This window comes from Bubalus kerabau, chromosome 6 (assembly GCF_029407905.1).
Source record: "Bubalus kerabau isolate K-KA32 ecotype Philippines breed swamp buffalo chromosome 6, PCC_UOA_SB_1v2, whole genome shotgun sequence".
NCBI classification, from domain to species: Eukaryota; Metazoa; Chordata; class Mammalia; order Artiodactyla; family Bovidae; genus Bubalus; species Bubalus kerabau.
The window spans coordinates 93,346,149-93,407,096 of NC_073629.1; the positions used below are offsets into that span (position 1 = coordinate 93,346,149).

Here is a 60,948-nt window from a genome sequence, read left to right on the forward strand (position 1 = left end):
AGAGACCTGGGGTCAAAGATAATGAGAATACGTTGGGAAGTGATTGATAAGATAAACTCAGCAACAATGTAATAGTAATTAACTACTGTTTATTAAGACTCAGTGATAAATACTTACTCTTCCCCCAAACTTTATGAGTGCTAGATTGGGAAATTACAGCTCAGAGAGGTGAATTAACTAGTTTGAGGTCACACAGCTAGTTGGTTGTGTTACTGGGATTCTAAGCTGGACACTTTAACTCCAAAAACATTTTTTTTGACAGCTATGATTTGTTAAGCTCTTAGAAGCTCCCCGATCCCACCCTGAAATCTCTATCCACCCTTCTCTCCACACACACACACACACAAAATCCAGCAGAGCTTGGATTGCTGGGATAGTCTGAACATTGCTGAGCCCCTGGGAACACGCAGTCCTGGGAACTGACTGCAAGTGGCTTGAACACTGCTAAAGCCAAGAGCCATACAAAGGCCATGCTCCCACCCTGGAGGGAGCTGAGTGGGCCCTGTGCCCAGCATAGGCCTCTCCTGCCCGCATGCCCACTCCCTGTCCCCCAAGTCCCAGAGCTCTTCCCCTGGCCTGAGGTCTGAAAGAACCAGAAAATTCTATTTTTTATTTTCTTCCAGTTTAATCTAATACTTTGCAGTTGTTGCATAATCTAATTAATTTTACCATAGGCATAAGAGTGTGTTAAGTCTCTGATTTTTTTTTTTAAGGTGTATTTTTGGTCTCTGGGATTGGCTTCCCAGAATGCTTTTAACAAGCAAAAAGATGTGGTACACTGTTAGTTTTTACACTATTATCACATATTTTTGTTCTAAAATTTTTTTATTGCAGTATACTTGTTTTATAATATTACATTAGTTTCAAGTGTACAATGTAGTGATTCAAAATTCTTGTAGGTTATACTCCACTTATAGTCATTATAAAACAATGGCTAGATATATCCTTGTAGCTTTTATACATAGTAGTTTGTGCCTCTTAATCCCCTCTCCCTATCTTCCCCACCCCCTCAGAAATTTCTTTAGTAACATCTGCCATTGTCTCTCCATCCAACACTCGAATTGTGGTTCATGACAATATTCTTTTTTGGGATCTTCTGGGGGCTATTATTCCCACTTTACCGATGAGGAAACCAAGGTTCGGGGGCTGGGGATGATTTGTGCAAGGAAATAAGATTTGAACTGACTGTATTGAAGATCCTGCCATACTCTGCAGAAATATGAACCACTGGTGGTAAAAATTCTTCCTCATTTATCAAGAGCCCTCACATCCCTTATCTCATTTGTGAATCTACAAGTACTTATGTAGCAAGTAGAAAACAGAAGGCGCTCTGTCCCTCCCAGGGGGGCGTGTGGAGGATCAGACAGATAACATATATTACACTCTTAATCTGAGGCAACCCTGACCACACAAATAGATTCTGGAGCTTCCTCTAAATCATTCTGTGGATTAATTATGGCGTGTACCCTTCAGGGTCTTGGTTAAGGACAACAAAAAGAGACTTAAGCAACTTGAGCAGAAAAGAGGCTTGTTGAAAGGATATTGATTTGAGCCTAGAGGGCCAGGCCACCAAGGACCCAGCCGCAACCATGCCTTGGCATCTGTGTGCTTGGGGTGTCCCTGCAGCATAACTGGGGATCTCATGGAAGATGCGTCTCCATCAGCTGGAATCTGCCGTCACCACCATCACAAATGGCAGAGTCAGCTAGCCTTCCCTGAGCCCTCACTAGGTCCAGGCACATGTCAGATGCTTCACCTGTGCTTGCTCATTTTACAGATGAGGAAACCGAGGCACAGAAAGATGAAGCAACTTGTCCAATATTAACAGTCAGTAAATGGAAGAGCCAAGATTCTACCTGGCTGGTAATTTCCAGACCCCACACTCTTAACCGCCATGGTTTGCTTTCTTGCTACCATTCCTGATGATTCCTCCGCCTTGTGTCCCTCCTTCCAAGGTCCCAGCATAGTTCTGAGCTAAGTCCACAATCCAGCTTTTAGGGAGAAAAGAGAAGACCATCTGTTCTGCCTTGATTTCAGAGTGAAAGGCATGACCCTTCATCTCCACTATCTTGAGATTTTCCCACATGTGGGAGAGGGTTCAGATGCAAGGTGACCTTCAAATGCCAATGGCCCCTCTAGGACTGAGATAGCTCCTTTTAAGGCCTGTCTGCCACATCCAGTCCTCAAAACCTTCGGCCCCCATGTAGGGACTGAGATACACAGGCTTTGGGCTCCTTAGCAAGCAGGTTCATTCCTAGGTTTCAGGGAAGATGGGCAACGTGCAGCACAGGCTGGCGGTCCTTCCTGGACGTCCAGGGCCTCTTCCTTATAGGACGGAAAGCCACGCTTTTAAGACAGCGTCGTCATCCCTTACTCAGTTTTCCCGAGAGATTGGCGGCAGCCTCCCCATCCCTGGAGGCACATCTCAAGGAGAGCTGGGCTGCTATCTTTGTTTGGCATTTTTCAATGTCAGCAACAGAGAAGCAAAATCAGCCCAAAGGGCTGTTTAATTGCAATATAAAAAAAAAATCATGCTTTTTCAAGGGAAAAAAGAAGAGTTCTCCACCCCTTCAGTTTCCAGCGCAATACTGTATCTGCTGATTCGGTCTCATTCAAATCCAAACAAGCACATTCATCATTGCAAAAAGTGCCATTCAAGTGAACACTCTCCAAGGGCCTATATTTTGCCTCAAATGTTCCCAAGCCGAATTAAGCCCGGTGCAAACTACTAAACCTCAGCAGAGGAGGTGTGGAGGAGAGATGCTACAGAGCTTCCTGGAACACACTGGGCAGAAGGAAGTCATCAGAAGCCTTGGATTGAGTCAAAAGTCCTGCCTCAAATGCCAGTTCAGACTCAGGGCATGTCCCTTCCCCTCTCTGGAGCTCAGCCCCCTTTCTGTGAAATCAGAAGACCAGGCTGGATCAGGGGTGGCAAATATGTGAATTTGCACACCCATTCTTCCTTCCTTTGACCATGTCAACAGCTCCAGCTACTCATTTACTTATTTACTGAGCCCAGATTTGGTCTCAGAATCCTTCTCAAAACACCACTCCAGGCAGTTGGCACTGAGATGAAGTGTGTTGCCTCCCCTGGGCTGGAAGAGTCTCCTGGGTACCCTTCCAGGTCACACACTTGAACTTGGAGAGCAGTAGCAGCAGCCAACACACCCTTGCTGTGTGCTTCCTATAGGCCAGACAGTATTCTGAGTGCTCAGTCTACGTGAATACTTACTTGGCTCCTCAACAACCTCGTGAGTGTTCCTAATGGGCCCTATTTTGTGGAGGAGGCAGACTGGGTATACAGCCCCAGGTTACTCAGCTGTGAGTAGAGGAGCCTGGATTCAGACTCAAGCCATCAGTTTATAGACTCAGAGCTCTTAACCCCTCACTGCAATGTAGGTCTGTCAACAAGGAGCCAGCCTCTGCAGCGAGGTGGGGGTCACACCTGGATCCTTGCTATGCCCCGTATGCTGTACTCAATACTTGTTTGTAGACTAAGCAATTGAATGAAATATTGAAGTGAAAACAAGAAAAACACTGGAAATTACGCAATAATAACGATAATTGTTGCTCCCATTTATTAAGTGCTTACTGTGCGCTGGACTTGACTCCCTCTCCCCACTTTGGAGGAGCTCAATAAATATTTGTTAAAAAACGAGGATAGTAACAATTGTCTTATCCAATACCTTTGAGGTAAGAATCCCACAGACTCATTTCATTCTGTTAGCAATGGGCAATTCATTTCATTCTGTTAGCAATTCATTCTGTTAGCAATGGGCAGAGCTGGGCTCTGTGTCCCAGCCTGACTCTAAATCCTGCCCCTTCTGGACTATACCTAAGTGCTCTGGGAGGACCAGGAAAAGGGCAGCTGAGAACTTGGAGGGGATGTGTTCCCATCAATCCTGCCTGAGGATCCCCCTTACCCCGTAAGCTGCTGAGGTACAGGAGGTTAGGAGGCCAGGCTGGGGCAGCCTCCACGTTTCTGCCCTTGGCATCCCCCAACCCCCACTCCTGCCCCATCAACCCAGACTAGCCTCCCCTGAAGAAAACAGCCTGACCTCGCTCAGGCAGAGGCTCTCCAGTCCTTTTGTCTGTGACCCAAGGAGAAATCTGTTTTATACACACACTTTAAACCAAATCCTACAGGACTTTCTAACGGTGAGTATTGTGATAACTTTCTGTTCTACCAAAAGAAAAGGGCCAGTATTGACGCACTAAGTTGGTTCCACAGCCCATGAAGGGGTTGTGTGATGTGAAAAGCCTCACTCTAAGGTCACCTGTTTAATAACAGCTCATACTAACAGCGTGCTCACTACCATCTGGGCAGCTAGGAGCCCATCTCACACACACAACAGCCCTAGTAGAGAGATCATCACTACCCCTACCTTTCAGATGAGGGAACTGGGATCTGAGGCTGGAGTAACTCAGCAGTGTATCCCTCATGTATCAATCAACCAGGGCCACAGAAGGAGTGACCTCGACAATCACAGTGTTGCAATACAGTAAGCATTTATTTCTCACCAGTCTGTGAGTTGGCTGGAGTGACTCTGCCCCCTAGGTCTCCTCCTTACCCCCGGGACAGCAGGCCAGCTGGGACACATTCCTTTTCTCCCAGTGGTGGGGACACGCAAGCCCCACCCCACCCCCACCTCCGCCAAGCACATTTCAAGCCCCTGCTTGCTCTACACCTGCCAACTCCCCAGCCACAGCGATGCACTGTTGCACTTTCAATTAAGGCTTTGGGCTTTTCAGAAGAAGAGAAAAGACAAGGATCTACATAATCAGCACAGCAGCTCGGCACGTTCCATGCAGACTGCTTTTTGGGTTTAGAGTCAAATAAAAAACAGCATTTAAATATCATCCATTTACATACTCTATGCCAAGACTTATAATTCTTTGTGTCTGTGCTTCCAGTGAATCAATTCCTTTAAGAAGAAAAGAAACAAAGGAAGAGAGGAAGGGGAGGAAGGAAACAAGGCAGGCAAAGACAGAACCCAAAGGGCAGATGTGTGGGCCACGGGCCTCACATCTCTGAGCTGAAATTGCTTTACCTTTAAAATGATGACACAGAAGAGTATGCTCCAACATGCTGCTGAGTGACAAAATTAGGTTATGGCACAGCATGCAGTGTCTCATTTTGCAGCTTTGTATTCATATTTAATATATATGCCTGTGCATATGTATTTAGGTGCACAGATGTCTGAAAAAGGATCACCTAAATCTTACCAGTGGTTACTTTGCAGTGGTGGGGTTGGAGTGATTTTTTTAGTTTTTTCTGTTTACTCTCTGTTTTGAGTGAATGTTTTTATCAAGAGAATGCATTATGTAGATCATCGGAGAAAGCAACAAGGGCAATCCCATTTGCTCAACAAAATGGAAAACACCAGGGGCTGGGTCCTGCCCAGTGCCCTCAGATGGAGGCAGTGCCCACCCTCTCACTGGCCTTATGGAGCCCAGGCCTGCTTATCTTCCAGGCAGGGTGCTGGCTTGTGTACACCCCCTCCCTGTTCTGCCGTGTCCTTGTTCTTCTCGCTCACCCTGGACACTCTAGACATCTTATCTTTCACATTCCATTTCCCTCCCCCATTCCCATGACCCTAACAACACGGAGCTAATATTCACTAACGCTCTATGAAGTTGGAATGCATTTGTGCATTCATTCATCCATTTTCCACATATGCACTCATCTCTCCATCCCTTTGTCAGACATCCACTGGTGCCTGCTCTGTACCAAGCTCTGTGCTGGATGCCAGGGACCCAGAGATAAATCAAATGCCAGCCCTCAAAATATCCCAGTATAGCATGTGACATGTATCAGCCAACAGTAGCCTGTACAAAATGCTACAGGAGCACAGAGGAACACTCTGATTCTCCTGGCCTAACCCTTCAGCTTACAAATAGATGGGTATTACCACCTCCATTAAACAGAGGAGCACAACAGAAGCCCTAGTGCCAGAAAGGGAAGGCCCTTAGAGGCATCTATTAGGAACTGTACATACACGTTATGTGTAGCATCACCAATCAAATGACCATAGTAGACTGATCAGACAGGCATCTTTCCCCGTGAACCAGGGGCACCTTTTATAAAATATAATTTTTTTTATTTATTTTTGATTCTGCTGGGTCTTCATTGCCACTCGGGCTTTTCTCTAGTTGTGGAGAGTGAGGGTTACTCTCTAGTTGCAGTGCGTAGGCTTCTCGTTGCAGTGGCTTCTGGCATGTGGGATCTTCCTGGATCAGGGGTCGAACCCATGTCTCCTGCATTGGCAGGCAGATTCCCCCCAACTGAGCCATCAGGGAAGGCCTGGGGCACCTTTGAGTCGGCGTCTGTGCTCTGTGCCAGGCGGCCCTACCAGAGAGCTACAGCTGGCATGTGTGTTACCACGTCCAATCTCAAAGTCAGGGAACGGAGGCTCCGAGAGGCTCAGAGGCGCCGAAGGTCACTCAGCAAGGTAATCTCCAGACCCCTCGTTCTTAGACACGGAGGGAACTGACCGCAGAGAACTTGTGTCAGAGTCTGCTGTGCACTGTTCTGCCCTGCCTCCTTGCATCGCCAGTGTGATCTCCTGGCTTCCTCCGTTTTCTGTCCCATGGCAGGCAGGGATCCTCGGCTGAAAAAATTCAGGAGGTGTTGAGGCTGGCAGCTCTTTGGTGGGCCCGTAAACTGCCAAGTGGATTAGAAGGGATAAATAAGCCGGAAGACGCCAGGCCCACCCACGATAATGGGCACAGTTTACCCATATTTCATTTCAGATCATACCGGAACAGAGCAAGAATTACAAAGTGCATAAACCTAAGCAGCCGTGCCTGATAATTTACAGTCCTCACAGTCATTTTTAATGTGCTGTGTCTGCCTTCCTCCAACCTGGGAAACACTAAATCCAGCTGCTTGAAGAACCACTTCATACTATGATATGCCCAGAGTCTTTCTCAAGACCTGGCTTGGTTTCCACGGAAACTTCCATCCCCTACTCTGTGGCCCTGCTCTTGGGACTGAACAAGAGAATAGTCTGGCAGAGGGGGCACTCAACACATGGTCTGCACACAAGCCCATACCCACAACGATTCTCCAAAGCCCCATCACACATTAGGCATTAGAACAAGCTGGGAGCACAGGCTTTAAGGTCATGTGGACCTAGATGTGAGTCCTAACCCCAGCATCTATGGATGATGGGAATTTGGATGAGGCACTAATCTCTCTCAGCCTCAGTGAGTGCCCTCGTTTATAAATGGACTAACAAGATCTACTCCATGCAGTGGTTGTGGGGAGGCCATGCTGAGAATATGTGTCTGACAATTAGCATGGTACCAAGTTAATACTTTGAGTATGACAGTTAACATCATGGTTATTGTCCAGTATGATGGACCTCCCTCTGACCCTAGGGCCTATCTGAGATGCCCTCTAAGCCTAGGTTCACAGAGTTCCACACCAAACACAGAGGATGGACTCTGTATGTATTGGATGGATGGATGGAGGAGTGGATGGATGGATGGGTGGGTGGATGGGTGGATGAATGGATGGATGGATGGATGGGTGGGTGGATGGATGGATGGCGGGGTGGATGGATGGGTGGGTGGATGGATGGGTGGGTGGATGGATGGGTGGGTGGATGGATGGATGGATGGATGGATGGATGGGTGGGTGGATGGATGGAGGAGTGGATGAATAGGTGGATGGATGGATGGATGGATGGGTGGGTAGATGGATAGACAGGTGAATAACTAGAAGGAAGGATGTCTGAAAAGTTTCTATTTCTCACACAGAGACCATCAAAGCAGAGATCTGAGAAGGCCCAAGTTTGGCCTCCTTGATGGCTATCTCAAAATTGACATTTCCTGCTCTCCTGTGTCACCCATCACTCACCCACCATTAGATAATTTCCCTAAATGCTTCCTAAACCTACCCAGATCTTCAGCAGGACTGCATAGACTCCACCCTGCCCTTGTCTTGTTCTGCCTCTGCTGCTGCTGCTAAGTCGCTTCAGCCGTGTCCAACTCTGTGCGACCTCAGAGATGGCAGCCCACCAGGCTCCTCTGTCCCTGGGATTCTCCAGGCGAGAACACTGGAGTGGGTTGCCATTTCCTTCTCCAATGTATGAAAGTGAAAAGTGAAAGTGAGGTCACTCAGTTGTGTCAGACTCCTAGCGACCCCATGGACTGCAGCCTACCAGGCTCCTCCGTCCATGGGATTTTCCAGGCAAGAGTCCTGGAGTGGGTTGCCATGTTCTGCCTCATTCAGCTACAAATCCTTACTCAGCACTTGAGACCTTTGTTGCCAGGCCAGTCCATCCCCGTCTGAGCTGGGCACAGCAAGGTGGTCCACGGAGGGAGGGCTGGCCCTGGGAGATGTTGGAGCTCTGCTCTGGGCTCAGCAGTTAGAGCTGAAGCATCAGGGGAGGATGACCTGCAGGCAAGTGTGACTGGAATGAGGCTCTGGGCCTTTTTGGACCGGCTCAGATGGGCCTGTGGGCATCCTTTCTTTCTAGCTTTAATCAAAGGCTTGCTCGGCAGCCTACTGTCTCAGCCAGACGCCAAAGGCTGCACAGGGCGGGGCCTTCCTCGTATCTCCTGTGCCACTTGACACACAGTAAATTGCTTTTCATGAACTCAGGTAGGAGGCAGTCCAAGGGGAGCCACTGCCTGGTGACGAGTGACATTTGTAAGGTGCAATCTTCATTCCATGCTGCATGGAGGGCCCAGGGCAGTGGTGGGCTGCTGGATCCTGGCCCTGGCCTGGGGCTAAGTGCATCAGCCAGTGGGGCTCACCGAGGAGACGTCAGGAGAGACACTGGTGGAGGTGGGCAAGGTGCCCTGCAAAGACCAGTGCCAGGTCCCCGCTGCTGGTTCCGAGCCGTGGTTTCCTTCTCTTTAAAATGGATGCAATAGCACCTCCCAATTCACTGTATTATTCTGAGGATCAGACAAACAAGTTACAGCAATCATAGCAATGCTTGCATTTGTACAGCACGTTACAGTTGACAAAGGCCCTTTCCTTGCCAGGAATACAATTTGGTGAATATTTTCTCCTCACCTGTGAACTGCTGCCTAAAATTCTACATTAGTTCCTTGATCTTAATCCTTTATTGCTTCCCTCCTGCCCCTTTCCAGAGGGCAGCATTTGTGTGCTCCAGGTTGGAATGTTCGAGAAGGAGAAGCAACAGCTGCTAGCTCCTCTGCACTATGCTATCTCCTTCCATCCTTGCTGTGGCCGGTTAGTGAGGAGCAGGATGGTGCAGGGGCCTCCCTGTTGAGGGAAGGACCAGGACAGGGGGGTCTGGGGTGCCACAGAGAAGGCTGGCTCTTCTATTTTACCCGGGGAGGATGGGGGAGGGGAATGTCCCCCACAAGTGCCAGCTGTCCCCAAATGTGCACTGGGTGTTTCATAACATGTCATGTGATGCCCCCACAATCACCTCTAGGTAGATAGGGATTAATATACTCATTTTACAGGAGTCGAAACTGAGACCCAGAGAGGGCAGGGAGCATGTCCCAGCCATAAGCCCAGGAGGTGGTCAAGTCAGTACTCAGATCTGCTCTGTCTGGTGGGGGTGGTGGATTGGGGAAGGAGAACAATGAGGTGGGTCTTACACATGTCAATAGACAGACAAGTAAGCAGGGTGTGGAGGGCTGGTGGATGGTGAGGGATGGGATCAGGAGGGTACAGGTTAAGTCACAAGTTACCAACAAAAGGTGGAACCAGGCTTCATCCCTGGAGCTCAGAGTTCTCCTGGACTCTCCAGGAAATTCTCCTGGGCCTCACTCAGCCCCTAGTCATGGGCAGGAGAGGCCTTTATCTGGCCAGTGTCTCCAAGAAGCCTGGGCGGGCCTCCAGGGAGGGGAAATGGTGGGGGCAGGAACAGTAGAGAAGGCCGACTTCCTTCCACTCCGACCACTGAGGAGCTCCCCCTCTGCCTGCAACCACTCCCATCTCCCCAACCCCCACCCCACCCAACCCCATCCCCACTGCCCAGGGATGGTCTGGCAGGAGAACTGTGCTGAGTTGTGTTAGAGAGACTCCAGGCTTCTAGAATATTCACAGCATCACTCCCGCCCTAACAGAGGAGCCCACCACGGGGGGACCGGAGTCCCCTGGGAATTCCTGAGTGTTCCACACAGAGCTGTTTCCCACTAGCTTGAAGGAGCCTCTCCTAGTCAAAGGCTTGGCCTCCTCCATTATTCACCAGACCCCAGTCACCCGCGCCGAGATCCACGCACATGAGGTCCACTCCTCCCCTGGCTCCTTTCACCCCGGGAGCCTTGCACATCAAACTCTTCTCCCTATGTTCAGTTTTATTTGTAAATATACTCAATTCCTTCCTCATCTCTTAATTCACCTGCAGGGACAGCTTTCCCTTCCAGGCCAGAAACCTTGATATCATCCTGGAAGACTCCCTGTCTCTCCCACCCACATCCAATGTGTCAGATCTTGTGGGCTCTTCCATCAGATTCCAGCATCTTCCACATCCCCACCCTGGGCTGAACTTCCCCGATTCAGGCCTGGACAGTCACAGCAGCTGGTCATTGTTTTTCCTGATTCTGCCTTGTTCCCTGCCGTCTCTGCTCAGCTCAGGGTTGAGAATTGTTGTTGTTGCTGTTCAGTTGCTAAGTCGTGTCCAGCTGTTTGCGACCCCATGGACTGTAGCCTACCAGGCTCCTCAGTCCATGGGATTTCCCAGGCAAGGGTACTGGAGTGGGTTGCCATTGCCTTCGAATTGTGTCTATTGCTCGTTGTTCCCCTGCTTAGGCGAGACAGAGACAGGGATTTCTGTCTTATTCATCCATGGATCTCAGAGCCTAGAACAGCACTTGGCACGTTGGAAGCACTCGGTAAATATTTGCTGAATGAGCAACATAAGTCATTAGAAACGTTTTAACTGTCTTAAGTTATAAAAAGTATGGAAAGCAGAAAATTAAAATTACTCCTGGTTTTACTACTTGAACACAGCTTGTCATATTAATGGGTTTGGAGATAGTGTTTTCTAGTCCCTTTTATTAACGTTTTTATAGCAAGAATCCTGAATTTCTTGTCTACTCCAGACACTGTCATAGACCATTTTTAAATATCAGTTTCTTCTATTTCACAAGCCTTGTGGAGGGTATCATACCTAATTTTCAGATGAGGAGACAGAGGCCCAGAGGGGTGAAGAAATTTTCCCAAGGTCAGACGATGTTTGTAACAATTTTGTCAGTACTGGACATGGCAATTTTATCCTGCCCTTTTCACTTAACTATATTATGATTACGTCCCTGTGTCATTAAAACTACTTGTAAACACAATTTTTAATTGGCTACAGAATATTCTTGCCCCGAACATGTTCTTATTTCTCTAACTAATCCCTTAGAATTAGAATTTTGAATATCCCTTAGAATTTTGGATACTTCTCAGTTTTTACTATTATAAATATAGATGAATACTCGTAAACATAAAGCTTTCCCCAGATTTTTTATTATCTCCTTCATGTGGATGACAAGAAAGGAAAACCCAAGGGTAACGTTGTACAAACTTTTAAAGAAAAGTCTCTGGATGCTTGTTACCAAACGCCATGTTGATGTCTGCAACTGGACTGGTTCTGGGTGTGTGTTGAGTGAGGGAAGCTCATTTCAGATATTTTCCTGTGGTGTCTTTGTCTTATTCACAGCCAGAACAGCTTATGTTTCTCTGGGCTAGGCCCTTGTTCTTTATTGAAGCCCCAGCCTCAGCATGGCTGAATCCACTGCCTCGAGTTTGCCACATTAATATTGCAGGCAGGGCTCTTGAGGACCTAAATATTTGATCAGAATGTGTGCTGGGCTCTCAGTGAGCCATATTCGGAGCAAATGAGACCCTCCTTCCCTTCTGCACCACCCAAAGCGGCATGAGGCCTGGCCACCCTCAGACAACTTGGTCAGTTGTCTATGGAGAGTGAATCACTGTGAAGAAGACAGGGTAAAACAATAAAGACATGTATCAATTACCACAGTCTCAGAATTCACTTTTTATATCTCACATCTAACAGCCTGCAATAGTATTCTGCCATCTGGATGGGAGGGAAAGGCAGGGGTCCATGACCCCTAGCCAAGGCCTGGCGCACACTACGTACGCCCCCATGCATGTTTATCTGTGAGCGGATTTGTCCTTGGAAACTAAGAATGTTCATTCACTCACCACTTTCAAGCACCTACTGAGTACCAAGCTCTGTGCTATGCACTTGGTAATGATTGTTTTAATTGCACTTAGAACAATGACTAGCCATAATGTTTTTAAGGGTTAACTATTATAATAATAACAAAGAAATGCTATTATTTATTTGTTATTATTAATTATTATCTCAATTCTATGAAGGAAGCATAATCACTGTTCTCATTTTACAGATGAGAAAACAGAGGCCCAAAGACTCCGGTAAGGAGCCAGGAGGCTGGCCACAGGCCTTGACTATTCATTCTAGATCTAGAATTGGACATAGGTGCCCTGGCTCTAGCTCTAGGCTCGGGGCTGCCTGGGACTCCATGCTTGTCTATCCAGGTTCCCCATCGGCTCTGGCATGAGCCCCAGGCCTTTGGTACGTGCTCCTTGCTCAACTGGGCTACAGGGGGAGAGGGACAGATGAATTCCTCAGGCTAGTGGACAGGCATAGCCCTGAGGGGAGAGGACAGTGGTATTCACAGAGGAGGGCCCTCCCCTCAAGCTGACATATAGCTTCTCACTGCTAATAGAGCTTCAAGGCCTGAGAGACAAGGGCCTGGAAGGGGAACAGAAGTGATCTGCAGGGATGTCTGGGGGATGATATAGTGCAGAGGATGGTGATGGACGAGCAGGCAGAAAGCTGGCCCTCAGGAGCACACTTGGCCATGAGACACTAATAACTGAGCTGGCACCTTGAGACGAGCCCCCCTGGAACAGCCTTGTCCTGCACCCCAGTGAAGAGTGAAGGTCTACCCTATGCAGGGGCAAAGGGGAGGGGCCAGACTCACCTGTCAGGTCTGTCTAAGGTCACTACCTCATTGCCCTGAGCAGTCTTCTGATAGATGGATCCTGGTCCCTACATCCTCCCAGTTCTCTCTGTAACAGCACGTCTTCTGTCCCAAGAATACTATTATTCTGTGAAAACAATCAAGGAGGTGTATGAATTTATTCATACTGGTGTTCATCATGGTGGTGATAACAATAATGCTGTATCTGTATGACTAGACCCATTCACACCCACAATCATGGATTCTCTCATTGATTAATTCATTCATTCATCAGACATGCTAGGAGGGGCAGAGTATCACTCCTCTACCTTAAATCCTCCATTGACTTCCCATCACACTTAGAATAGAAATCAGATCCTCACCTGGTCTGCAAGGCCCTGGGTAATACACCCTGGCCTAACTCTCTGATATCTTCTGTCTCTCTTCTAGCACCTGCTGTTCCCTTTGTCTGAAACTCCCCTCCTCAAATCTTGCCATTATCTTTCAGCATCGGCTCAACAAACCCTCCCCGGCAGGCCTGACACCTGAGGTGGCCTCCCTACCGGGGTTCCTCTACCCCATCACCCTGTTTGTGTTTCTCAATAAATTATTTAATTTAAGTAATTTACTTGCTTTTTGTTCACTCCGATGGTCAAAGCCCATGAGAACAGAACCTTGTCTTGTTTACTGTGGTACCCTGAGTGTTCACACTCAGGCCTGGCATTGATGAAGAAAGAAGGGAGGGAGGGAGGGAGATCAAGCAGGTCTTTTGTGTCGGCTTTGAGGTGGCTCTGGGGGCACAGCTGAGAGTGCCTAGAAAGCAGAGACTGGGGGGTGGGGGAGGGAAGGACCCTGCAGGTACCACGACCCACTGTGCTCGGGCCTGTGGGGTCTCTTTATTTCCAGAGAGGAACAGGGCAGGTGTGTCTCTGACCTTGTTACACGCGAGCCTCTTTAAAGACAGGCGGGGGTTCAGAGGCCCCGCTCTCCCGCTCCCCCAGCTCTCTGGGCCGCCCCTCCTCTCGGTCAGGTGCACGCAGCGCTCTCAGTCCAGGAGCCTGCCTGCCCTGCTTGTCATTCCGGCCGCGGCTTCCTGCGCTCACGAGCTTCCCACTGCGCCAGGAGTGGGTTTCTGATAACGTCCGAATAAATTATTTAAGAGACTTTCTGCCAGGGGAGGATGAAACTCGGCTGATAACTGGGCGGGGGCTGAAGGGGAGGTTCAGGGCTCCTGCGCCGGCCCACCCCGCGCCCCCTGCAGGCTGTTTCGCGTCCGCATTAGCGTGTTAATTACACCAGATGCCCTGGCGGGGCTGGGGAGGCGGCGGCCTGGGGATGGTGTCACTCTTGGGTTCAAAGAACCACGGAAGAACCGTGGGGCAGGGAGAACAAACTGGGGTCACGGCTGAAAGGACTGGACGGAGCCCCTCAGAAGCCCCCCAAACGGGAAGGGTTCCTGGCACAGGCAGGGGAACCCTGCTGGAATGGCGGGTATGGCATGCAGGGAGGGGTGCAGGGGGGAGTTGGGGTACAGGGTGCCCTGTGGAGAGTGGAGGGCCTCAGACAGGGATGTGGTTGTCGCCTGAGGAAACACCTCTGAGTTGGGGGCAGAAATAGAGGGTGCACCTTTCAGGGGCCTGTGTTGTCACTGTGGGGACCCAGGTGGGCCTGTGGGATGCCAGCATCCTTCCACGTGACAGGACAAGGGTACTAACCAGGGAGGTGGGCGTCAGGCAGGTCGCTTGCTTTCTCTCAGGGGGAAGATAAGAGCACAGCCCCTTCAGGTCACTGAGTGTGGGGAGGTGATGTAAAGCGGCTTGGTGACCACTGAGTGGAAGTAGGGACCAAGCTCACATGCCCAGGTGTATAACACCTTCTGGTTTTTTCCAGGAAAGCTTAATCTTCCCCAGAGTGTGGGAAGAAGGGCCTTGTGGCTTAGCCTAAAGGACAGATTGGTTCTCACCAGTCACTGCCCAGTGGTACTGTCCCCAGCCCCTGGTGCTGGCAGGCCTGTGGCTCTGTGGCTTCACTCAAACCTGGACCATGTGGGTTCTCCCATCTTTGGAGGAGCTGAAACCATGTGCCCTGTCCTACATGAGATCCTGTTATTTCAGGGCCTGCATGTTCCCCCAGTGAGGGCTGCTATCTTTTCCCTCTGGGGGAAATTCCTTCCTTCCCCTCCCCAAGCTTCCCTCAGAGGGCCCCTGGTAAACATAATTTCCCTAATGAGCTTTTGAAATCCAAACCAGGAAGAGAAGAGCCCCATTATAAGCCTTTCCTGAGCCAGGTTAATGGAGCCCTTGCTTGAAAGAGAGAAGAGAGGGGAGAAATACCAGGAGAAAAATATAAACTTGTATCTCACATGATACTCATGCCTTCTGGAATCATCAGTAGCAGCAGCATGCTGGGGGCTACCAAGATTCTTCCTTTGCTCTAAGGTGGGTAACAGAGTGGCCTGGTGATTGCAAGGGGCACGGCAGGGCCCAGAGGCCCTGGGCAGGAATAATGGTGGGAGAAGGGGGTTCTTGGCTGGGAAATGGGTACCTAAGCTTTGAGTTTCTTTCTAAGTTTCAGGAAAAGTGGGTGCCTCGCTGGTGGACTCTCTATCCCTGAAAAGCTTTGTTTGCAAGACAGTTTTGGGTAAAAGGGCTCAAGACCTGGCTGCCATCTGCCAGCAGTGACCCTGCACCAGTGTTCTGAATCCTCTGAACATCCGCCATCAGTAACCTTAATATAAAGCACCCTCACTCTGCTCCTCATTCTGTGGCCCTACACAGGCTGGGGGTGAGTCCCTCCAGCACTCAGCTCATAGGACGTGTTTTGAGACCCACAGGGCTGGGAGGTAGAGAGCTGCTGTGGTGTTTGAGGTGCTGGTCTAGAGAATGAGGGAGCCAGGAGTGAAGTGATGCTGTGTGATCTTAGGAAGCTGTGGCCCCTTCTTGGGCCCCAGTTTCCCAACTTTGAGGGGGAAGTCCTTGCCCTGCCCACTCACAGGGCACAGATAAATAATAATAGCTCATCCTTATCGAGTTCTTCCTAGGGGCTCTGCTGCCCTAAAAGCCATACATGTACATATCGTTTAGTCTGCACAATAGTCCTATATGGTAGGAACTATGATCCCATTTTACAGATGAGGTCACAGAGGCACAAATAACTTGCCTAAAGACACAGCCACTGGGCTAAGGCTGTCTTCAGAGTCAACACTCTTAACCATCACACCGTGCTTGAGTAGGGGAGATTTGCTTTCCAAGTTCTTGGGGTATCAAAGCTGGCCCTGGCCACTCTCAATTTCCAGACACTGGCAGGACCTGCTAAGGTCCCAGAGCCTGGTGGTGAGCTCTGCTCTTTCCCCTCAAAGGGAATCTGGAGGAGGCTGAACCCAGGGACTCAGGACACGAGCTGTGTATGGGACTGTTGGAGAAGGAAGTGGGGGAGGTCTGGGGGTGGCAGGAGAAGCCAGATGGTTGACAGCGGCAGCAGCCTCACTTCCCTCTCCACTCAAGGAGCAGATCTGCATCATCACACTGGGGCCGCCTCCCGCCCCTGCCAAAAGCTGGCAATTGCTCCCAGGTGAACAGCAGCTGCTGCCCCAGGAGGGCTGCCTGCGGCTGATGCCACGTGGGAGGTTGAACCATCAGGGCCCACCTGGCTCCCAGTTGGAAGGGTAAAAAGAAGGAAGCAAAACTCCCCCCAAACCTCTGCTGGGCCAGACCCTAGAAAGCACTGCCTCGTCTTCATTGCATCCTCTCAACAACCTGCAGTGTGCAATTGTGTGACCGCCCAGTTAACAGAACAGAAGAGGGCTAGAAGCTGTGGGCAGAAAACACGCAACTGAAGGCAAAGGGGACAGCTGAGCATGGAGAGTTTACAGGCCCTGCAGGGGAAATGCAAGGTTGCCCACAGGCTAAAGACTCAGAGTCAGCATTTGCTCAGCACCTGTTTCGAGCCTGGCAATGTGCTGGGGCCTTTAGCTCCATTTTATAGACAGGCAAATTGAGGTTCAGAAAGGAGGTGGCCAGGGTCACGCAGCTGGCTGTGTCAGAGCTAACAGCAGTTCTCTGCCCTCCTCGAAGTTTTTAGTCTGTTGGGAGAAACAGATTCATACCAGACCCAAAGCAACTGAGCAGTGATTGAGATATAGACTCCTCTGGGAGACAGAGATGGGAGGTAGAGTGCCAATCAAAAGCACGCCATGAAGGAGAGAGAAATGTGTGAGTGGGGACATCTGGGCTGCTGAGCAGGAGTTTAAAGGCAAGATAAGAGGAGGGCATTCCAGGCATGGGAGGAGCAGGAGCAAAGGCCTGGAGGCCAAGCAAGTCAGGGTGATGCTCCGAGAACTGTGGGGGTCTCCTGGGAGGCTGGAGCCCTGGCCATGAGAGTAGGGAGGGCAGGGAGGCAAGGTGGTTCCCTGGTGGGGTCCCCTGGGGAGTGGAAGCCTCTCTGTGGTTTGGAGGAGGGAAGGCGTATGGGAAATGGCTGGGAGGAAGAGAAACGGCACAGGCCACAGAGACACAGGAGAGGAAGAACTGGGTGTGAAGGGACGCACTGTGGGAGGGGCTTCCGGGTTCAGCTGGACCAGTGTTCTTGGGCTCAGGTTCTGGCATCAGACACACCTGGGTTTGAGTCCTGGCTCTGCCCTTACTTGCTGTGTGGCCTTGGAAGTTGCTTGCCCTCTCTGAACCTTGGCTTGTCCCTATAGAAACAGCTGCCTTCAGGGGTTGTTGTAGATAGCAGCTGTGAATCCAGGGCCTTTCATTTCTTCCTTCCAAACTAGGAAGTGGGAGCTGTCATTTCCCCCATTTCGCAGAAGGGCAAACTGGTGACTGATCATGGCTAAGATGTAAAGATCCAGACATTTCAGCCCGTCTTGGATAATTAAATGAGTCATGTCTGCTCCAGGGGTGGCTGAAGTTCTCTTGGACCAGCATTACCCTTTAGCTTTTCAACCTAGTCCTGTTCCCACCCCCTCCCTCCCCCAGGAGTTGCTGCTGCTGCTGCTGCTGCTGCTGCTAAGTCACTTCATTCGTGTCCGACTCTGTGTGACCCCACAGATGGAAGCCCACCAGGCTCCCTCGTCCCTGGGATTCTCCAGGCAAGAACACTGGAGTGGGTTGCCATTTCCTTCTCCAGTGCATGAAAGTGAAAAGTGAAAGTGAAGTCGCTCAGTCATGTCTGACTCTTCACGACCCCATGGACTGCAGCCTGCCGGGCTCCTCCGTCCATGGGAGTTTTCAGGCAAGAGCACTGGAGTGGGGTGCCATTGCCTTCTCCACCCCCAGGTGTTAATCCCTAGTAAATATCCTCCACATCAGGCTCCACCTGGGGGTCTGCTCCTAGACAACCCCATCTGCAACAGGCACATTTACATTCCAGACAGCATGGCTGAGGCCTTACTGTGCCCACAGACTGCTCTTGTGGGCAGCATGACCCCGGAGGCCAGTTCTCAAGCCCTACCCTTCTAAAGGCTCAAGGAGGAGCAAGGAGGAACCCATGAACATGAGGATTCTGTGAGCCAGGAGGGGTCCTGTGGAACTGGCGACACTGGGCCCTATAGTGGGCTGAGCTGTTGTTTCGCCCTAAGTCATGTTTGACTTTTGAGACCCCATGGACTGTAGCCCACCAGCCTCCTCTGTCCATGGGATTTCCCAGGCAAGAATACGGGAGTGGGCTGCCATTTCCTTCTCCAGGTGATCTTCCTGACACAGGGATCACACCTGTGCCTCCTGCATTGGCAGGCAGGTTCTTAACCACTGGATCCACCTGGGACGCCCAGTGGGCTGAATGTGTGTTAGTTGCTCAGTCATGTCCAACTCTTTGTGACCCCATGGACTGTAGCCCACCAGGCTCCTCTGTCCATGGAATTCTCCAGGCAAGAATACTGGAGTGGGTTGGCTTGCCCTTCTCCAGGGGATCTTCCCAGCCCAGGGTCTCCAGCATTGCAGGCAGATTCTTTACCATCTGAGCCATCAGAGAAGCAGTGGGCTGAATGATAGCCCCCAAAGATACAGCCTTGTCCCAACCCCCAAGACCTGCAAGTCTTGCCTTATTTGAGAGAGGGTCTTTGCAGACATTGAAGTTAAGGATTGGGGGATAAGGAGATTGTCCTGGATTACTCACATGGGCCCTAAATCCAATGATGTGTCCTTGAACGAGTGAGACAAAGAGAGACACACACAGAACGGAAGGTGATTTGAAGATGGAAGTGATGTGGCCACAAGTCGAAGAAGTTGTGGCCACTAGAAGAGGACAAGAAGGAAGCCCCCCAGAGCCCCCAGAGGGAGTGTAGCCCTACCTTGATGCTGGACTTCCAGCCTTTGCACTGAAGGGGAATATATTTCTGTGATTTTATGCTTCTCAGCTTATGGTAATTTGGTGCAGCAATAGCCAGAAGGGAGTATAGGCCTTGTATCAAGTTGGAAGCTTGGGGAAACTTTCCAGGAAATCCCTGGAGGTCCCCAAGTTTGGGCTGGGGGTCAGGAGAGAGGAGGCAGGCTCTGCAGAGGGAGTCTTGTCTATCTTGCATTTTGACCTTAAGTAGGAAGCACTCCTCAGGAAGGGAGGGGAGAAGACAAACCAGGGAGAGAAACACGGTTTGCAACAGCCTGCAGAATTAAAATGCAATGCTTTCCAGAAAACTTTATTTGTAAATATGGGGGTAGAAAGTTCCTGGAGGAGAGAGGAGAGACACTCAGGAGGCAAGGGCCTAATCGCAGAGGTCACTGGGTGCCCACATGAAGCTCGTGTTTTTTAAATGTTATAATTTAGAACAGTTTTAAACTTCCAGAAAAATTGCTGAGAGTAGCACAGAGAGTTCCCATACACCCAGCTTCCCCTGTTTCTAACATCTTACCTTAGTATAGTATTTTGTTACAACTAATTATTAAGTATGTTGTTAAGTCAAGCCCATACTTGGTTCAGATTTCCTTATTTTTTACACCAAATACCCTTTTGCTGTACCAGGATCCCACATTACATTTAGTTGCATGTCTGCGTAGACTCCTCTTGGATGTGACAGTTTCTTAGTCTTTCCTTGTTGATGATCTTGGCCGTTTTGAGGAGACCTGATCAGGTATTTTGTAGACTGCCCCTCAACTGGAATCAATCTAATGCTTTTCTTGTGATTAGACTGGGCTTCCGGGTTTGGGGGAGGAAAAGCCCAGAGATAAAGGGCGGCTTTCATGATGTAATAAGAGTACTTGCTGCCAGCAGGACTTAACACCGTTGTTGGCTTTGACCCCCTGGCTGAGGCAGTGTTTGTCAGGTTTCTGCACTATAGCTGTGAAGTTACTCTTTTTCCCCCTTTCCATATTGTCCTCTTTAGCAGGAGGTCATTCTGCACAACCCACATTATGAGGTGGGGGGATCGTGCTCCACCTCCTTGAAGGTGAAGGTTTTGAAATATACATAATATGTACATATATATATATATATTTTATTTTTCTTTTTCCTTTTGGTCATGCCTTGCAGCATATTCCTTAACTGGGGACCCAACTCATGACCTCTGAACTGAGAACATGAAGTCTTAACCATTGAACCTCCAGGGAAGTCCCAAGATGAGAGGTTTTAAGCAGAAAATTCACTACCAGAATTTCTTCTTAAAACCCAGTTCTGACAAAGATGTGAGGGAGAAGACACCCTATTGGTGGACATGGAGATCGGCACAGTGTTGTGGAGGGATGGTGTGACACATCCGTCTACTTGTTCGATGCACTCACCCTTTGATCTAGCAAGTCAGCCCTGCGGATGTGCCCATCCACAGGTGCAGAGATGCCTGGCACTATTGGTAGCCACCAGAGACGTGAAACAACTGAGCGCCCATTGACTGGGCAATGGATGAGAGAATGAGATTCATCTCACAAAATAGCAGTCATCAAAAAGAAACAGGTGGGGACTTCCCTGGTGGTCCAGTGGCTAAGACTCCACGCTCCCAATGCAAGGGGCCTGGGTTCCATCCCTGGTCAGGGAACTAGATTGCACATGCTGTAACTCTGAGATTCTGCATGTTGCAACTAAAAACAAAAAAAACAGATGCCACAGTGAAGACAACAAAGATTGAAGATCCTGGGTGCTGCAACTAAGACCTGGTCCAGCCAAACAAATGAGTTAAATCTGCATGTGTGGATGTGTGAAATTTTCCAAGATGAATTATAAGTGAAAAAAGGTACTCGCAGGCTCATATGCATGATATGATGCCATTTGCATGAGTACAAAGGATGTACATTTATATATGCACATAGAAATGGAAAATGTGAGGCAGGACCCACAAGGCACCATCACCCATGGTGACTCAGGAAGAAGGGGTGTTCTGGGAGCAGAGGAGGACAGGGACTGTTACTTTTCACTGTACACGTCTCTGACATTTTGCACAATAAGCCAGTACTGCTTTCTCCATAAAATGTTTTTAAGATTATTTCTTTGGAGATTTGCATTTTAAGGCTGCATTGCAGCTGCTTGGGAAGGGAGAGTTCGGGGAACCAGAGTGGAATGGAGATAGCAGTTCAGAGATACCAGGGTATTTAGATGACAAGCTGAAGAAGGGCAGGAGAAGATAATTTGGGATTGCTTACGAGGTACAGCTGGGCCTTCCCAGGTGGCTGCTGCTGCTGCTAAGTCGCTTCAGACGTGTCTGACTCTGTGCGACCCCATAGACGGCAGCCCACCAGGCTCCCCCGTCCCCGGGATTCTCCAGGCAAGAACACTGGAGTGGGTTGCCATTTCCTTCTCCAATGCATAAAAGTGAAAAGTGAAAGTGAAGTCACTCAGTCGTGTCCGACTCTTAGCGACCCCATGGACTGCAGCCAATCGGGCTCCTCCGTCCATGGGATTTTCCAGGAAAGAGTACTGGAGTGGGGTGCCATTGCCTTCTCCTCCCAGGTGGCATTAGTGGTAAAAGAAAAAAAAAAAAAAACACCTGTCAATGCAGGAGATGTAAGAGACACAGGTTCCATCATTCCCGGGTCAGGAAGATCCCCTGGAGGAGGGCATGGCAACCCACTCCAGTATTCTTGCCTGGAGAATCCCATGGACAGAGGAGCCTGGCGGGCTACAGTCCAGGGGGTCATAGAGAGTCAGACATGACTGAAGCAACTTAGCACGGCACAGCATGAGGTACAGTTGAGAAGACTTGGTGACTTTTTGGTGGAGGGGTGGGAGGGGTGTTTCATGCAGGGTGCTGGCCGGAAACCGATAGTGCCCCCAAAGTGGGTTATGGAGGAGTGTGTAATAAAGGGAGTGCTTCTAAGTCCAGGAAGGGTAAGGGGAGACCAGCCAGGGGTGACTCCACAGTCGGGTTGGGCGCGTGTGGGAGGCGGAGGGAGGGCAAGGTCCCGGAACTGGCAGGGCAGCAGCAGGAGAGGGTGCCTGATAGGGAATGAGGCTCACAGGGGCCAGCCTGCCCCTGACCTGGCCGAGAGGGAGCCTGGGGAGCAAATACCCCACCCTCACTCCTGCCTCCCCCAAGTCCCACTGCAGATGGGGAGGGCACCTCCCGCTGGCTAAACCCATGTGGAAGCAGAGGGCAAGTTCGGAGCAGGGTAGAGAAGGGCGGGAGGGGGCCCAGAGAGAAGAGATTCTACACTGACGTCCAGGCACCTGGCTTGGGGGCTTGATGCGTGGATGTGCCCCTTGGAGACATGGATCACAGAAGGAGGAGGAGGTTTTCAGGAGGATGAGTAATTCCACTTATGGCCTATTTCAGTCAGCATTGGCTGTCTGCATAACAAACAGCCCCAAATATGTTGGGGGCTGTGGTGGACTATTGGGTTGGAGCTTAAATCCCGAATGGTCTATCTTCCTGTGATGGTCCCCCTGGCACCTTTTGAAGCCACCCACCTTCCTGTCTACTTGCCTGGAACCCTACCCAGGTAGATAGGCTCCTGCCTGAATGTGGAGGGTGGACTCTGGAGGACCTCTGTTGAGGGACACACACCAGGCGTGTTGGGCTTCTCCCAGTTCTGCAGGGTCACCAGGATGGCTGCTGTGTGACCCATGGGATCTGTGTGCCAGACCGTATGGAAGCAGCCTAGGGATCCAGGGTCTCTAGGCTGGGTTAAGCTTGGTGCAGGGAGAGGACGTCACCCAAAGCTTGCTCAGACCAGCCTCGGGTTGGGAGGTCTTGGGACACCAGGTAGGGTGAGATCTTTTTAAAAAGTTTGGTTTTCTGTCGAGGGGTTGGCTGCAGGAGAGGTGGGGGTAGGGGCAGCTACTTAAAAGGCTGGGGAGGGGGTATTATCCCACCAGCCTGTAGGGGACTGGAATCTTCCAGTACGGCAGCCTTGTCCTCATAGGAATGAAGACCCCAGAATGGCTCCAAACAGGGTGTTTGCAGGAAAAATGAGACTCCCTTGGCACTATCAGCACATTCCACAGGACTCTATAATCGGATTTTCTCCCAGGAGGAATGAAAAGATGAGTGGGGAGAGAAAGTGGGCGAGGAAAAGTCCTCCACTCTGAATGCTCCTATTCCTACCACTCACTGTTCTAAATCTCTCAAGTCTCACCATCTAGTTGTCCTCTCTGTTCATATGGGGAAGCTGAGACCCAGAGGGGTAGAGGGACTTGTCTGGGTCCACAGCATCAGGATAAGTCATGCCCCAATCCTGCCCTTCCTCTGTGGGGTGGGTGCTGTTTCCCCATCCCCTTTGGGGATGGTCTCATCCCCACCCCTTACAGGAATTGTACATAATTTGCAGGACCCAGTGAAAAATAAGGGGCTTCCCTGGCGGCTCAAATGGTAAAGAATCTGCCTGCAATGCAGGAGATGCAGCTTTGATCCCTGGGTCAGGAAGATCCCCTGAAGGAGGGCATGGCTACCCACTCCAGTGTTCTTGCTGGAGAATCCCATGGACAGAGGGACCTGATAGGCTACAGTCCATGTGGTCACAAACCGTCAAACACGACTGAACGACTAAATCAAATCTCTCTGGAAAATCACTGCAAAATAAGTTAGGGCCCCTCATTCAAACATCATTAAGAACTTTCGGATAGTGACTCCAGAGCTTGAAACTGCTCTGACTGTAGTCTCCTGCTGGTGGAAGTTCTCAGTAGTGAGTACCTATGAATTTTTTTTTTTTCCTAGAAAAGCATCAATGAACACAATAAAGTCTCTAGATCCAACCACCAACTTACCTGAAATACAGGGGACCAGGGGACATGTTGAATAATGTTACTGGTAATCAAATAAAAATCCAGATGGTAAAGAAGAAAAAAGAGATGAGGACCTTTACATTAAGAGGCTTACTGGATCTCAGGATCTAATGTACTGTGTGGACCTTATTTGGATCTTCAAACCGTTAACCAAAATTATGAGATAATTATTAATAGTGTTGGATATTTGACAATATTAAATATTTCTGATGAATATTTTAGGTGTTATAATAATAGTAAATCTAAATAAATATATATAACACGCCCTCTCTAGTTTGCTCAGGCTCCCACAGCTGAGTACTATAGACTGGATTGTTTAAACTGTATTTTCTCACAGTCCTGGAAGACTGGAGGCTAGAAGTCCAAGATCAAGGTGCTGATGGGGTAGGTTTTTTGTGAGAACTCTCCTTGGTTTGTAACTGGCCCTTTTCCCTCTGTGTCTTTGTTTCTTCTTCTCTCTCTATGTGTCTGGGTCTTAATCTCCTCTTCTTACAAGAACACCAGTCATTATGGATTAGAGTCAGTCTAATGACCTAGTTTTAGCAGAATTACCTCCTTAAAGACCATATCACCAATATGGCCCATATTCTGAGGTAGTGGGAGTTAGGATTTCAACACGTGAACTTTGAGGAGACATAATTCAGCCCATAATGTTGTGATTATGTGATTAACTATTATTAACGTTATTTTTTAAAAGAATTTGTATAAAAAAGAATGCATATCTTTTAATAGTTTATTCTGAAATTTAATGCATTCAATGATATGCTTTCTGGGGTTTGCTTTTAAATAATTCAGTTTGTGGGGGCGGTTGGCAGTAGAGGTGAAAGTGAAACAAACTTGGCCATGAACAGATAACTGTTGAGGTTGAAAGATAGGTACATGGGGCTGAATTATTCTATTCTTTTTACTTGTATATAGACTTGAAATTATCTATAATAAAGCATTTTTAAAAAATATGAATACTAAACTTCAGTGGCTTTCCATCATTTACTGAGTAACCTCAAATCCCTATCCCAGGGTCCTTTCATTCCACCAAAGCTTTCTCCTCATCGTGCTTTTCAGCCTGGAGCTTCCACCAAATTCCCTGTAGCTCCCTGGACATAGCAGAATGGTCCTCATCTCTCCACCTTGGTTCTTCCCTTCACTTCTCATGCCCTTTCCCTGCTTTTCCTAGCCCCTCCTCCAGGAAATCTTCCCTGATCTCCAGACTGGGAAGGGTCCCTCCTTTGTGATTCCTCACCCCTGCTCCTTAGGGCTGATCCACCTGCGCAGTCACCATCAGTTTCTTTCCTCCCTCTTCTCCTCTGCACTCCCTGCCCTCTTCCGTTCCCCACCCGCATCCACTTGCATGCATGTGCCTCCTCCCCCAACATACACATTCACACACACACACATGCAAGCATGTGAATTGCTTGAGGACTGGGTCACATCTGATTGGGTTTCTGGGTCCTGGTGAGGTGATGAGGTAGCCCAGGAGAGCAGGGATGACTGGGAGATTCCGGCTTTCACGTGGGGGTTGTCATTCTCCTGATATAACAGGAATGTTTAACTGCAGCCCAAGGGCAGCCACTGAGTGCTGGAGGGTATTTCGAGGAGGGAAGAGGCTGTTCCCTGCCTCTGTCCCAGGGACAGCGAGATTTTGGCCTGGCAGCGGGACCTGGTGTCAATGGAACCCTGGTTTTTTGGAGCTGCTTCTCATGGACAAGTGTGGAGAGGTTCCTGAGCCCCTCCTTTGTTTCCGTGGGACCTTCTCCCAGCTCAATTCCCACCTTGTACAAATGAAGAAACTGAGGCTTGGCCAAGAAGTCACCTTCCCACTTTCTAGCTTTTGTGCCCTTGGGCAAGAGCCTTAGCCTCTCTGAGCTTGGATGTCACTCTCAATAGTCAAAATGTATGACATGTGCTTGCTCACAGACTGTTCCTCTCCCCAAAGAGAACTGATGACCCGCCTTAGATTAATATTTTCGGCCTGCCATTCCCCTCATTAGTTGCATAGCCTGAGGTAAGTCCCTTCCCACTGTCAGCCTCTGTGTTTCCATCTACCAAATGGGTGTGCCTTGGGGCCTGCTGGCCAGTCTTCATCTCTGAAACTCTGTCCTGGGGTCTGGGCAGTGTGAGGTGAGAGATGACAGACCCAAGGACTTCTGGGTCCACTCCCACATGAAGCATTGGACGGGGAGGGAAGGGGTCTGTCTGTTGGAAGTGAGATTTCTGCAGACCCTTGGGTCAAGGGTTGGAAGTTAGTTGGCAAGGAAAACTTTGTGGAAACAGGCCTGTGATTATCTCCTTGGCCACTCTTGGATGACCTAAGTCTGATCCCATGACTTTCCACAGTTGAGCTGATTCCTGCTCCTCCTCAGACCCCAGACTAGAGCCTCCTGTCTGCTCATGGTCTTCCCCAGGGTCTCCAGGCTGCCCCTGGCCAGAGCTCCCCTGGCCAAGATGACCGAGGCAAACTGCAACCTGTGTGCTGCTCACTCAGGGTCCCCTGCTAGGATCTCAGTCTGACCAGACCCTACGTGGAGACCCCAGTCCACCATGTTTGGTCCTCCTCTACCTCTTTGCTCAGATGGCTCTGCTCACAAGGTAGCTGACAGCTACCCTTGCCCTTTCCTGAAGAGAGTGGTGCTAAGCTCCCAGAGACATCTCATGTGTCTCTCTTCCACCAACTTCAGGAATCCTCCCCCAACTGCTGTAACCCACTGTGACTTCTTCTTCCTCTGAGTTCCCCATGTGTCTCAGTCACTAGACAGGGAGTGCCATGAGGCAGAGATAGGCCTTGGCTCAGCTCAGGGCCCTAGTTCTCCTGGGAGGCAGTTTGGACCAAAGCTGGATTTACATTGCATCTCAGCCACTTTAAAGGATTCTGACCTCTCTAAGCCTTGGTTTCTTATCCATATAACATGAACAATATCATTCATCTGTTTCAGATTGACTGCCTGGAAGGAGCTGTACTCCTTAAACTCTGTGAACTTGAGCCAGCCCTGATCAGCAAAGATTTGGGCTCTGAGTCGGGAGCCAGGAACCTGGCCCTGGATCTTAATCTATTAAGATTAAAACTTCCCTGCACAGAGTTTTACATCTGCTCTCTGTGAAATCCCTTTATCACCTTAATCTTCCTTAGTCCTCCCAGAAAGGGAGGGGATATCCCAGCTCAAGTGTGGAGCCACAGAGGGAGGGAGGCCTGGTCTTGGGTTCTGAGTGAGCCTGGGTGAGCCTGGAAGGGAGTGCTGTGTCTGGAAGCCAGAGCTGGGGGTGGGGGGGAGTGCTTCCAAGCTGTATCCCCAAATATCTTAGCCAAGAGAAATGTGCTCGTCTTGCAAATCCCCATAAGCCTGGGATATGGAGTAGATCCCCCTCAGGAAGGTCATAGACTAGAGACGATGCTTGATCCCTTATCCCCTGGGAGATACCCAGCAGCTGCAGTCGCAGAGGAGCCCCAGACCTGCTTGGAGCTGAGGAGGGCTGAGACCTACCAATGGTGAATGACAGGAGGGGGTGATTCACCAGACGGAGGGACAGGAGTAACAGCACCAGGCAGCACTGAGCTGGGCTTGGTCAGGGTGGGCTTGGTCAGGGTGGGCTTCCTGCAGTCTGTGCATTTTGTGATATTAGTGGTCACCGATAAACATTGACTAGAACCACCATTTCATTGAAAGTCAAACCTAGTTGCTCAGTTGTGTCCAACTCTTTGTGACCCCATGGACTGCAGCCCACCAGGCTCCTCTGTCCATGGAATTCTCCAGGCAAGAGTACTGGAGTGGGTTGCCATTTCCTTCTCCAGGGGATCTTCCCAACCCAGAGATTGAACCCAGGTCTCCCACATTGCAGGCAGACTGTTTATCATCTGAGCCACCAGGGAGCCTATCATTGCATTAGGGTTTCCAAAATGAAGATATTCTATTATCCCATTATCATCTCTCAGCTAGACTATTTCTGCAAAGAGAAACTTCCCCTTATCAATTACTAGTTTACCTTGAGGAACAATCAGTGCAGGTGACTAAGCAGGTGTGTGATAGGATCAAATTTGCTTTTCCTGAAAGAAAATTTGAAAAGGCCAAATAGCACAGAATAAACAAAGGACATTGTTAAAGAGCTATTCTTGAAAATCACCGTACTCTAAAGGTTTTACAGGGGCTTCTTCTAAGCCTTTTGTTGTTGTTCAGTCACTCAGTCGTGCCCAACTCTTTGTGACCCCACGGATTGCAGCATGACAGGCTTCCCTGTCCTTCACCATCTCCTGGAGCTTGCTCAAACTCATGTCCATTGAGTCAGTGATGCCATCCAACCATGTCATCCTCTGTTACCCCCTTCTCTTCCTGTCTTCAATCTTTCCCAGCATCCGGGTCTTTTCCAATGAGTCAGCTCTTTGCATTGCTGCTGCTGCTGCTGCTGCTGCCAAGTCATGTCCGACTCTGTGCGACCCCATAGACGGCAGCCCACCAGGCTCCCCCGTCCCTGGGATTCTCCAGGCAAGAACACTGGAGTGGGTTGCCATTTCCTTCTCCAATGCATGAAAGTGAAAAGTGAAAGGGAAGTCGCCCAGTCGTGTCCAACTCTTCACGACCCCATGGACTGCAGCCCATTCGGCTCCTCCATCCATGGGATTTACTAGGCAAGAGTACTGGAGTGGGGTGCCATCGCCTTCTCTGTCTTTGCATTAGGTGGCCAAAGTATTGGAACTTCAGCCTCAGCATCAGTGCCTCCAATGAATATTCAGAATTGATTTCCTTTAGGATTGACTAGTTTGAGCCCCTTGCAGTCCAAGGGACTCTCAAGAGTCTTCTCCAACACCACAGTTCAAAAGCATCAGTTCTTCAGTGCTCAGCCTTCTTTATTGTCCAGCTCTCACATCTCTCACATGGCTACTGGAAAAACCATAGCTTTGACTATATGGATCTTTTTCTTGGCAGTAATGTCTCTGCTTTTTAATACCCTGTCTAGAGGAAGGAAAGCTTCCCATTATTACCATAAGGACTGTTTAACGTGGATAGCCAAGCACAACATAGAAAACAATAAATCAACCTTGCATAAATATTGTGGGAGTGACTATCAAAAAGTAAAATAATAATATAGGAAACGTGATGGTTAACTTTATGTGTCAACTTGTTTGGGCCACAGGGTGTCTGAATATTTGGTCAAACGTTATTCTGGGTGTTTCTGGATGAGACTAACTTGGGTTGGTGGACTGGACAAAGCAGATTGTCCTCCCTGATGTTGGAAGTGTCATCTAGTCTGTTAAGAGCCTGAGTAGGACAAAACGTGGAGGAAGGGGGAATTCTTTCCCTCTGCCTGACTGTCTTAGAGTTGGGACACTGACCTCACCCTACTGTCAGACTTGGACCAGAACTAGAACTTACAGCATCACCTCTCCCGGCCTTAGACGTTCAGACTCAGACTAGAACTATACCATCATCTCTCCTGGTACACACACACATATGTACACATATCTCGTTGATCCTGTTTCTCTGGAAAACCCTGACTAATCAGAAATATCATTTAGAATCCAGAAGCACATTAAGAAAATAGCACACGTCTGTAACTAATCTTTACATGGTTCAATTTTTTAAAACCTAGTAAAGTAGATTAATATCATTAATGTAATATTATAGAATGTCATGAATAATAGATCAAAAGAGGAAGAAAATTGTTATTTTCTGTGTAGATTCTGAAAAGGCGTTTGATAAAATTCAATGTTAATTTCTGATTTTAGAAAACTTCTTGATAAAATAGAAAAGGATGGATACTTCCTTAATTAATAAGATCATGTATGCATGTGTGCTAAGTCGCTTCCGTCATGTCCAACTATTTGCGACCCTATGGAGTGTAGCCCGTCAGGCTTCTCTGTCCATAGGATTCTCCAAGCAAAAATGCTGGAGTGGGCTGCCATGCCCTCCTCCAGGGGATCTTCCTGACCCGGGGATTGAAACGGTGCCTCTTAGGTCTCCTGCACTGGCAGGCGTGTTCTGTACCACTAGTACCACCTGGGAAGCCCAGGACCATGTATAACAAGGCAAAATCCATCAGCATGTGTGACGGTTAGCAGTTTAAAGCGTCCCCCAAAAATTCATGAGCTAGAAAAAGATGTCCCCTCTCACCTGTCTTGTTTAACATTACTCTGCAGATATTAACTGTTATAATTTTACAAGAAATGAGGAACATAAATATTGGAAAGAGACAAAAGTATTGTTATTCATATATGGTATTATGTGTTTGAAAAGCAAGATAAAATAGAATACTTATTATAAATAAGATATATTGGTAAGATAACTGGGTGCAAAATTAAAGCATAAAAAAAACAATAACTTTCCTATACATGAACAATGAGTTATAAAAGATCCTTAAAGGAAAAATCCCATCTATGGAAATAGCAAAAAAGATAAAATACAGAAGATAAAATATCTAGCAACACATTAAATAAGAAAAATTCATGATACACATGAAAAAAATTTTAATGCTACTGGACTTCTAAAACAGAACAGGAATAAATGGAAAGAGATCCTTTGTAGGAAGACAGTAAATATAAGTCAGTTTTCCCTATATTATTATATAATTTAGAATGCTTCTAATAAAAATAAAACCACAGTTCCTAGGAGTGTATATTAATTGGTATAGGATAATTGCTTAAAGGAAAAAACCCTGAGTATATAATGGTTAGAAAATGATGGATACTTATTTCTAGCTTACATAAAGCCCAAAATAGATGTTCCTGATTGGTGGGCATCTACGTGTGTGTCTTTCAATCAGACTTCTTTAATCTTTGGCTCTACTATTTTCAACACATGGTTTCCAAGGCAATTGTGTGCATCTGCCTGAAGCTGGCAGAGGAATATGAATGATTAAGCATGGGAAGTTTTTATGAGCCAGTCAGAGAATTAATACACATCACTTCTACTTGAATTCCATTGGCTAGAACTCTATCACATGATCACATTTAATTACAAGAAGAGCTATGCTATGTAGTCTGAGTGCTCAGAAAATGGAAGTGAGTGTAAAGCACTCCTTGTCATGGGAAAATTGAGATTCTAAAGCTCATGTGAAAAACATTCATGAGGAACATTACAAACAGCTTTATGCAAAATTTGACAACTTACATGCAATAGATAATATCCCTAAGAATGTGACTCTAGAAAAACTGACAAAAGAAGTAATAGAAAACTTAAGCATCCCCATATCTATTTTAAAAATGGAATTTGTAATAAAAATCCCTCCCACATGGATAACTCCAGGCCCAGACGGGCTTCATTAATAAGTTTTATTGAAAATTTAAGGAAGAAATAATACCAATTCTACACAAGTTCTTTCAGGAAATAGGGCTTTTAAAAATCAGCAATGAATATTTAATTTTATTATATATGGAGTAGAAAAACTTCTGCTTCATTGACTATGCTAAAGCCTTTGACTGTGTAGATTACAACAAACTGTGGGAAATTTTTAAAGAGATGGGAGAAATATGTGTGCAGGTCTAGAAGCAACAGTTAGAACTGGACATGGAACAACGGACTAGTTCCAAATTGGGAAAGGAGTGTGACAAGGCTATATATTGTCACCCTACTTATTTAACTTACATGTAGAATACGTCATAGAAAATGCCAGGCTGGATGAATCACAAGCTAGAGTCAAGATTGCTGAGAAAAATATCAATAACCTCAGATATACAGATAAAACCACCTTAATGGCAGAAAACAAAGAGGAACTAAAGAGCCTCTTGATGCTGGTGAAAGAAAAGAGTGAAAAAGCTGGCTTAAAACTCAACACTGAAAAAACTAAGATCACAGCATCTGGCCCCATTACTTCATAGCAAATAGATGGGGAAAAATGGAAACAGTGACAGAGTTTATTTTCTTGGGCTCCAAAATCAGAGGATAGTGACTGCAGTCATGAGATTAAAAGATGCTTGCCCCTTGGAAGAAAAGCTATGACGAACCTAGAAAGCATATTAAAGAGCAGAGACAAAGGTCCACTTTGCTGACAAAGGTCCATATAGTCAAAGCTATGGTTTTTCCAGTAGTCATGTACAGATGTGAGAGTTACCATAAAGGGGACCATAAAGACAATCAAGCACTGAAGAATTGCTGCTTTCGAACTGTGATGCTGGAGAAGACTCTTGAGAGTCTCTTGGGCTACAAGGAGATCAAACCAGTCAATCTTAAAGGAAATCAATCCTGAATATTCATTGGAATGACTGATGCTGAAGCTGAAGTTCCAATACTTTGGCCCCCTGATGCAAAGAACCAAATCGTTGGAAAAGACCCTGATGCTGGGAAAAATTGAAGGCAAGAGAAGGGGGCAACAGAGGATGAGATGGCTGGACAGCATCATTGACTCAATGGACATGAGTTTGAGCAATGGACATGAGCAAACTCCAGGAGATAGTGATGGACAGGGAAGCCTGGCATGTTGCAGTCCATGGGGTCGCAAAGATTGGATATGACTGAGTGACTGAACAACATCTATGGAGAAAATAATATGAGCACTTCCAACTTGATATGATTTCAGTTTTCTTAAATTTTGTAAGCTTGCTTTGTGGCTCAGCATGTGATCTATCCTGGAGAATATTCCATGGGCACTTGAAGAAAATGTATATTCTGCTGCTTGGGATGGTAGGGATGAAGGTTGACTGGAAAGGAGCATGAGGGAATCTCTGGAATGATGGAAATGCTCTGTCTTACCTTGAATGGTAGTTATACATTGTACATAATTGCCAAAATTTAGTGAACGGAACACATTTGACCTGGGCATTTTATTATACATAAATGATATCACACAAAAACACAGAAAGAATAGCTGGGAGGATGATAAGAGAAATAATCCAGGATTAGACACAAACACATATGAGTTTTAAATTGATAAGGTATTGTTTCAAGTGAATGAGTAAAAATTGATTATTTAATAAGTGATAATGAGGTAATTTGAAAAAAGTGGGTTGGAATCACATGCTACTGTTTACATCAACATTAATTTTGTGTGGATCAAAGATTTAAAAGTAAATGAAACCATGAAAGTATTGAAACAAACATGGATAATTCTTTTGTAGTTCTGAGTTTGGGAAAGGGCAAGATTTCCCCAAATTGATTCAAACCCAGAGGCCACAGAAGAAAATATGAATATAACCACTAAAATTTGATGTGTCCGACTTGAAAAAATACCACAAGTAAAATTTCAGGTTGTGCTAGTGGTAAAGAACCCCCCTGCCAATGCTGGAGACATAAGAGATATGGGCTCGATCTTTGGGTCGGGAAGATTTCCTAGAAGAGGGCATGACAATTCACTTCAGTACTCTTTGCCTTGAGAATTCCATGGACAGAGGAGTTTGGCAGGCTATAGTCCATAGCATCACAAAGAAAAAAGTTGGACATGACTGAAGCGAATTAGCACACACACACACACACATATATATGAGTACATATATATATACATATATATGAGAGGCCACATGTCAATTTTTTAAAAGATCAATAATGTAAAATGGCCACATGACATGAACAAATGGTTCATAGAAAGTGTATACAAATGGTTTCTGAAAGGAGGAAAAGATGTCCATGCTCAGTTATAGTAAGAGAAATGCCAACAAAAACTGGATCAAAGTTACCACTTCCCCCAGTAGATGGCTGAGACCAAAATTTTAGATAATATGCTGTTTTGGTGAGAGTGTAGGGCAGCAAGTTCTCTCATGCATCGTTGACTGGAGTAAAAATTCTTACAATTCTTGAGAAGATAATCTAGAGATATCTATCAAATATAAAACTGCATATGCCCTGTGACCCAGGCATTCAACTTCTAGGAATTAATTCAACAGATGCACTTCCACATGTCCCGAAAGATGAATGACGGAGATATCCAGGGCAGCCTTGTTTGCAGTGGCAAATAATGGCCATCGAGAGGAGGCTGGTTAAATAAATGACCATGTCTGGATGTAATGGCATTTCATGACACTGCTTGAAGTAGATTAATGTGGTCTTTAGAACATAGACTCTGGACCCAGAATGTCTGAGTCCTAATCCCAGCTCTGCCACTACTGGCTGTGGGACTGACTTTGGGCCAGTTACCTAACTTAACCTCTCTGTGCCTCAGTTTTCCAACCTCTAAAATGGGATGAGTATCAGTAATAATAATGTCACCCACCTTAAACTGCTGTGCTGAGGAGTAAATGAGTAAAATTGGTCTTATGGTATTTAGACCAGGGAGTGAAGTGAAGGGAAAGTCGCTCAGTCATGTCTGACTCTTTGCGACCCCAGGGACTACACAGTCCATGGAATTCTCCAGGCCAAAATACTGGAATGGGTAGCCTTTCCCTTCTCCAGGGGATCTTCCCATCCCAGGGATCGAACCCAGGTCTCCCACATTGCAGGCAGATTCTTTACCTGCTGAGCCACCAGGGAAGCCCAGGGAGTGGCACATGGTAAGTCCCACGTATGGATAGACTATATTTATTATAGTCTATCTGAACAACCTGTATTGATATATTAAGTACAAAAAACCAAGATGCAGTTCTAGTAATATAAAATCAGGGTGTGGAAGGAGTTGAATGTATTTATGCCTGCATATGCATAAAATGGGGCTTCCCTAGTAGCTGAAATGTTAAAGAATCTGCCTGCAATGATGGAGACCCAAGTTCAATGCCTGGAGCAGGAAGATCCCCTGGAGAAGGGAATGGCAACCTACTCCAATATTCTTGCCTGGAGAATTCCATGGACAGAGGAGCCTGGCAGGTTACAGTCCATGGGGTCACAAAGAGTCAGAGACTAACACACACACACGCACGCATAAAATATCTCTAGAAGGCACTAGAAACTAGAAATCTCATCTGGGGAGTGATTGGGGTGGAAGACAGTTCTCAATGAATAACCTGTATATTTTTAAATATATTTTTTACTGAATATATGTATAATATATTCCAATTTTTTATTTTTTTCTTTTATTATTATTATTATTTTTTACTTTACAATATTGTATTGGTTTTGCCATACATCAACATCCAATTTTTTAAATAAAAGTTCATATTTTGGAAAAAAATCTCTTATATAATGGTACTGTGTCCTTATTGTGGTGGTGGTTACACAAACCTATACATGTGTTTAAAATTCATAGAACTGTACATAAAAGTAAATTTTTCTGTATGGTAATTAAAAAATAAAAAAATTGAAAAAAGAGTGTCCTTTTGGCTCCAATGCGTAATTACAGACCAAGCCTGGTCCTCCAGGAGGTCAATGAGGAGCTGATTGCGTTTAAAGGGAAAAGAAATTCTTAGAACCTGGGAAAGGAGCACCACGGTAGGGACAGGGAGGAGAGAATTCAGAAGTGTAGAGGAAAAAGGCTTATGCTCCATTCTTTTCTGAACCACACCCCAACTTTGTACACCCTATTTGCCAGGCGCTGTGCACTCTCTTCTCACAACAATCCTAGAAGATAATGGTTATTTTCTGTCGTCTCAATTTTCCAGATGAAGTTAAATTGACTTGCCCAAGATATAAGTAGAAGAACCTTTGAACCAGGCCTGACTCCAAAACTGGTTCTTTTTGAAACTGCACTTCTTGGATGGGATTCAGACCCAACCAAAACTCAGACTGGGGCTTGAACCCACAATTCCTTACTTGGGAGGGGACTCAAACTCACTTTTAATTGAAACTGCTCACCTGGTGTCAAAACTTACTGAAGCCCAGGTTCTCTTGCCTTGTTGCAGAAAGAATTCCACGTGAGGCAAAGCAATAGGTAAAGCATGAGTTTATTACCATAGGCTGCTTGTGAGAGATACAAGCAGGCCAGCAAGGGAGCACAGTTCCAAGAGCAAAGGGGGTTACATTTTTATAATCAAAGAAAAATGGGGAATGGAGAAGACCACCTTCTTCCTCACGTTTGGGCAGATGTCAAGGCTTATGTCAATTCCTCCTTTAACCCTACATGGTCCAACTGGGACTGTCATGTTGCTATTTAAATCATATGTATATTAGAAAAAGGATTGTAATACTTACTAAAACATGGTCATTCATCTCAGGTTTTGGTATAATATCCTCTTTTCCCTGTTTTTTTTTTGTGTGTGTGTGGTTTTTTCTTTTTTTACATATTTATTTATTTGGCTGTGTCAGGCTTTAGTTGCAGCATGCAAGATCTTTGTTGCATCACGTGGGGTCGTTCATTTAGACGCACGGATTCTCTAGCTGTGTCACACGAGCTCCAGAGCGTCCAGGCTCAGTAGTTGTGGTGCTGGGCTTAGTTGTTCTGTGGCATGTGAGATTTTAGTTCCTCAACCATAAAAGATAACGGTTTGAACCATTATCCCTTGCATTGCAAGGCAGAGTCTTAACTTCTGGACCACCGGAGAAGTCCCTCCCCTAGTTTTTTTAAATCTTTCACCTATATTCCTGTCTTGGTTACATGCAGAAATGTTACTCTTCAAGGAGTAGCACTCCTTGCTACTCTTTAAGTGGGAGGTTACATAGCAAAATCTAACCTACCTCCTTTCATGAGGTATATCTGGGGAGTGGCAGGAGTTCAGTGCGGCTGGAGCCTAGTGGGCTGTGACTTCATGTAACAAGCTTCTGATCCTGTATCTATTGTCTGTGTTTTAACTACCAGGTTTTGTGGCTTGACTGTGCCTGGCACTTGATGTACCTGGTCTTACTTCAAGGTGGTATAGATTGCTGCTAGGTTACTAGATTCTTTTCTTGAGGGGTCATTAGCTTACAACAGTCTCTAAAACTCCCTTAAAATTCCTTTTCTGTCTTTAATCCCCTAGTGGGATTTCTAAACCAACTATTTAATTATCCTACTCTATCCTTATCATTTTTAGCACAAAAGACTCCCTTTCTCTAGTAAACTAGATCTAGGGAAGTCTGGGAAGGCTTCACAGAAGAGGTGACATTTGAACTGGGGCCTTGAAGTTTATCTAGGGTTCCACCCTGTACAATTCCAAGTGCTGCCATTCACAAGGTAATCTCTGTGACTGGCTCCCCTGCATGTGCAGGGCAACTCTGAAATCTTTACAGAGAAATGGAGAGGGTGCCCTTGTTAGTTTTCGCTAACAAATGGCTTCCCAAATTCAACCTCCCAAATTCATGCTCTATTGGTTTCAAACAGTAAGCATTTACAGGTCAGCTGGCGAGCTCTTCTGAACTCAGGTGGGCTTATTCCTGCACCTGAATCAGCTGGTGAGTCAACTGTAGGGTGATCAACCGTCCTGGTTTGCCTGGAACTGCCCCAGTTATAGCACTGAAAGACCTACATCCCTGGTGACCCCTCAATCCTGGGCAAACTGAAGCAGTGGGTCACCCTAGTTGACTGGGGCTGTCAGGTCTAGGCGGGCCTGGGTGAGGGTGGATGGGGCCTCTCTCTGCAGTTCCTTCATCCTCCAGTGGGTCAGCCCAGGCTGTCCTCATGGCAGCAGTGGCAGGGGTCCAAGAGAGTGAGTGGACATGTGTGTCCTCTTGAGGCCGAGGCTCAGAACCAGCCCGTTGTCGTTCTGCCACATCCTATTGATCAAAGCAAGTCATAAGACCAGGGGTAGAAAAAGAACCTCTCCCTTTTTATGGGAGATGAACATTGCAAGGGGCATCGATATGGGAACAAGGTGGAAAACTGGGGCCTGTTTCAAAATCAACTTGTCTTGACTGAGGTGAAGCAATAAGCCCAGCTGACCTGTAAATGCTTAGTTTTTTAAAACTACTCTACTGAATTCGGGAGGTTACATAGCAAAATCTAACCTACCTCCTTTCATGAGGTATATCTGGGGAGTGGCAGGAGTTCAGAGTGGCTGGAGCATAGTGGGCTGTGAGAAGATGCGAGAGTGATAATAATGGCCGAGTCTGCGTGTTTTCTCATTTCCTAGACTGGCAGATGAGTACAATTGGAAACAGACTGTGATTCCTTTATAAGAAAGACCAGGGCCCAGGTAGGGCAGGCACACACCCAAAGTCACACAGCATGGATAGGGACTGTAGGGCTTTTCCTGCTGGGCCAAGAGAAGTTATGGGAGGAGGGGGGCCTTTTGCAATCTCCTACTTAAGACCAAGAAGCCACTTGGGTGTTCATAAAAGAATATGGATGACTTGATGGAGATGGAGAGTGTTGAAATCACCAAACCTCCCCTGGCACTCACACTTCTGCAGAACTGTGATTATTTATTCTTTGAATTTGAATAATTGGTGTTTCCCCCCCCCCCTCCAAATATTCCCTGAGGCTCACTCTGTATCATTAGTAGCAAATGGATTTGCAGGTGTGTAATTAGGCTGGAAAATTACAGGCAGCCGGAAGCCTTGACCATGATTCTCCCACCTCCTGGGGAGGCCCCCGGGCCAGGAAATCAAGCCAGATCCTGGGAAAGGGCCTTCTTGCTTATAAACTGGCCAACCAGGCCCCTGTAAATCCACTGACCCATCACTAACTTACTGTGTGACTCTGCTCTCTGGGCCTTAGGCTCCTGGTCTATAATCAGGAGGGGACAAGGGGAGAAGCAGCATAGTGGGATTTAGATGGCAAGCAGGCCTGACAGTGGCAGAGCCATCCATGAACTGAGCTGAGGACATTACAGGCCCTGGAGTGGCTGTGAGGAGCTAGATGGCTGGGGATGGCAGAGGCTTTGTCCTCTCTTGGAAAGGGCAGATGATATTCTTTTTTGACCAACAAGCTTACCGTATGCCCAACTGCACAAAGTCTACACAGACTCACTTCAGCTTCTCCGCATTCCCAGAGGGGGCGTTTGCTACTCTGATGGACAAATGGACAGGGGACGTGACTGTCCAGTATCACTCGGTAGGTGTAAACCCAGGCAGTTTGGCTCGGCTTCCCGGCTCATTCCACAAACCTGCTGAATGTCTGCAGCCACCCTCTCACCTCCACCTGCCCAGCATGGAGTCAGGTGCTCCACTGGCCTACAGACACACCCTGTGCCTTGCCCTCGGTTCCACCAACTGTATCACCTGAGCCCCCTCACCTCTGGCTTCCATGCTTCAGTCCATGGCAAGCAACAGCAGGAGGTTGGAGGGTGGAGGTGAGAGAGACTGGGGACTTGTTACCACCCCCTCCCTGCCGGGCCGGGTTGTATCCTCCATTAGTCAGGTGGCACTCTCCCCGGAGCCTCCGCCCTCAGGGGCCTGGGCAGGGCTGTCTGCACAGCTCAGCAGGCACTGACTGCTCCCACTATTGTAGGTTCAGGGTGTTTCATCACCCCCAAATCCATCATTAAACACTTCCATCAGGATTCTGAGAGGGACCCTGGCGGAGACCCCTCTAGAAGGCTGCTCCTGCCCCAAAGAGCTCTGTGTTGTATCACCAATAATTCCTCCTCTTCCCTCTCCCTGCCCCCCAAGACCTTATCCTGTGGACACAGTTGATCAGGGTTGGAAGGAAAGCAGGATGATCAAACTGGTTCCCAGCAAAGACGAGTTTTCCACCCATTGGTCCCTGCAAATCTCCAGAGCCAGTACTTAATATTTCCCTTTAATCAACTCTTTTCTGTCCAAACTTTTAAAAAATTGAATCTGAGTTTTTGAAATAAATTTTTAATTTTAGAACAGTTTTAGATTTACAGGGATATTGTGAAGAATATTATAAGTTCAGAGATCGACTGACTCTCAAACTTATTTTAAAAGGAAATATTTTCATTATTCCTGCAAGTGAAATCAGCATGATTTGCCTCAAGTAGACTTTAATCTTAAAAATGAACACTGAAAACTAAACAATGTTGTTACATTTTTAAAATTAAAATAAAAAATTAACAGCCCAATAGAAGTATTAATAAATCTGGTTGATTTATATAATGCATTTTGCATGCAGAATTGGCTAGGATGTGTGTGTGTGTGTGTGTGTGTGTGTGTGTGTGTGTGTGTGTGTAGGCAAAAGAGGAGGCAGTATATGAAGCTCTCCCCAGGGCCATCACCAGGCAGTTTTCCATCAAGAGTGCCCTGCCAAGAGTCCTCCAAGGAATGAGCCAGCATAGTATAGCCAGTGTTGATGGAGTGCTGCCTCTGGTGGGGCAGCGTTTTGATATCTTACATCTACTAAGTTGTCAGAGCCTCAGGACCACCTGATGAGGTAGTAGGTACTGTTACCATCTCAGTCTTTAGATGGAGACACTGAGGCAGGTCAAGGAACCGGTTCAAGGCCGCAGGACAGAGCCACACGGAGGCTGTCTGGCACCAAGCCTACACTTGGCTGTGCTCTGTTACTGGGCTTGGCTGTGCATCGCTGTTCCCTGTTACCGACAGCAGAGGAAACATACTCTTTTCTCATCCTGCTGCAGGCTCGCTGGACCAGGACAGCAGCACCAGCCTCATCTCTGTTCTCCTCCTCCTGTCTGTTCTCGGCTCTGCATCCAAGTGCTCTCAAATCCACCAAGCTCTGTCCTGCCCTTGCTCAGCGCCCTCCAGGGATGTCCCCCACTCTTCAGTTTTATTCTCCCCCACACCAACTTTGTACTCTGAAATTCCTCTATAAGAGGCAAAAGACTAGAAAATGAACACCCTATGTCCTTTTCCAAGATTTAACGATGGCTAACATTCTCCATCTCGGAGAAGGGAATGGCACCCCACTCCAGTACTCTTGCCCGGAAAATCCCATGGACAGAGGAGCCTGGTGGGCCGCAGTCCATGGGGTCGCTAAGAGTCGGACACGACTGAGCGACTTCACTTTCACTTTTCACTTTTATGCATTGGAGAAGGAAATGGCAACCCACTCCAGTGTTCTTGCCTGGAGAATCCCAAGGACGGGGGAGCCTGGTGGGCTGCCGTCTATGGGGTCGCACAGAGTCGGACACGACTGAAGCGACTTAGCAGCAGCAGCAACATTCTCCATCTACCTCTGTGTGTTCTATTTTGAATTGAAACCAAACCTTTTCTCATGTGTCCCTGGCAATAACACCATGCTTGATGTACTCGTTATTTTTTCTAAATATATTATAAAATAAATATATTACTGTGGAAAAAAAGGTATTTGGCCATGTACCTCCTAAAATCACCTTGTGCCTCCCTTGTGACGTGAGTGCCACACACTGGGGAATCTCCATGGGCCCCCACATTGTTTGCAGCAAGGATGTGACCTGGACTCGCTAGCCCCCTCTGGTGGCAGGGCTGGGAGCTGTGGGGGTGAGTCCCTGGGGTCTGGGTGGGGAAGGCAGGGGCATCTTGGGGATTTTCCACCTAGCCTGGGAAGGGAGGGAAGACAGTACAGACAAGGCTTTGCACTGGCCCGCACTGGCTGTTCCCTATACTCTTCCTGTGTATTTGGAGGCACCTTCCCTCCCTTTAAGTGGATGACTGCTCAGATGTCTCAGAGGGGCCTTGCTGACCACTCAGCTACATGGTCGCCACCTCGCTCACCCCACTTAATTTCTCCCCACACCATGATATTGTTTTCTACACTAGTCTGTCGACTCCACAAGGGCAAGGACACAGCCCTCTTTACTCAGCACTGCAGCCCTGTGCCTGGCCCAGAGCCTGACACTAGCATGTTGTGAGTAAGCAATTGTTGAATGAGCAGGTGAACGAATGAATCAGTGGCCTGGGGTTCAGATTCAGAGGCTAGGCCTGGTGCTCTCACTAGGACCAACCCAGCCTCTACTTGCATGCCCTCTGTGATGGGGATCTCAGTCCCTACATTTCTGAAAGATAACCGTATTCGAAGAGTTTCTTTCAAGGCTTTGCACACCGGTATGATTTGTTATGTTGTCTCCCAAACTGGGACTTATGTTTCTTTCAAGCAGTAGTGTAACTCCCCTAGGAAATGAGAGGGAGTTTGTGCCTGCCAGGGACTTGGGGGGCAAGGCCCCTCTGCTTTCTCCTGACCCCCATTGTGCCTATTTCTGAGTTAGATCCCAGTTTCACTTCAGCCTCTGGGGCTCCATGGAGTCTTCATTCTCCACCCCCATTCCCTACTGATGGAGCGATGGGAACATTGTCCTCTCGCCTGGGAGGCCTTGTTGACAAAATCCTGAACTGGATGAGGCAGTGGAAAGGGCTCCAGCTGGGACCCAGCAGGCCTGGGTTCTCTGCCACAGACTCACTGTGGAACTCTGCTGAACCTTACCTTCCATACCTGTAAAATGGAGATAGGGAGCTTGTTCTGAGCCCAAGGATAAGAAACTATCCCAGGTCAGATTTCCAGTCCCCAGGGTCCTTCTGCAAATAACTACGAACCAGCTCATCGCCAGAGGCCCTGGGCACAGATTAGCAGTAGAGAAACACCACAGGGCCCATTTTACCTAAGCACAGGCAGAACTGTAGCAGAAGAACCAGGCGAGGGGCCCCTGCAGCGGCCTCATTCTGAGCTGTCAGTGTGACGCATGAGACAAATTAAGTTCATAAAGAAAGTCAGAGAGGGCTGGGGCAACGTGGCCACAAACTGTGCTTCTTGGCCACCTTGGCCGAGGAGCTGGCAAGGCTGCCCTTTGGAAGGCCCAGCCCAGTATCTGCCATGTCCACCTGCCCTCCCCACAGGGCACACAGAGCCTGAGCACCAGAGCTTTGCTCAGGTCATGCTCCTACCTGACATGCTCCTACCTGACATGCTCTCCCTGACTGGCTCAGCCCCACCGCTCCTGATCCAGAACAGGGTCTAGTGGAAGTTGTGGTGCTCCTAGTCACGAGGTACCTGAGCCAGTAGTCCCAGTTCAAGGCCCAGTTCTGGAGTGAGGGCTGCCCCCTGCCTGGGGCATTGACCCTTTCAATGGGTTGGGAGGCAATCAACCCCCAGTCTCCAGCAGGAATGCCTCCTATTGGGATTCTCATATCATGTAGTAACCACCCAGGCTTCCAGGTCAGCACCAGGACTCCATGAAGCCCTACTAGAATGGCTCAAATGCAGCCCTCTAACTCCTAGGCAATGGCACCCCACTCCAGTACTCTTGCCTGGAAAGTCCCATGGACGGAGAAGCCTGGTGGGCTGCAGTCCATGGGGTCTCGAAGAGCTGGACACGATTGAGTGACTTCACTTTCACTTTTCACTTTCATGCATTGGAGAGGGAGGTGGCAACCCACTCCAGTGTTCTTGCCTGGAGAATCCCAGGGATGGCAGAGCCTGGTGGGCTGCCATCTATGGGGTCGCACAGAGTCAGATACGACTGAAGCGACTTAGCAGCAGCAGCAGCAACTCCTAGGCACACAGGTTTCTCCCAAGGTGAGAAGGTCCTGGGCTGGGCCCAGCAGGATCATCCCTGGTCACCCTGTGTAAAATGCCAGCACCATCCTCACCTCAGCACTTCCAGTCCCCTTTCTCTGCTTTGTTCTTTGAGCATGGCCCTTATTGCCCTCTGAGGTACTTTAAATTGGCTGATTTATTTTCTCGCTCTCCTATTAGAAGTAAGCTCTCTGAGGGAGGGCCTTTGTCCTTTCTCTTTGCTTTTATGTCTCTGTGTCTAAGCAGTGCCTGTGTGCAGTGGTCTCAAATGCTAATTAAACAAAGAATGAATAGTAGGAGGGGTGCACAGCACCTGCCGAGGCCTGGGGTGTGAAAAGGGTTTGAAAAGGAAGAGGTGGGGAAGGGTTTGGAAAGGAATTCAAGTGCAGAATTCCTGCAGGTGAGGTGGGAAAAGGTAGTAAGGCCTAAACTGAGAAGGATCTTGAATGCTAGACTGAGGTTGGAGGGAACTGAGAGCTTGTTGGGTGTTAAATGGGGGAGCAATAGGATGACACGCGGGCTTAGAAAGACCCTCTGGCTAGGTGAGAGGAAGGATAGTGGGGTAGGGGGAAAGAGTGGAATCAGAGAGAACATCGGGGGACATGAAATTAGGCGAGAGAGGGCGGGCAGCTGGGGGAGGGCTGTGGCGGGACCTGGAGGTTGAGCAGGAGGCCTGGACCGGGCAGGCACTGACCGGCAGGAGGGCGCAGCAGAGGTGAGCATCCCCTGTGGCCAGCTCTTCCTGGTCAGCCTCACCCCACAGGGCTGCCCCATGAGGGGCAGGGAGCCAGGGGACCCAGCCTGGCCCTGCCTCTCTGGACTCCAGGGAGGCACAATGCCTTCCGTTAATGGCAGGAGACTGCAGCCAGCATTGCCCACCGAGTGCTGCCGTGTGGCGGGTGGAACTTCCCAGTGAGGGGAGCTCAGCTGATGCCACATGCCTGGCTCCTGAGGCTTCAGGCGTGCAGCGTTGTGGGAGAAGGGACCTGTCACTGACGGAGCACCTACTCTGTGCCAGGCATGGGACGGATGCTCTATATGCATTTGATCCTTACAAACAGCAAGGCAGGTCTGCACCCCCAATTTACAGATAGGGAAACTGAGACCCAGAGAAGCTAAGTAACTTGCAGGAGTCACCTGGCAGCAGAGTTCTTTCTACTCTACCATGCTGCCTTCTAAAAGGAAGCCAGACAGAAGGCACACAGAAAAGGAATTTATGATCAACCCAGCAGCCCAGCAATGGAGGGGCTGCTTGGGAGCTGTGAATGGCCTGCCCAGGCAATTAGAGACCCAGGGAATGCTTGACAGTGTCTCTGTGGAGGGGAGGAAAGGGTGAGCTATCTTCTGGTTCCCCCTTCCCCAGCCAGGCATCTCACAGGAATGGACAGTCTGAGCTGAGGGGTGGCTTTGTCCCTGCCCCAGGTCCCCACAGATGCCCTTCCTGGAAGCAAAGTCCCCTTCCTCAGAATGGACCCGATACTCTGAAAAGGCATAGGGCTGCCACTTTTTCTTGCTCTCTATCACATAGTGGAAACACAGGCCCAGAAAGGAAATGGGGCTGGCCCAAGTCATATTTGTGCCATTGGAGGATTGGACCAAATGCATTGTTCAGTGGTCTCCAAGGGCTCTGGCCACTGTCTGGTCGGCTGGGCCCAGCCCTATCTCGGCCACCATGATTGCCCCAGCTATTATACACGTGCCTGTAGCCAGAGTTTCTCAGGGAACCAGGGATCTGGAATTCCTATGACTCCCAGCACTGTCTCCGATACTGGCTTTGGGAACTCTGCACACACCTGCACAGGTGTTCAAGCTGGAAGTGTGGGTGGGGCCATGGCATCTTATTTCTTAACATGACTTGAGGGCTGGGCTGCCTGTCCATCCCCATTGCCTCAGTCAGTCAGTTCAGTCACTCATTCATGTCCGACTCTTTGCCACCCCATGAATCGCAGCACACCAGGCCTCCCTGTCCATCACCAACTCCTGGAGTTCACTCAGACTCACATCCATTGAGTCAGTGATGCCATCCAGCCATCTCATCCTCTGTCGTCCCCTTCTCCTCCTGCCCCCAATCCCTCCCAGCATCAGAGTCTTTCCCAATGAGTCAACTCTTCACATGAGGTGGCCAAAGTACTGGAGTTTGAGCTTCAGCATCATTTCTTCCAAAGAAATCCCAGGGCTGATCTCCTTCAGAATGGACTGGTTGGATCTCCTTGCAGTCCAAGGGACTCTCAAGAGTCTTCTCCAGTACCACAGTTCAAAAGCATCAATTCTTCGGCGCTCAGCTTTCTTCACAGTCCAACTCTCACATCCATACATGACTACTGGAAAAACCATAGCCTTGACTAAACCGACCTTTGTTGGCAAAGTAATGTCTCTGCTTTTGAATATGCTGTCTAGGTTGGTCATAACTTTTCTTCCAAGGAGTAAGCATCTTTTAATTTCATGGCTGCAATCACCATCTGCAGTGATTTTAGAGCCCAAAAACTAAAGTCTGACACTGTTTCCACTGTTTCCCCATCTATTTCCCATGAAGTGATGGGACCAGATGCCATGATCTTCGTTTTCTGAATGTTGAGCTTTAAGCCAACTTTTTCACTCTCCTCTTTCACTTTCATCAAGAGGCTTTTGAGTTCCTCTTCACTTTCTGCCATAAGGGTGGTGTCATCTGCGTATCTGAGGTTATTGATATTTCTCCCGGCAATCTTGATTCCAGCTAGTGCTTCTTCCAGTCCAGTGTTTCTCATGATGTACTCTGCATATAAGTTAAATAAGCAGGGTGACAATATACAGCCTTGACATACTCCTTTTCCTATTTGGAACCAGTTTGTTGTTCCATGTCCAGTTCTAACTGTTGCTTCCTGACCTGCATACAGATTTCTCAAGAGGCAGGTCAGGTGGTCTGGTATTCCCATCTCTTTCAGAATTTTCCACAGTTTATTGTGATCCACACAGTCAAAGGCTTTGGCATAGTCAATAAAGCATAAATAGATGTTTTTCTGGAACTCTCTTGCTTTTTCCATGATCCAGCGGATATTGGCAATTTGATCTCTGGTTCCTCTGCCTTTTCTAAAACCAGTTTGAACATCTGAAGCAGCTTCACTTTTAGCCTCAGTGGCATCTCTCAGGTGGCCAATCGCTATTGGAGGGCTAATGACCTAAGTCCTCCACAAATTCTACATGTTCCAGACCTGATGAAGGGGATGCAGACTCAAGAGTCCAGGGTCTGAGTCCTAGGCTCTCCGCCAAGCTGTGTGACCTTGGGCAGGTTCCCTTGCATCTCTAGGCCTCAATTTCCTGAGGGTTCAAATATTCCTAGGGCAGGACACAGCATGTACTGTAGTTTTTTTTTTTTTTTTAAATCAAATTGTTTGTCAACATTTAAAACACAAGATTAGGAAAGTTCATAAAAAAAAATCTAGGTTTTCAGGTTTTCTTTAAAAATCAAAAGATCTGGTCTCACTGGGTTCCCATGCCTGCCAGGTAATAGTCCACTAGAGTGAGTCATTCTCCAATCCTTACAGGCCAGGGAACCCTTAGAAGCTGGTGGGTTTCTACCTTTGAGTCAAGCTGGGAGTCCCCAGCCTCATATCTCAGGGTCTTCAGAGCTCTTGGCCCAGCCCTGGTCATTGGATGGGTTAGGGTTGATGAATGAATGAATGAACAAATAAATGAACACAGCAAAAATGATAATAATGCTTGCTCCCTGCCCCACACTTTCCCAGAGGAGTACAAGGAGGTACTTGCATTTTATAAATTTTGAAGTTCCAGGAATAACAACAAATATATGTGTAGCACTCACCAGGTGCCTGTGTGTGTGTGTGTGTGGGTGTGTGTGTGTGCGTGTGTGCGCACATGTGCTCAGTTGCTTAGTCGTGTCTGACTCTTTGCAACCCCACAGACTGTAGCCCATCAGGCTCCTCTGTCTATGGGATTCTCCAGGCAAGAATACTAGAGTGGGTTGTCATTTCCTTCTCCAAGGGATCTTCCTGACCTAGAAATCCAACCTGCGTCTTCTACTTGGCAGGTGGATTCTTTACCTCTGAGCCACCTGGGAAGCCCACCAGGTTGCCCTGGCCAAAGTAATTTTCTTCCATTATCTCATTTGCCCCTTGCCATGGTCTATGAGGTGTGACTTCCCCATCCTGGGGAAGACAGGGTAACAGGGAACAGTACGCCGCTCCCAGGGTTGGTGGGAGGATTAACTGAATTAATGAAGCTAACGTGGCTGGAAAAGAGCCTGGCATACAGCAGGTGCTCAATAAGCACTGGCCATCGACACAAAAGCCAGGCATTTTCACAGCAGTGATCTCACGTTGGTGAACAGATGAGCCCCCCCAAGCTGGGAGGGCTTGGGACTTGCTCAAGATCACAGGGCAAGTGGTGGCTTGGAGAAGATTCTTGGATGGGTGGGGCTCAGAACTTCCATGCATCCCTCCGTGTGTTCCTGACAACAGCCCTGATTCACAGCTTAGAGGATGGAAGCTCAGTCTTTCCCCATGTCACACAGCTCAGGGTGGATTCAGAGCCAGGTCTGAGTGAGTTCACAGGCTGAATTCTTAAAATGAAGAAAGTGGTGAGTACTCATTTGGTCATTGTGAGAACATAGAATAAAAAAAAATAAAGTAGTAGTTGAAGTTTCTGTAGCTTTTAATTACCATGCCAGGGCTGTTCTAAGTATTTGCCCAAGTTAAGTGGTTTCACCCACCCATCAACAGTACCAGACAGTTCTCCTATTGTCATCTCTCTGTCACAGATCAGGAACCTGAGGCACACCGAAATTAAGTAACATGCCCAAGGCCACAAGCTAGTGAGCAGCGGAGCCAGGAGTTGACTCCAAGCCTTCCAGCTCCAGAGTCCTTGCTTTAACCCACTATGCTGTGAACAGAGGGCACCGTGCATAAAGTGTGTGATGAATCCCAAACCCACAGGAGTCCTTCCCATCAGCTCCATCGTCACTATGTCAGCTGCAGAGCTAGCAATGAAGATGCAGGCCCCTGGGATTCCCGTCCCAGGCTGCTCCCCACCCTCACCACCCCAGCCCCACCCCAGGGTCTAGTCGGGTACACAGGCCATAACCACCAGGACAGAGAATCAGCAGCCTGAGAACAATGCAGGAGCCTGGACATCTATCTCCCTAGAAACCCAAGTCAGCACCGGCCTAGCTGATGCAGGGAGGGGCCCCGTGATTCCTCTTATCCTCCATCCTCTAGGGCTCTCGGCTCTCAGTTCTCTGAGCTTAGACAGCAGACTCTGCAACAGGCCCCGCGACTGGGAGCCATGACCGCACTGCCGTCTCCTGTCCTGTATCCCACCCTCCAGCTCCTCCTGAGTGAGGACCCTTACGACATTGTTTCACGCTGCCCTTTCCGATTCCTGGGCCTTTGCTTGGCTACTCCCTCTGCCTGAGGGCTCTCTCACAACCCTATGGAAAGACCTGCTTTGCCCTGTAAGCAGTGTGTCGCACATTCCTCTGAAACCCTATGGTCTCCATGGCCCCTTTCATGCCTCATCACACACCATTGTGATGGTGTACGTGTCTGTTTCAGTCCCTGGCCTGTTCACCTACTAGTTTTACATAAGCACACGATCCCCTCCAAACACACTATGACAGACTCAGAAACATGCAAGCGCGTAGAAATATACACTCTCCTCTCATAGGGTGCATCCACACACCCAAAGGCCCATGCACGTACTCTTAGACACCCATATACAGGCTTACACTCAAGCAAGCAACAAGGCAATATCTGTGAATTTACACCCATACAGGTACACACATTCAGAGGCACAAACTCACTCACAGCACACAATCCAAGCACACAGGGCCAAACTACCCACAGAGAATCACATTCTGCAGAAATGGCTTTTACACTCCTGAACACAGACATGAAGTTTCAATCATGCAGAAACATGCAACACCACCCACATATGGAAATGCCGAACGGTATCCATACTGGAGTCACTCCCCATGTGGGCTGGCCGGCTCCGACCTGAGGCTTGGAGGATGTCTCCTCAGAGACAACCCGGAGCCCGGGTAGCAGGGCCTGGGAAACCAGGCCACCACCTCCTGCTGGAGGGGAAGATAGTGACATGTCTATTGGGCTCCTGGGTTGACGGTCCCATGTGAGAGGGTGCTCTTGGGCTGATTCCTGGCTCCTGATTCCTTTTTGTCACTGTGCTTTCAGACCAGCAAGCCCCTGCCCTCTAGCTAGGCCCCAAGCTGTTCCTCCAGGTGCCCCTAGTAGCCTTGTTCTTAAATAAAAAGAACCAGGATTTATCAGCATTTGCTTACCACAGGGCCGAACTGGGAGAACACCGCCCCAGTGGCCTCACGGGGATCACACTGGTCCCGGCTCTCACAGCACTGACACCAGTGGGAGGGATTCTTCGGACACCTGACATATAGGATTATTCTGCCCATTTTAAATAAATGTGGAAATGGCAGCTCAGAGAGGTGAAGGAACTTCCCCAAAGTAACACAGCCAGAGAGTGGTGGGGCAGAAAAGGACCAGCCTTCCCAAACGGAGCTCCTGGTCCCTGGGCTCCTAGGATAGCCCTGGGTCACCCTCACCTACTCTCAAGAGAAGAAGCAGGAGTTAGGAGACCCCAGGCCAGGGTGGAGTCTTTTTTGGGGGTCTGGGGAGGCGGTGAGATTGATTTTGCTGGGATGCAGCCTGGCCTTTCTGCCTCTGGGAGGTCAACTCCTTGACATATCAGGAGGGGGGCTCCAGGCCTATACTCCCAGCCCCATTTCTGGGTCTGAGCAAACTGTCACCCAGTTACCAGGTGGAGCCAGCATCCATGAAGGTTCCTGTGGGAACATGAAGCCCCTCATCCCTGAAGGGATTGAGCATCTCAGGCTATTGTGGGCACAGCAAAGGAACAGCTGGAGCTGGTGCCAAGGGTTTCAGAGATTACCCCAGGAAATGCTTAGAGCTAAGAGACCTTCATGGGGCTTCCCTGGTGGCTCAGATGGTAGAGTCTGCCTGCAGTGCAGGAGACCTGGGTTTGATCCCCAGGTTGGGAAGACTCCCTGGAGGAGGGCATGGCAACCCACTCCAGTATTCTTGCCTGGAGAATCCCACGGACAGAAGAACCTGGCCAGCTACAGTCCATGGGGTTGCAAAGAGTTGGACATGACTGAGTGACTAACACACACACACACACACACACACATGAGATCACCATGCCAGCTGATTGCCTTTAAGAATTAGGCAAGACAGCCAGGAGCAGACAGAAATCATGTTTAGTGGAAGCATGAAACTGCTCCTGGCCTGAGCCTCCTCAGCTGCTGGACTCCAATGGAGATTTTCAGACTATGTTCCCCACTTGGCGAAGGGGCCTAGGTGGAGTGCTGCCAGCTTTGAGGTTCTAGGATTCCTCACCACCCTTCAGCAGAAGCACTCAGCGTGACTGCAGGCTCATCAGTCTTATTTTTTCTTTCTGGATCCACAGGAAGACTGCATTTCTCACCTAACTTGCCAAGGTGACAAAGGCCGGTAACTGGGTCCTTTGGAAGGACTGTGAGCAGAAGCAAGGTACAGGCCCAGCTTTAAATCCCCAGCGTGACACTGTAGGCTCTTTTCTTTCTTTCCCATAGTGACAATGTATTGAAATTACATGGTCTATAGGGTATAGCCTCCCTGGTGGCTCAGATGGTAAAGTGACTGCCTGCAATGCGGGAGACCCAGGTTCGATCCCTGGGTTGGGAAGATCCCCTGGAGAAGAAAATGGCAACCCACTCCAGTACCCTTTCCTGGAGAATCCCGTGGACAGAGGAGCCTGGTAGGCTATAGTCCATGGGGTCGCAAAGAGTCGGACACAACTGAGCGACTTCACTTACTTACACTTACTTATAGGGGTATATTGTAAGATGGAAACAGGGCTTCCTAGGTGGCGCTAGTGGTAAAGAACCCGCCTGCCAATGCAGGAGACTTAAGAGGCATGGGTTCGACACCTGGGTCAAGAAGATCCCCTGGAGGAGGGCATGGCAACCCACTCCAGTATTCTTGCCTGGAGAATCCGATGGACAGAGGAGCCTGGCGGGCTACAGTCCGTGGGGTTGCAAAGAGATAGACACGAATGAAGCAACTTAGCACATATGCAAGACAGAAGCAACTTCAACCCCTGCGTCATCAGGCGGAGGAGAGATGCTCAGGAGAGCCACTAACCCACATTATATTTGTGTGAGTAATAAACTTTTATTGTGTTACCCCCACTGAGACTTCAGAGTTTATCTGTCACCTCAGCAGAGCCTGGACTCGCATGGCTAATACATTCCTCTTGGATGAATTTTATATCTTGAGTTTGCACATATATTTTTATTGAGGAAAGAACTCTGTGACTAAAATCCCACTTCCAAGATGCCCCCTCTTAGGGTGTCCCAGCTCTGATGTCCTGAGATTCTGCATTTAGACAGCTGTAGGCTGTGGCTTGAACGTGGTCATATACCCTGACTGTGTGACCTTGAGCAGGCTTCACACTTTTCTGAGCCTCAGTATCTTCACCTATAAAGTAGAGGCCAAGATTCTTCACCTACAGGTCTGCTGTGAGGATCCATGAGGAACTGTAAAGCAGGAGAGATTTGCTTCAGGGAAGGCACTGACTCAATAAATGCTTCTGTCATTATGATCATTCCACCTTCCGCACCCAACACAGCCAAGGTCAGGGGAAAGAGACTTCAAGAGGCATGAGGCTTCATTCATTCAGGTAGGGGACAGGTCCAGCCCTGTGTGGGGTCCTGGGCCACAGTCAAGGCTCTGCAGAGACATTGTCTCTCTCTTCAGCTGTATCTCCTCTGTCTTGGAGGAAGGGATGGTGTCTACCCTAATCACAATGATGGCTCATGAAGAGATTCCTGGCCCTTAATGATTCAATGAAGCCTCACTGGGGTAGGGACTTTCCTCAGTTTCCTTTCACAGAGTAGGAAACTGGAGGCACAGAGAGACTGAGCCACCCGCCAAGGGTACACAGGTAGGATGCTGGTAGGTTACACAGGAAGGACGCAGGTGATGCTGGAATTTGAACCCAGGAAGTCCTACCTGGGAAGCCCCCCAAATCAGAGTGCCTGAACAGGGACAGGAACTCTGGACCCGCAGATTAAAAGTCTGATGCTTTACTGACTGAGTTATCAAGTCGGGAAGTGGGAAGTGTCCGACTCTTTGTGACCCCATGTACTGAGGTGGATGCAGGATGGAGGAGTGGAGGCTGTCGGGATGGGTTTCCAAGACTAAGCAGAATAGTATCACTTCTCTGTTGCTTGGTCCCCTTCTATCTCTCTGACTTTCTCCCCCCAATTTCCTTCTTAACCTCATTTGATAGCTCTCTTCCCAACTTCTCAGTTTTCTTTGCCTCACTTTAATTCTGCTGCCCTTGGGATGCAGTTCGAGATCTGAGGCTCTGCATTCAGGGCCCCCAGGAGGTGTCCTTTCCAGCCCTGCCTCCTGCCGCTGCATTAGCCCCGTTGTCCTGTGCCCTCTGCTCCACTTAGAGTGAAGGATGTGAACTGCCTTCCCCGAGCCCAGCCCGCTCATTCCCACAGCATGGCTCTCTGCGTTCTTTCTGTCTGCTTGGAGCTCTCTCCTCACCTTTCCCGTGAGCTTGATCAGCTCCAGGCAGCCATCCCAGGGTCTCCAGGTTGGCCCACGTTTCTTGCAGTGCCATGTGTAGCCCGGAGCCGTGTCTCTCCTCTGGTCCCCTGGGTATCTCCATCTGAACCTTGACAGGTCTTCTAGGGCAGGGCCTGGACTGGGAGCCCAGTGTTGCCCAGCACAGGGCCTAGCACCAAGGGGATGTCAGTGACCCTTGATTGCAGGCGAGGTTTCAGGGACACTGGAGGATGGTACTACACAGAGTCACAAGTGGATGGGAGTTGGGGAGTGGGACCCTGGGTGGGGTGGGGTATGAGGACTCAGGCACTGGGGAATCCAAATGGCTGCAGGAGTCATCTGAGGCCCTGAGGACAGATACCCAGGCTGGTTCAGAAGGATACCAGGGCCAAACCACAAAAAACCCCTTAGATCGTGGCCAGGCTGTGGCCCTGGCATTAAACATTACATACATGATATAATAAAAGTTATATACAAGAGAGATGCATGTTGTACTTTATAAGAAACAAATAGAGTAGTCATATACATTATTATCCAAACCAGAACTTTCTGAGAAAGAAAGGAATTGCAGTGAATAATTATATGAGACAACAGGTATAAACCCAGACTATCCTGGAAACACCGGATGTATGGCAACCCTGGGAATAAGGGATCATAATGAACACCTTTGAACCCAACTTAAACGTGAGAACATGATTAACACTGTGGGCCTCTTCCTTATCCCATTTCCAATCTGCCTTCCTTATAGAAGTAACCATTATCTCGGATTTTGTTGAGTCATTTCCTCAGTAAATCTTGTATCACATATGTATGAAAACCTAAACAATACAGTTTGTTTTTGCCTGTTTTGAGCCCTCTAAATGTTGGATTGTGTTGTCTGAAGTCTTCTGAATACGCTGTTCTCCCTCAGCTTATGTTTCTAAGCTTCCATTATGCTCCTAAGATTCCCTTCTATAGCTGACTGCAGTTGTTATCTGCTTCATTTCCACTGCCATACAGGATTTCATTATATGCAGATGACATAATTTATTAATTCGTTTTTCTTCTAAGGACATTAGCTTGGTTTCCGGGTTTTGCCATTATAAATGGCATCACTGTGAACATTTTTGTATGGGTCTCCTGATGCTTGTCTGCATGCCTCTCTCTAGTGTTTTCCCTTAGTAATGAAATCACAAGTTCCAAAGTAGCTGCAGTAATTTTCACTGTATTACGTGCGTAGGAGAATTCTTGTTGCTTCACATTCTCACCAGTACTTGTCACTGTCCGATTCCTTTTCTGTAGAAAATCTCATCGTGGTCTTAACTTACTTTTTCCTGATTTCTGTAAGGTTCAGCATTTTTTCTTCGGGTTTATTTTTCATTCATATTTCCTCTAGAATGCTTGTCCATAGCTTTTGCTATTTTAAAAATATATATTTTATTTATTTATTTGGCTGTGCTGGGTTTTGGCTGTGGCACAAGGGATCTCCCGTCTTTAGTCGTGGCTTGCAGACTCAGCTGCAGCACGCAGGATACCTGGCCAGGGATCCAACCTGGGGGCCCTGCAGTGGGGGCACGGAGTCTTAGCCACTGGACCACCGGGGAAGTCCCTTTGCCGTTTTTTAATTGAGCTGTTTGTCTTCTTCCCATTGGTTTGTAAGAGCTCTTTATGTATTCTGGGTAGAATGCCTCGTTCATTATTTGTGCTATCAAGTATTTTCCCATTTTGTGGCTAGTCTTTTAAACGATGAGAGAAAAGTTAACTGGGAGGAAGCAGAGACTTCTGCAGGGTGATAAATACTTTAACAGAAGCAACCACAAAATGTTATGTACATCTTTAAAGAAATAAGAGAAAATATTGCATTAGGAAAAAAGAACAAGGTACTATAAAAAAGGAATAGTCAGTGAAAAAACGAGGAGCTCTTGGAAATATGATCAGAGGAAAAATAAAAACAAAACCTCTTTAGAAGGTTGAAAAAATTTTTCAGATAGAGAACAAAAAGAGGTGAAATATATATATATATGTATATATATATGAAACATAGAACACTAGTTCAGAAGGGCCAATATGGGAATAATTAAGGAGATCCAGAAAGTAAAAAACACAGAAAATGAATGTGAGGAAATTGTTATTTTATAGAGATCACTCTAGGAAACTTTCTCCAAACTGAAGATGAATTTCCAGGATGAGAGGACCCAGCATGGGTCCAACACACTGAATGGAAACAGATTTACTCAAAGACACTCTGAGGACACAGATGTTTAAATGCTTCTAGAAAGAAAGAAGGTAATGGCAACCCACTCCAGTACTCTTGCCTGGAGAATCCCATGGACAGAGGGGCCTGGTAGGCTGCAGTCCATGGGGTCGCTAGGAGTCGGACACGACTGAGCGACTTCACTTTCACTTTTCACTTTCATGCATTGGAGAAGGAAATGGCAACCCACTCCAGTGTTCTTGCCTGGAGAATCCCAGGGACAGGGGAGCCTGGTGGGTGGCCGTCTATGGGGTTACACAGAGTCGGATACGACTGAAGCGACTTAGCAGCAGTAGCAGCAGCAGAGAGAAAGAACAGGGTCCTATAAACAGGAAACTAAATGGCATTGGACTTTTCAATAGGAACTATCAATAGAAGACAGTGGATGTACTCCCCTGGTGGTCCAGTGGCTAAGACTCCATGCTCCCAATGCAGGGAATCCAGGTTCGATCCCTGGTCAGGGAACTAGATCCCACATGCCACAGCGAAAGATCTTGCATGCTGCAACTAAGACCTGGTACAGCCAAATAAATAAATAAATCAGTTTAGTTCAGTTCAGTTGCTCAGTCATGTCCAACTCTTTGCAACCCCATGGACTGCAGCACACCAGGCTTCCCTGTCCATCACCAACTCCTGGAGCCTACTCAAACTCATGTCCATTGAGTCGATGATGCCATCCAACCATCTCATCCTCTGTCATCCCCTTCTCCTCCTGCCTTTAATCTTTCCCAGCATCAGGGTCTTTTCCAATGAGTCAGTTCTTCACATCAGGTGGCCAAAGTATTGGAGTTTCAGCTTCAGCATCAGTCCTTCCAATGAATATTCAGGATTGATTTCCTTTAGGATGGACTGGTTGGATCTCTTTGCAGTCCAAGGGACTCTCAGAAGTCTTCTCCAACACCACAGTTCAAAAGCTTCAATTCTTTGGCTCTCAGCTTTCTTTATAGTCCAACTCTCACATCCATACATGACTACTGGAAAAAAGATAGCTTTGACTAGACGGACCTTTGTTGACAAAGTAGTGTCTCTGCTTTTTAATATGCTGTGTAGGTTGGTCATAACTTTTCTTCCAAGGAGCAGGTGTCTTTTACTTTCATAGCTGCAGTCACCATCTGCAGTGATTTTGGAGTCCAAGAAAATAAAGTCTGTCACTGTTTCCATTGTTTCCCCATCTATTTGCCATGAAGTGATGGGACTGGATGCCATGATCTTAGTTATCTGAATGTTGAGTTTTAAGACAACTTTTTCACTCTCTTCTTCCACTTTTATCAAGAGGCTCTTTAGTTCTTCTTCTCTTTCTGCCATAAGTGTGGTGTCATCTGCATATCTGAGGTTATTGATATTTCTCCCGGCAACCTTGATTCTATCTAGCTTGTGCTTCATCCAGCCTGACATTTCACATAATGTACTCTGCATATAAGTTAAATAAGCAGGGTGACAAAATACAGCCTTTCCCGATAAAGAGAAGACAATGGAACAAGACTTCAAGATTCAGAAAGAAAATTATTTCCAATTTAGAACTCTATATCTTATTAAACTACCAATTAAATGAGAGGCACTTTTAGGCAAGCTCTCAAAAAGTTTACCTCAAATACCTCCTCTTAGAAAGCTATGAACATAAGTTTTCTATGTCTGTGAATCTATTTGTTCTATAAATAAGTTCACTTGTATAATATTTTAGATTCCATATATAAGTGATATTATATGACATTTGTCTTCCTCTGTCTGACTTACTTCACTTAATATGATAATCTCTAGGTCCATCCATGTTGCTGCAAACGGTATTATTTCATTGTTTTTAAAGGCTAATATTCCATTATATATAGTCTTCTTAAACCAGTTGTCTATTGATGGGTACTTGGGTTGTTTTCATGATCTGAGATTACCAAAGGGGAAGGGGAAACAGGTGGGATAAATTAGGCATATGATATTAACAGATATAAACTATTATACATAAAATAGATAAACAACAAGGATTTACTGTATAACACAGGGAAGTATATTCAGTATTTTATAGTAACCTGTAATGGAAAATAATCTGAAGAAAATATGTATACACATACACACACACACACACACACACACACACACATATATATATATATGAGTCACTTTGCTGAATATCTGAAACTAACACAATATTGTAAATCAACTATATTTCAATAATAAAAAAAGAAAGCTATGAGCAGATGTTCCCCCAAATAAGATAGTGAGTATTGAAAAAGGAAGACATGGGATGTAGGAAGCAAGAGATTCAACACAGGAGAAATGTGCAGAGAAACCTCCAGATGATGGGGAAGGGAAACCCACAATGAGATCTGAGCAGCTGACCTTGCCATCAACTTGTCAGAACCTTGCAGGGACTTCCCAGACAAGTAAGTGGGTAAAAGGCTATTATGGGTGATTGCATTAAGAGAAGTCTACACAAATGATGGAGAGTTTGGGAATAACGAGTGAATACTTAGAAATGAAGCAAAAAATAAAGTGACAAGTAAATAAATGTCCATTACCAATTCCAGGAAAAACATAATAATTCAGGAAAAAATACTAATCGTGGCACACTGTGAATAGCATTTATTTTATTATGATCACATAAAAATCCTTTCAATATAAGATACTAAAGCACAGGCAACAAAACAAAAAATAGTTGAGTTAGACTACATCAAAAATAAAAACTGTATCAAAAGACACCTACACAGCAGGAGAAAATATTTGTAGATCATGTATCCAATAAGGAATTAAGATCCAGAATATATAAAGAACTCCTACAACCCAACAACAACAACAGAACAGATGAATTAATTTTAAAATGGGCAAAGGACTAGAATAGACATGTCTCCTAAGAAAATGCACAAATAGCCAGGAAGCACATGAAATGACTCACAATATCACCATTCAGATCAGATCAGATCAGTTGCTCTGTCGTGTCCGACTCTATGCCACCCCATGAATCGTAGCATGCCAGGCCTCCCTATCCATCACCAACTCCCGGAGTTCACTCAGACTCACGTCCATCGAGTCAGTGATGCCATCCAGCCATCTCATCCTCTGTCGTCCCCTTCTCCTCCTGCCCCCAATCCCTCTCAGCATCAGAGTCTTTTCCAATAAGTCAACTCTTCGCAAGAGGTGGCCAAAGTACTGGAGTTTCAGCTTTAGCATCATTCCCTCCAAAGAAATCCCAGGGCTGATCTCCTTAGAATGGACTGGTTGGATCTCCTTGCAGTCCAAGGGACTCTCAAGAGTCTTCTCCAACACCACAGTTCAAAAGCATCAATTCTTCAGTGCTCAGCCTTCTTCACAGTCCAACTCTCACATCCATACATGACCACAGGAAAAACCATAGCCTTGACTAGACAAACCTTTGTTGGCAAAGTAATGTCTCTGCTTTTGAATATGCTAGCTAGGTTGGTCATAACTTTCCTTCCAAGGAGTAAGCATCTTTTAATTTCATGGCTGCAGTCACCATCTGTAGTGATTTTGGAGCCCAGAAAAATAAAGTCTGACACTGTTTCCAGTGTTTCCCCATCTATTTCCCATAAAGTGATGGGACCGGATGCCATGATCTTCGTTTTCTGAATGTTGAGCTTTAAGCCAACTTTTTCACTCTCCACTCTCACTTTCATCAAGAGGCTTTTGAGTTCCTCTTCACTTTCTGCTATAAGGGTGGTGTCATCTGCATATCTGAGGTTATTGAGATTTCTCCCGGCATTCTTGATTCCAGCTTGTGTTTCTTCCAGTCCAGCGTTTCCCATGATGTACTCTGCATATAAGTTAAATAAACAGGGTGACAATATACAGCCTTGACAAACTCCTTTTCTTATTTGGAACCAGTCTGTTGTTCCATGTCCAGTTCTAACTGTTGCTTCCTGACCTGCATACAGATTTCTCAAGAGGCAGGTCAGGTGGTCTGGTATTCCCATCTCTTTCATAATTTTCCACAGTTTATTGTGATCCACACAGTCAAAGGCTTTGGCATAGTCAATAAAGCAGAAATAGATGTTTTCTGGAACTCTCTTGCTTTTTCCATGATCCAGCAGATGTTGGCAATTTGATCCCTGCTTCCTCTGCCTTTTCTAAAACCAGCTTGAACATCAGGAAGTTCACGGTTCACATATTGCTGAAGCCTGGCTGGAGAATTTTGAGCATTACTTTACTAGCATGTGAGATGAGTGCAATTGTGCGGTAGTTTGAGCATTCTTTGGCATTGCCTTTCTTTGGGATTGGAATGAAAACTGACCTTTTCCAGTCCTGTGGCCACTGCTGAGTTTTCCAAATTTGCTGGCATCTTGAGTGCAGCACTTTCACAGCATCATCTTTCAGGATTTGAAAGAGCTCAACTGGAATTCCATCACCTCCACTAGCTTTGTTCGTAGTGATGCTTTCTAAGGCCCACTTGACTTCACATTCCAGGATGTCTGGCTCTAGGTCAGTGATCACACCATGGTGATTATCTGGGTCATGAAGATCTTTTTTGTACAGTTCTTCTGTGTATTCTTGCCACCTCTTCTTAATATCTTCTGCTTCTGTTAGGTCCATACCATTTCTGTCCTTTATCGAGCCCATCTTTGCATGAAATGTTCCTTTGGTATCTCTGATTTTCTTGAAGAGATCCCTAGTCTTTCCCATTCTGTTGTTTTCCTCTATTTCTTTGCATTGATCGCTGAGGAAGGCTTTCTTATCTCTTCTTGCTATTCTTTGGAACTCTGCATTCAGATGTTTATATCTTTCCTTTTCTCCTTTGCTTTTCACATCTCTTCTATTCACAGCTATTTGTAAGGCCTCCCCAGACAGCCATTTTGCTTTTTTGCATTTCTTTTCTATGGCAATGGTCTTGATCCCTGTCTCCTGTACAATGTCACGAACCTCATTCCATAGTTCATCAGGCACTCTATCTATCAGATCTAGGCCCTTAAATCTATTTCTCACTTCCACGGTATAAATATAAGGGATTTGATTTAGGTCATACCTGAATGGTCTAGTGGTTTTCCCTACTTTCTTTAATTTAAGTCTGAATTTGGCAATAAGGAGTCCATGATCTGAGCCACAGTCAGCTCCTGGTCTTGTTTTTGTTGACTGTATAGAGCTTCTCCATCTTTGGCTGCAAAGAATATAATCAATCTGATTTCGGTGTTGACCATCTGGTGATGTCCATGTGTAGAGTCTTCTCTTGTGTTGTTGGAAGAGGGTGTTTGTTATGACCAGTGCATTTTCTTGGCAAAACTCTATCAGTCTTTGCCCTGCTTCATTCTGTATTCCAAGGCCAAATTTGCCTGTTACTCCAGGTGTTTCTTGACTTCCTACTTTTGCATTCCAGTCCCCTATAATGAACAGGACATCTTTTTTGGGTGTTAGTTCTAGAAGGTCTCGTAGGTCTTCATAGAACCGTTCAACTTCAGCTTCTTCAGTGTTACTGGTTGGGGCATATCACTATTAAGGAAATGCAAATCAAAACAACAATGAGATACTTGTTATAGCTATTATACCTGTTCATAGCTACTGTAAAAAACAAAACAAAACAGAAAATAACAACTGTTGTAAAGGGTATGATCATTTGTGAACCATTGGTGGAATGTAAAACAGTGCAACCACTATGAAAAATGGTACAGCAGTTTCTCAAAAAATAAAAATGGGATTACCATATGACCCAGCAGTTTCACTTTTGGTATATACCCCAAAGAATTGAAAACAGGGATTTGAAGTGATGTTTGTACACCCATGTTCATATAAGCATTATTCACAAAAGCCAAGAGGTGGAAGCAACCCCATGTGACCATTGTCAGATGAATGGATAAGCAAAATATGGAATATACACACAATGGAATATCATTCATCCTTATTAGTTCAATTCAGTTCAGTTGCTCAATCATGTCCAACTTTGTTACCCGATGGACTGCAGCACGCCAGGCTTCTCTTTCCATCACCAACTTC

The 60,948-nt window shown here is 47.3% G+C and overlaps 1 long non-coding RNA gene across 1 annotated transcript; it reads right to left on the minus strand.

The window, feature by feature from the left end:
- Positions 1-37,332: 37,332 nt before the first annotated feature.
- Positions 37,333-38,151, minus strand: LOC129656243 (uncharacterized). Its single transcript, XR_008716290.1, has 2 exons — positions 37,780-38,151; positions 37,333-37,544 (listed from the first exon to the last, which is right to left on the minus strand). It is a non-coding gene; the product is annotated as an uncharacterized LOC129656243 (long non-coding RNA).
- Between the last annotated feature and the right edge of the window lie 22,797 nt (positions 38,152-60,948).